The following is a 60,948-nucleotide window of genomic DNA, read 5'->3' as shown; positions in this document are numbered from 1 at the left end:
GACCAGGATCGCGGTGTTACCCTGTGAGGGTGGAAGATCAGTCAGAAAATCCACCGACAGGTGCAACCAAGGCCGGTGTGGAACGGGTAAGGGGTGTAGCTTACCTCTGGGCATGTGCCTAGGAACCTTACACTGGGCTCACACCGAGCAGGAATAAACATAAACCCTCACGTCCTTAGCCAAGGTAGGCCACCAGTACCTCCTGCTCAAACAGCGCACTGTCCGACCGATCCCAGGATGACCAGAGGAGGGTGACATGTGGGCCCAATAGATCAACCGGTCACGAACAGCAGACAGCGGGACACTGGACGGGAGCGGGCTCTGCACGTAACGCCTGCTCAATGTCCGTGTCCAGCTCCCACACTACCGGCGCCACCAGGCAGGAGGCGGGGAGTATGGGAGTGGGATCCATGGGCCGCTCCTCTGTGTCATATAGCCGGGACAATGCGTCTGCCTTCACATTCTGGGAGCCTGGTCTGTAGGAAAGGGTAAACACAAAACGGGTGAAAAACATGGCCCCCCTTGCCTGGCGAGGGTTCAGTCTCCTCACTGCCCGGATGTACTCCAGATTGCGGTGGTCAGTCCAGATGAGAAAAGGGTGTCTAGCGCCCTCAAGCCAATGTCTCCACGGCTTCAAGGCCTTGACGACAGCCAACAGCTCCCGGTCCCCCACGTCGTAGTTTCGCTCCGTCGGGCTGAGTTTCTTCGAGAAGAAGGCACAGGGGCGGAGCTTCAGGGGCGTACCCAAGCGCTGAGAGAGCACAGCTCCTATCCCAGCTTCAGACGCGTCCACCTCCACTATGAACGCCAAAGAGGGATCTGGATCGGCCAGCACGGGAGTCGAGGTAAACAGAGCCCTCAGGTGACTAAAAGCCCAGGCCGCCTCAGTTGACCACTGCAAGCGTACCGGGCCCCCTTTCAGCAGTGAGGTAATGGGAGCCTCTACCTGACCAAAACCCCGGATAAACCTCCGGTAGTAGTTGGAAAACCCTAAGAACCGCTGCTCCTCCTTTACCGTGGTGGGAGTCGGCCAATTACGCACGGCTGAAATGCGGTCACTCTCCATCTCCACCCCTGAGGTGAAAATGCGATACCCTAGGAAGGAGACGGACTGTTGGAAGAACAGGCATTTCTCAGCCTTGACGTACAGGTCATGCTCCTTCAGGCGACCAAGCACCCTGCGCACCAGGGACACATGCTTGGCGCGTGTAGCGGAGTATATCAAAATGTCATCAATATACACCACTACACCCTGCTCGTGCAGGTCCCTGAAAATCTTGTCTACAAAGGCTTGGAAGACTGATGGCGCATTCATCAACCCGTACGGCATGACGAGGTACTCATAGTGCCCTGAGGTGGTACTGAAAGCCGTCTTCCACTCGTCTCCCTCCCGGATACGCACCAGGTTGTAAGCGCTCCTGAGATCTAGTTTGGTGAAGAAGCGCGCCCCGTGCATTGACTCAATCGCTGTGGCTATGAGCGGTAGCGGGTAACTATACCTCACAGTGATCTGATTCAGACCCTGATAGTCAATACACGGGCGCAGACCTCCCTCCTTCTTCTTCACAAAAAAGAAACTCGAGGAGGCGGGTGAAGTGGAGGACCGAATGTACCCCTGACGCAGGGATTCGGCGACATATGTTTCCATAGCCTCCGTCTCCGCCTGTGAGAGGGGATACATGTGACTCCTGGGAAGTGCAGCGTCTACCAGGAGATTTATCGCACAATCGCCCCGTCGATGGGGTGGTAAATGAGTCGCCTTCTTTTTGTAGAAGGCGAGAGCCAAATCGGCATATTCAGGGGGAATGCGCACGGTGGAGACCTGGTCTGGACTCTACACCGTAGTAACACCAACGGAAACCCCTAAACACCTACCCAAGCACTCTCGCAACCACCCCGTGAGAGCCCTCTGTGGCCAAGAAACAGTGGGGTTATGACAAGCTAACCAGGGTAGGCCCAGGACCACGGGAAACGCAGGAGAGTCAATAAGGAAGAGACTAATTCTCTCCTTGTGACCCCCCTGCGTCACCATGCCCAAAGGAGCGGTGTTTCTCCCTAATCAACCCTGACCCTAATGGTCGACTATCTAAGGCGTGAACGGGGAAGGGCACAGCCACGGGAACAATGGGGATCCCTAAACTATGGGCTAACGCTCTATCAATAAAATTCACAGCCGCGCCTGAATCGACGAGCGCCTTATGCTGCGAATGCGGGGAAAACTCAGGGAAAGTGACATACACAAACATATGTGCAACAGAGGGCTCTGGGTGCCGGCCTGGGGTGACGCCAGAGCGCCCTGCCTGCTGCCTCGATCCCCAGAGGAACCAACCCGGCACTGACCGGCAGTGTGACCTCTGCGGCCACAGATGGTGCATGAGCTGGAACCCCCTCCGGTCTCCCTGCGCACCGCCCCTCCCAGCTCCATGGGTATCGGAGACGGGGTGCGGGAGGATGGAACCACCAGACCCCGATCTGAACGTCCGCGGGTAGCCAGCAGGTTGTCCAGCCGGATGGACAGGTCCACCAGCTGGTCGAACGTGAGGGTGGTGTCTCTGCAGGCCAATTCCCGACGGACGTCCTTGCAGAGACTGCAGCGGTTATGGTCGATCAGGGCCCTGTCGTTCCATCCCGCGCCGTCAGCCAGGGTCCTAAACTCCAGGACAAACTCCTGGGCGCTCCTCGTCTCCTGCCTCAGATGGAAGAGACGTTCACCCGCCTCTCTACCCTCGGGCGGGTGAACTCCTCAAACTGGTCCAACGCCGCATCTCCCTCTCTCCACAAGGGTGTTGGCCCACTCCAGGGCTTTCCCTGTGAGGCACGAGACGAGGGCGGACACCCTCTCACGGCCCGATGGAACCGGGTGGACGGTGGCCAGGTATAGGTCTAGTTGTAAAAGGAACCCCTGGCTGTTCGCAGCCTTCCCGTCGTATTCCTTGGGCAGGGAGAGACGAATCCCACTGGGACCAGGAGGAAGAGGGGCGCTCAGGGGAGACCCCGGTTGTGCTGGTGGAGGCACTGGAAGGACTCTCTGTTTCTCCTGGTGGTCCATTGTCTGGACAACGCGGTCCATGGCGGTGCCAAGATGGTGGAGCATTGCTGCGTGCTCCCGGACACGCTCCTCCACCCCTATACCCGGGTACCTGCTCCTGCTGACTCCATAGTTTTGGTCTGTAATTCTGTAGTGAGGTGCGTACTGGCAGCAGAGAAGTCAGGTGCAGGAGAGCGAAAACTGATTCACAACGGTGTCGTTTAATATCCATAAACCACTGTCAACAGAACAATACAATGAATGGGTCAAACAAAACCCGGTAATACCAGCATACCATGCACAAGCACTACAAGAAACAATTACGGACAAGGACATGGGGGGGAACAGAGGGTTAAATACACAACATGTAATTGATGGAATTGGAACCAGGTGTGATGGAAGACAAGACAAAACCAATGGAAAATGAAAAGTGGATCAGCGATGGCTAGAAGGTCGGTGACTTCGACCACCAAACGCCGCCCGAACAAGGAGAGGGACCAACTTTGGCGGAAGTCGTGACAGGAAATCCACTCAAACATGAATTCATTCAGCACAGGAAGAATAGTTTGGGTTGAATAGGGCCCCATTTTACATGAAAAAGTGTGAGTAATCAACATGCAGTTTAGTGTTATCATTGTTGAGTGTATGTCACAAGATGCATTCTTTTTTAAGGGGTGATTTAAGCATGTAGAGTCATGTCTGATATATACACAGTCCTGACACATTGGCTCAGGACCATGGGGGGTTGACTAACACAGGGAAGTACCCACTCCAAAAACAGAGCAATCGTGATCATATGCAGAAGGGGGGACCATAGCATAGAATTGTTGGGATTTACCACAGACAGTATTTAATATTCTATATAGAGAGGCCACCTTGAAACTTTTGTATGTATTATACTTAACTCTGATTTGAGTCACATGGAAAAATTCAACTTTGTTTCAGCTATCCAAAGTGAAGGTCCAAAGTTATCCAAATGGCATATCCCCCCCACCACCAGACAACACCACCCCACTCACAACATACCCTCAATTTTACCTCTGATTTACAGCATGCCTAGAATTATTTTGCATTACTCCATTAAGTAATTTACAACGTAGGCTCATTCTGAAATAAGAAATATTATACACATATTTAGTTGTTTGATATACAATCATTAATTTTCTTTTTTTTCCTGAATCTTCTAAATATACAGTAAGAGGATACTGCTTGCCTACATCTTTTAATTCAAATAATCGTCATACGCTTGTCATAAACATATGCGTTTGAGATAAATGTTTGCAATGAATAAAGGCCTATTGCAATGTTAAATATTGACTTTGAAGTTAGAGACGCTCCTGAAATCTGACACCTGACATCATCTGGCTGGCTCCTTTAGATGAGCGATTCCAGATGTAATTCCCCTTTACTGAAACTTTTCCCCCTCCTAAACTCCGAGCTCCCGTCGCACTTCCTCAAACTCCAGACTATATAACTACTCACACAGCGACCTACTTCATCGCAGGGAAACAACTGGTCAAAGGAATTCATCCGACACCTTCTCTCCAAGTCTACAACCAAGGTAGAATTCGCCAACTCCCCATTTTTTCTATTTCTTAAATCGGCAAACTTTTGATGTTGCCTTTATGCCTACATTATTTTTTACACTGTCATTTTGTAGAACTATGTTCATTAGAACTTTCAGTTTCACTTGGGATTTTATGTTTTTATAAAACAATTTACCACATCGGAGGAGTTAAGTAAAAATAACATTGGTAATCACTGCGTTTTGACAAATAGTAGGATTCGTTTGTTTTATAGCGAAAACCTTGCAGAGCAGTGATGTGATTATAAGTGTACTTACTATATATGCTGTTTGCAACAAATGCACTTTGGTCATGGTGTAGCCAAACAGTTATCATATAAATGAAACTGTTCATCGAGTTAATTATGAAACCTTTATAGCCTGTATAGCCTACATTAATTTATAGCACCATGAAACAATGGGAATATTAGACATTGAGTAAATCATTAGTTGCTAGCATTATTACTGTGCAGCAAAGGTTTATACAGTAACATGAAGTTCCCTATGAATGATCTGAGGAATTTCCCATAGAACATAGAGGTACTGTCTTTTGTTATGTTACCACTTAATAATGAGGCGGAGCCAGAAAAATATGAATTGAAACTCAATGTACTTCAGCTCTCTTATGCATGTTATGTTGTCAGTATGAAAGTCAACATCCATTTCTGTATTTGTACTGTAATTAGTGTCCGTCTTTGGTATTGCCTAGACCAGCCTTTCTTAAAGTATGGGTCGTGACCCGAAGTGGGACGCTAACCTGTTAATGGTGGATCGCGACGTGTCAGAGTAAATTTATAATTATTTCATTAATTACTGGAATTGATTTGGCCAAGTGCATCTGCGTGTGCTTCGCGGTGTACTGGGTATTTTTTTCTGCAGTTTTCTTGAAGATCACTCCGCGACACACACGATGCAGCGCTGTCGTTCAGCTGCAGATTATGCGCTGTCAGCCACTGTCTTGTTATTCCCACTCGCCATCATTCACCGCTATCATCAAATGGAGTCATGCTAGCCACAAGTTCTGACTGAGCTCAGTTGTCATGAAACGCACATACAGCGACGAGTTTCTCTCTCTTTCATACAAACATATAACGAGGAGCGCCCACAATGTGTTTTGTGTGTGGAAGTGCTTAGTAATGAGTCTCTCATAACGAACAAATTAATAAAACGACACGTCCTGACCAAACATCCACAGCATGATGGTAAACCCAGGGAGTTATTTCAGAACAGGGCAGAATGCTTCAGGAAACAGTGCTTCGACAGTGGAAAAGTAAGTCAGCTAGCATGGCCTTGTTGTCATTTTATAACAGGTGATGATAAGCAGACATAAGGGAGTACTAACTAACTCTCATAGTAGTAGATGTGAGTTTCTCTTTCAAACAATCCCCTGGACTTGTACACAGCTAATAGCTAACATTCACCAAAGCAAGCTAGCTACTGATAGTGCAACCCTAGTAACAGTACAGATGAAGATGAAAAATGATCAGGCCTACTGTACATCTTACTGTAGAAATTATTGTTGGAAACTAGTCTAGGTTGGAACTGTTGCTGTTAAAATACAATAATAATTTGTATTCTTAACTGGAATAAACGGATTGAAACGAGATGCTTTTTGAGGCAAACACACTCACAGTTCTGGGTTGTTCATCTACAACAGGAAGCAGTCTCCTGCCTGACTGAGAAAGCAGTAGATGTTCTGGTCCAGTTTGGCACCACATACCTATGCGAGTCAGGGTCCTCAACTGTGACATACTTAAAAAACAAGTACAGAAACAGTTTCAAGGCTGAGCATGACCTCAGTATTACACTGTCAAGACATGCTCTCATTAGGAGTGTGTGTGTGTGTGTGTGTGTGTGTGTGTGTGTGTGTGTGTGTGTGTGTGTGTGTGTGTGTGTGTGTGTGTGTGTGTGTGTGTGTGTTTTCTGGTCTACATCTGTGTGATGTGATCAATCAGTTTATTCCAGTTGAGAATAAAAAATATTTATTGTATTTTAACAGCAACAGTTCCAACCCAGACTTTCTTTCAACAATGATTTCTACAGTAAGATGTACAGTAGGCCTGATCATTTTTAATCTGTACTGTTACTTAGGGTTGCACTCTCAAAGACTGAGCCTGTGTGTGCGTTCTGTTATTCATCTGTGATGTGATCAATCAGTTTATTCCAGTTAGAATTCAAATTATTTATTGTATTTTAGCAGCAACAGTTCCAACCTAGACAGATATGTAAGAGTGTTTTTAATGGAGGAAAATAAACATCAATATATATTTATATGGATATTTAATTCCATTGTTATTTGTTTTTGTCTATATTGTGTTTGTTTTAGGCATAATTGCAATGAAATGTACCAATATTTATGTATAGTTGCATATTTTCCTAAGCTTGGGTACCAGGAAAACACAGAATTTCTCATTTGGGTCCCAGGCTGAAAAAGTTTAAGAACCCCTGGTCTAGACTCTTAGGTGCTGCCGCAATATGTAAATGTAGAAATATAATGCAATTATCTAATTTTCTTTATCAATGTAATATGTATTATACATCAATGACTAAAGCAGCCCTTTTGTCTTTTCCCAGAATGCTGCTGTGTGGTTGTGTACTGTTGCTCTTGGGCTCAGTCCTAGCCCATCCCCTGAATGAGATGTCACTGGACGCACAGTGGGACTCCTGGAAGACCACCCACCTGAGAGAGTACAACGGCCTGGTGAGTGTCTGTCTTTCTGGCTGCCTGGCTAACTACTCACATTTATGCAGTGCTTTTTGTTTAAATTCTGCCCGTTCCTCCTCCTAAAGTTAGCAATTACAGAACGATTACCTCAACCTTGGATAGCAAATATTTATGATGTTTCTTATTTGCTTTGATGGTGAAAAAAGCTTTTGAATATCAAAACTATTCATCATTATGCAATTTGTTATAATATAGTGTTTCACTTATACGTATAAGAACAATGTTATCTTTAAGTCAATAGTTTACAAACTATTGTGGAAAACTTCTGTATGTGTTGTTTGCGCTTGAAATGTTTTGTTATGATACCTTGCAAGCAAGAAAATCAGGAAACATGAGAACCAGTCCTCCGTTCAGAATTTCAACTTCCTTGTTTTTACAGTAAAGAGTTAACAGCCAAGCTGTTAGGGACACAAGTATTTCAGTGGTATAAGATAACTTGACCTTATAAGATTATGTTTGGGCCTCACTGCTTCAGGATGTGTGTGTCCCACAATTTGCGGTCAGCACATTCCTCAGCAGTCAGCAGAAAACACAGAACAGCACTTTTTCCCCTACTACATCCAGCTTTGAAGCATCATTCCTCACACACTGTAATGAGTGATCGAAGAATCTGTAAAGAGTTGACAATAAATATTTTCCTAACTACCTTTCACCTCCACCATTTTGTGTCTATATGTTCAGTTGCACTGTGGAGACTGTGAGCACAGGGACCAAAGAACACATGAAAGGCCAGCTGTATGATTGACAGTCGTGTTTTGTTGATGTTTTCATGGAAGGGGGAGGAGGTGATCCGTAGAACCATCTGGGAGAAGAACGTGCGTCTGATCGAAGCCCACAATGAGGAGGCCGCTCTGGGCATTCACTCGTACGAGCTGGGCATGAACCACCTGGGAGACATGGTGAGTTAGTGAGCCACATCCTCTATGGGCGTTTTTTGTTGTTGTTGCATACATGGAGAAAAAGCACACCAAAAAGGGAGGGTCTGAAAACGGTCTAAGTAACTCCATGTGGAAACATACTTCTGGAATGATATGTCAGCGGGAAACTATTTTGTGTTTGCTGTCCTCGGTTATACTTTCTAATCAGTGTCTCCCTACTGTCCACGACTTATCATTTTGGGTAAGTGTTTCAAATAGGAGAATGTCCCACAGGTTTTATTTATGGTTTTATTTCACAAACAAGATCAAGCACAGGACAGAGTAGTGACTTTTATCTGATGCAGACAGAGCACAGTCATCTGTGTTTTTACTTATACAATGGCCTACTGATTAAAAGGGAGGGTGTTAGGTTAGTGACCATTAAATCTACCCCTAGCTGTGACATGCATGTCAGGTTGGGTCATGAGTGATGACTGTGTTAGCGGGAGACTTGAACTCCTTGAACGGGCTGTAGATTAAAATGGTAGGGAAAAGCAACCTGATATATAGCTGCTTGGCTTTTACTGCTTGGCTTCTATGCCACTCATTAATGCTTTGTCCATTTATTATCCATCGGAGTACCCAGAGATCCGTTTATCTGAATGTCAGTTTAACTTCTATATTGAGATACGCTGTAAATAAAAGAAGGATGTATAGTACTTCCAGTTTTACAGAGACTAGCAGTAACCTAACATGTTTCAGCACTCGTACTCGTGTCAGGGCATGGTGGGTTTAGAATTATGTCAAATGTGTCTGTTTAAAAAAATATATATATGTATTTCATGATCTCCAATGGGATTAATAAGCCATTGATCTATCTATGTGATAACTGCTGGACTATAAACATGGAAACACATATCCCTACTTATAGTGGGTAAATGGGTCATAGTCTATTGCTATGCATGCATAATTCCCTCATCCTCATTCCTCTCCTCTCCCCAGACATCAGAGGAGATAGTTGCGAAGCTTACTGGCCTTCAGGTGCCCATGAACAGGAACCGTAGCAACACCTGGATCCCTGGCAACAATGTGGTGAAGCTCCCCAGGTCCATCGACTACCGCAAGAAGGGCATGGTGACCCCAGTCAAGAACCAGGTTAGAGGATGCGAACAACAAAGAGCTGTCACTCAAGTCCAGTGTTTCCCCTAGATGTATTTCTTATTTCCTAGATTTGTTGCACCAAAATGTTCAATCAAGCTTAATTGAGGCCAAAATAATGGTTTTAGGTCGAGAGCAACAGTCTAGGCGGGGTGCCATCTGAAAATGTTTAGGGGAAACACTGGGTTATAAAGAACTGATTTCATATTCCTCTTTGCTTTCAGTCAGTTAAATCAGGCCTCTTTGTTTTCTTGGGGTAGAAAATGATCACAGTTACAGTACAGTCACGTAACCTGTCTAGAACAATAAAAACCCATGGTTTGTCTAATTGACTTAGACAAGTAAAGAATGTGTTTGATCATGAAAGGTAATTGCACATTATGATCTAATTGGACACTAAGGCATTATTTATTATTTATGTAAACATGGAATTTAGTTAAGTGGTACATTAAGTACCCAGGCTGAAATGTGGAGTACATATTTGCTACCAGGGAACACTAGGAGATTAGCCCTAGATTTATACCATTCATCTAATGAACATTAGGTCACTTTACATGAGCACTAATAGTCTGTGGTATCACCAAAGAGCTGTCAGGTTCAGGGGGGATGTGATAGATAGTGAGGCGTAAGTGCAGTATGTCTACCCTCTAGTGGTGAATAAGATAACTACAGAAGTTCTGAGGCCAGACGAAAAAAACATTTGCTCAAACCCTCTGAAAGCTTTTTTTCAATCAGGGCCTTTGACTCTTTGTCAAAGTGTACCACCTTATGGACAAATTGGAGAAGGCAGCTCTGACAGCTCTGTAAATGTTTTATGTCCTCTCTTTCTCAGCTCTCCTGTGGCTCCTGCTGGGCCTTCAGCTCTGCTGGGGCCCTGGAGGGCCAGCTGGCAAAGACCACAGGCAAACTGATAGACCTCAGCCCCCAGAACCTGGTGGACTGTGTCACTGAGAACAATGGCTGTGGTGGAGGCTACATGACCAACGCCTTCGAATACGTTGAGGAAAACGGAGGCATCGACACAGAGGAGGCTTACCCTTACCTTGGCCAGGTAGGGGCATGGTTTCGCTGACATTGAAACAGAATGTGACTGTTGTTTTAGTTGTTCGCCAAACAGCTGTTTTAGTTTGTTGAAATTACATTTTCAGTCAGCGTTTTCTTACAACACGTCAGGTGAGTTGGAATGTGCTGGATGACATTTGCAGTTTCTGATTGAGCTATCACATCACATGCTCTTTAACCAAAACAAGCTAATAATCACATGCGGTTAACCAAAAAGTGCTAAAATTTATTTTTTGGGCCAATTCCGGGAAGTGGTGACGTCCATGGTCTTATGTATTCTCCAATGGCCTAACTACAAACAACACAAATACTCGGCTCACTTCCATATTTTTTTGTAATTTGCTTGCATGTAAAAAACATAACACTCATGCAATTCTTTCTTTACCACATCTGTAGTTGTCCACATTTTCCTATGATATATAGAACACACCACTACCAAGGTGCTATGAAAGTAATTTGTAATTTGCTAGCAATGTACAGTAGTAACATAGCACCAAGACCAGCTATAGTGTAAAGTCAGTAGGCCTGATCACCAACAACAATGAGACAGCCTACAGGGAGGATGTAGGTATTCTTACGGCGTGGTGCCATTTAAACAACCTCTCCCTCAACGTTAGCAAAACAAAGGAGCTGATTGTGGACTTCAAGAGAAACCAGGCTGGACACGCCACCATCCCCATCAACAGGGCCACCGTGGCGACGGTCTGCCGTGGAGACGGTCATCTCAGAGAACCTGAAATGGTCTAACCACACGAACACCGTAGTGAAGAAAGCAGCGACTCTTCAACCTCAGGATACTGAATAACTTCACAGTGTTCTACAGAAGCACCATCGAGAGCATACTGTCGGGCTGCATCACAGCATGGTACGGCAACTCCACCACCCCGGACCACAAGGCTGTTCAGAGGGTGATACGTGCAGCCAAACACACCATTGGGTGCACATTGCCTGCCCTACAGGACACCTACAACACCAGGTGTCTCAGGAAGGCCAAGAAGATCATCAGGGACCCCAGCCATCCAAGCCACGCACTGTTCTCCCCTCTTCAATCACTCAGACGCGGACAGTACAGAAGCATCATGGCAAAAACTGAAAGACTGGCCAATGGCATCAGGCTGCTGAATAGCCACCACTACTAGTCAGCTACCTGCTCCCTCACCCCTGTTACTCCCCCCATGGACATCCCCCCACACCCTCAACTCTCACTTACCTTACCTGCTACTCCCCCTATGGACATTCTTTCTCCTGCTGCTCCCACCCTAACGGATTTTACTCTGCCCCCACCCAAACGACATTCATCACTGTTGCAGTTGTTAATATGTATATTATAACTTTTGGGTTTTCATTTCACCAATGATCATAATGCTGCTGCCACTGTGGTCATTCTACCCCCCCCCCAACAGTCTTTACTCTGCCTCCACCCCAATGGACATTTATTTATTCATCACTGCCACGGTTGTTATTATGTATATAGTGCTATTTCTAATGTTTTTATAACCATTTTCATTATTTTATTTCACTAGTCCTGCATGATGGAGCTCACAGCCTAAGGTTTTCACTTTACCTTGCAACCACACCTGCAACCCTTTACATGTGACTATTAAACAATCAGAATCTGAATCATAAATAAACCGATCCATGTCTACCACTCTGTCTACAGGATGAGCAGTGTGCCTACAACGCGTCTGGCATGGGTGCTCAGTGTCGCGGGTTCAAGGAGATCCCTGAGGGAGACGAGCATGCACTGACCAAGGCTGTAGCCAAAGTGGGGCCTGTGGCTGTGGGCATCGATGCCACCCTCTCCAGCTTCCAGTTCTACCAGAGAGGTGAGTGATATTCTGCCTCCAAGAACCATGGATAGAATAATCAACCACTTGTAGTGGTTTAACACACGACACATGCTAAAGCGCTTCTCTTGAAGCTCATTCCTTTACATTGTCATTTACTCAGGTGTGTACTACGATCCCAACTGCAACAAGGATGACATCAACCACGCCGTGCTTGCAGTGGGCTATGGACAAACTGCCAAGGGTGAAAAATTCTGGATCGTCAAAAACAGGTGGGTCACAATGCACTGGGCTTATTCAGGTAACACGTTTCACACTGTTGGCTTGAAATGTATTTTTTCTAAATCACGATTCTTTCTCTCTCTGTCTCCCCCTCCTCTCTAACAGCTGGAGCGAGAGCTGGGGCAAACAGGGCTACATCATGATGGCACGTAATCGTGGGAATGCATGTGGCATTGCCAACCTGGCCAGTTACCCCATCATGTGAACACCAAGCGGCAGAGGGCACCATGGAGGCAGGGAAGCCAAACCACATATCAATGACTACACCCAATACAGAAAATAACACTATCTTTCTCGAATAGCACATTCATATAGTCTGGAGGTTTGGGTATCCCAGAGTTTTTTTGCAACCTACTCAAGTCTTAGTGTTATATCTTCAAACTGCCAGACTCAATTGTAGTCTGATCTACAGTGGAACAACTGTGATTGTGATGAGGAATGTGTGTAGTGCACAGCATTTACATAGGTTGTATTCAGTGTGTCAGGTCAGGTAACATTGCTGTGCAATGGGAGTTTTGTCTCACTTTCCTGTCAATACAAAAATGGCTTAAACTTAGTAAATGTAAGTGTATGTTGATCAAGATTGCTCCTGGTGGGTTTTTTGATGATGTTGACTTTTATTTTATTGTTCAGCACTTTTACACCAAATTCTGATGATTGAATTGTAACATTGTTTTCTATTAAATGGAATAAAAGTTGATTCATTTGAAATGTGACTGTGTGTGCCTGTACATTTCCCCATTGAAGGGAAGAGAAGTGAAAGAAAGAAAGAAAGAAAGACAAACTGAAAAAGGAAGATTAAGGTTCCTGAGGTTTTTGGCTATATTAAGTATCTCAAATCAAATTTCACTCAGTGTACCCTTTTGCAGTGCTGTATGTATACATACACAACAATATGAAATAATCATACATGTATTTGTGTTGACTGTTAAATCTGATGATGATGAATACAGTATAGATTAGAAGCCCTCTTGAGGTCCTGAGATAGAGAGACAATGACAATAAACATTAACATCTCTTCCTGCCTCAGACTCACCCCCTCAAACAACAGACTTCCTGTGATCTAGTCTTAAAATCAGATGAAAGCTCCTGAATAGTTAATGTAGCATTGATTAAATGTAATGTTTATAAATACACTGATTGCAATGTTTAAAAAAGAGATTGGCAGACTGTTAAGAGCAATGGGCCAGTAACCAAAAGGTTGCTGGTTTGAATCCCTAAGCCAACTAAGTGAAACATCTGTAGATGTGCCCTCAAGCAAGTCACTTAACCCTAATTGTTTATATATTTTAACAAATATTTAAGAACAGTGGGCTGGCTACTAGTCAGTATGATATCTGCCTATATATTTTTATATTTTCCCCCTATCCTTCATAGAAGTCATATACATTCTAATTAAGGGGTCTATAGCATTGTTTTTAAATGCTATGAGAAATAGTATTTTAGCATGGTCAACATAGACATTTATAGATGACACAAAATAAATGGTCAATGAGGAAGTTCTACCACATGACTTTCACAAATATATATCAAGCAGGAAAACAGATCCCACTGAAATCAATTGACGCGCCTTGCTCCCTCTGAAGTCATCATCAGGTGCAACCGAGTTTTACAAGGTAAAACGTTTCTCCGTTTTCAGTCGAGGCAGATACGACTATTTCAAGTTCATAATGTAATTAGCTAGACTCGTTTAATTAGGAATGTTGTTTTAACTTGACCTTATTGAAGCATGTTCATAAAGCATTCGTTTTACTTTCGTTTTTAATATGTCAGTGCAACATTATTTGCTTATAACCATTCATGTATTTATGTTTTCTTCCTTCTGTGAAATTGTCGAATTCCTCTTTTCATTACAACCTTTTTTGTAACTTGGACAACATCACATTAATGAGTTGTACAGTTTCATAAACTAGATAATTTCTACTGATAGCCTAGTGGCAAACCTACTGAGATACATATTTAACTAAATAATAAGCCTATCCAACGACACAATTTGCTTAATTTTTATGAAGTGATATAATTTGACCAGTTTTTGGGCTTTCTTTTTCGCAGTAGAGATGGGTTAACAACACCGGTACGTCCGATAGCCTAATCTTGAACACTGAAGCTTCGTATTGAATTTTTTATTTTTTATTTTTCTATATGCAACGTTTTTGTAGAATCTGAGTGATGGAGTTATTTATTTGATCAGCGTTAAAGACTCTTGATCAACAGTTTGTTTGCGCAACAGTTTCAATACCCGTTGATGGTTAGTCTTGTGACAAGCTGACTCATTGTGTATAGGCTACAGTAGTTCCTGTCCCAGTAAACTTATTTGCGCAACTTAAACTTAATTGAGTCACACACTATTACTTCCTTATTTGGATACACAATGAAACAGTACAATATAATTGCCTCCTGGTTGAATAATACTTGTCTATTTTCTGTGCAGGCATGATGTTGTGGAACCTGCTGCTCGCTGTACTATGTGGCACAGCAGTTGCCCTGTTTGACCCAATGCTGGAACAGCACTGGAAGATGTGGAAGAAGACACATGGCAAGAACTACCAGACTGAGGTGAGGTGAACCAGCATCGTTACAATATGTTTTGGCTACGATAAGGCCAAGCTGCTACAATAGTGGCATTTAGACAGGTTCTGTTTGCTGTATAGGTTGAAAGTACCACCACCTTTCCCACATACATTTAAAAGATTATTTTTTTTACCTTTATTTAACTTGTCAAGTCAGTTAAGAGCAAATATTTATTTTCAATGACAGCCCAGGAACAGTGGGTTAACTGCCTTGTTCAGGGGCAGAATGACAGATTTTTACCTTGTCAGCTCAGGGATTCAATCTAGCAACCTTTCGGTTACAAGTCCAACACTCTAACCACTAGGCTACCTGCCACCCCATCTAACTAGCTAGCACTGAATGCATTGTGATTCAACCTGTGTGGTTTACATATTTGAAAGTGTATTGTTTTACAAGTCATTGACTGAGATTGTTCTACCCCTGTGTGTGTGGATACTGTGTAGATTGAGGAGCTGGGCCGAAGGGAGGTCTGGGAGAGGAATCTTCAGCTGATCAGCCTCCACAACCTGGAGGCGTCCATGGACATGCACACCTATGACCTGGGCATGAATCACATGGGGGACATGGTGAGGGCCTCAGGTCACTGACAAATCCAAGGGCCAGTTTGGAACTCTGATATCTGAAATTGTAGGTAAATTTAGTACCTACCTTGGCCTGATTCCATAAAAGTTTGATAGTGCGTGTATGGAATATGATTCCAAAAAAAGGCCTGCTTTCAGTAGGTATTGCAGTCAGACCTGGTTTACATCAAGGAATGACTATTTACTTTGTTGAGTTCCTTTGTCATTTTTTTCCCGGTGTTCAATTCTCTTGGCCAATAGGTGTTGAAATGTTGCTAAACTGGTTTCCTGAAGACAAGACAGTGCATGCATTCATTCCTAATCTTAGTGATTAATGAGCGTGACTGCAAATATACTTCCTTATGCCTCTAGTATGTTTAACAAGTGGATGCACCCTTTCATGAGTACGCATCTGATTTGTTTTCTGTAAATATGCAAGTAAAAGTATCATCACATTGCACTATGTGCCTTTAAATGTATTTATTATCCTGTTTCAACGTGCATCTTCCTCCAGTTGATGTAGCCTTGAGTTCATGGGATGGATTTATTATGCTGATTACAGTAAGTGCTCTTTAAATGCTCAGTCTGGTCAACGTGTTGCCTCTCTTGTCAACCATTTTCAGACCCAGGAAGAGATTGCCCAGTCTTTTGCCTCATTGCGTGTTCCTGCTGACCTCAAGAGGGAGCCCTCTGCATTTGTAGGATCCTCCGCTGCCCCCATACCTGATACCTTTGACTGGAGAGAGAAGGGCTACGTCACTGAAGTCAAAATGCAGGTAATGAGGAACAGCTGCGGTTTGTGTGAACAGATGCGGTCAGTGCGGTTTGTGTCTGCTCCTTTATGTACTGACATGTATGTATAACTGATAGATGCACACACACACACTGCATGTTAATGTTTTTAAATATACAGTACCAGTCAAAAGTTTGGACACACCTACTTATTCAAGGTTGTCTTTATTTTTACTATTTTCTCATTTGTAAAATAGTATTGAAGACATCAAAACTATGAAATAACACATATCTAATCATGTAGTAACCAAAAAAGTGGTACTTTTTAGATTCTTCAAGGTAGCCACCCTTTGCCTTGATGACAGCTTTCCACACGCTTGGCTTTCTCTCAACCAGCTTCACCTGGAATGCTTTTCCAACAGTCTTGAAGGAGTTGCCACATTTGCTGAGCACTTGTTGGCTGCTTTCCTTAAATGCAGTCCAATTCATCCCAAACCATCTCAATTGGGTTGAGGTTGGGTGATTGTGGAGGTCAGGTCATCTGATGCAGCACTCCATCACTCTACTTCTTGGTCAAATAGCCCTTATGCAGCCTGGAGGTGTGTTGGGTCATTGTCCTGTTGAAAACAAATGATAGTCCCACTAAGCGCAAACCAGATGGGATGGCGTATCGCTGCAGAATGCTGTGGTAGCCATACTGGTTAAGTGTGCTTTGAATTCTTAACAAATCACTGACAGTGTCACCAGCAAAGCCCACTCATACCATCACACCTCCTCCTACCTTCTTCATGGTGGAAACCACACATGCAGAGATCATACGTTCACCTGCTCTACGTCTCACAAAGACATGGCGTTTGGAACCAAAAATATCAAATTTGGACTCATCAGACCAAAGGACAGATTTCCACTGGTCTAATGTCCATTGCTCGTGTTTCTTGGCCCAAGCAAGTCTCTTCTTCTTGTTGGTGTCCTTTAGTAGTGGTTTCTTTGCAGAAATTCGATTATGAAGGCCTGATTCACACAGTCTGTTGAGATGTGTCTCTTACTTGAACTCTGTGAAGCATTTACTTGGGCTGCAATTTCTGAGGCTGGTAACTAATACGCTTATCATCTGCAGCAGAGGTATCTCTGGGTCTTCCTTTCCTGTGGCGGTCCTCATGAGAGCCAGTTTCATCACACCGTTTATTGTTTTTTTCTGTATATCACTACTATTGTACCTTGTCACAACACAACTGATTGGCTCAAACGCATTAAGAAGGAAATAAATTCCACCTGCTAATTGAAATGCATTCCAGGTAACAACCTCATGAAGCTGGTTGAGAGAATGCCAAGAGTGTGCAAAGCTGTCATCAAGGCGAAGGGTGGCTACTTTGAAGAATCTCAAATATAACATATATTTAGATTTTTTTAACACTTTTTGGGTTACTATATGATTCCATATGTGTTATTTCATAGTTTTGATGTCTTCACTATTATTCTACAATATAGAAAATAGTAAAAATAAAGAAAAACCCTGGAATGAGGAGCTGTGTCCAAACTGGCAAATTGTAAAGTCTTTCGTCTGTGTTGGACAGCAGTAAGACTAGCTGTCGTCATTGGCGTCGGCTAATGGGGATCCTAATAAATATATCAAATAACATTTGTGTACATGTGTACTGTTGTATGTATATCATAAATTATATGTATTATCTTTTTTAACTACTGGTAAATATCCTTGGGATTAATTAAAGATGTTGTTACAGGATAATAACTGATATCAGGATGTCAGAGCTGTCTCTTTTCAGGTCTTACTTCCTCTGTTTGTTTACTGTAGGCCTCTTCCTTGTTCTCAGTTGTTGAATGAGTTCCTTTTTTGTGAGGTAGTCGTTGGCCTAAGTGCTAGGGTGTGCAAGTTTAAAACCACTGAATGACAAGCGCTGCACGTTTACATAACATGAACATTTCAGTTACACTTTATTGTTCCAGTAAAATGTTTCTGTATTACATAGTAAAATAATTACTTTTGGGGTACTGTGAGAACTGAATCAAGCACCACTAGGCACTATTTGACACCAAGTTGTGAATTATATTGCACTTTTTCCTTTTAATTATATTGCACGTTTCAGCAAACATTGCTACCACATAATTTATTGTAGATTTAATAATAATGAAACAGTACTGTAAAATAATGTATTACTAATAGGACTCTCAAATGAACTTTATCCAGGTATTAGATGGGGATTGCTTCTGTCTCGTTCATAGGGCTCCTGTGGCTCCTGCTGGGCATTCAGCTCTGTCGGAGCCCTGGAGGGCCAGCTGATGAAGACCACAGGTAAACTGATAGACATCAGCTCCCAGAACCTGGTGGACTGCTCCTCCAAATACGGCAACAAGGGCTGCAATGGTGGCTTCATGAGCCAGGCCTTCCAGTATGTCATCGACAACCAGGGCATTGACTCTGACCAATCCTACCCCTACAAGGGAGTGGTGAGTATAAACTAGTATTAACAGTATTAATAGTGTGTAGCTGGGGTCAGCTGCCCTTGGTAAGTAGCTGCAGTAACTAGCTGGTTGTAGCTTATTTCCCACGCCACATTAGCCTTGTGCAGTAGTATCTGACCCCTTTGTTGTCTTGTCTCCCCTGTTAGCAACAACAGTGTAGCTACAACCCTGCTCAGCGTGCTGCAAACTGTTCCAGGTACAGCTTTCTACCTGAGGGGGATGAGGGGGTACTGAAAGAAGCTCTGGCCACCATCGGACCCATCTCTGTTGCCATTGACGCCACCCGACCTCTTTTTACCTTCTATCGCAGTGGTACGGAAAAACTTCATTTCAACTTCTTGGGTCATTTTTTTTTACATTTTAAGGACAGTATGGTCTTGACATTGGTCATGTATATCTAAATCTGAAACAATGTGGCTTTTATTGTGTAATTGTCCACTTTATGGTCAACTGCTGGGCTTTGACTTGTGGAGAAATGCATATATATTGAGGATTGACTTGTCATTGTCCAACCCATGTATCATTGTAGGAGTTTACAATGATCCAACTTGCACAAAGAAGATAAACCATGCGGTCCTTGCTGTGGGGTACGGTACTTTGGACGGGCAGGATTACTGGCTGGTGAAGAACAGGTAAGGGGATTTAGAACTTCACTCAGAGTTTCCATCTTCAAAGCTCCATCTGCTCTTCTGTTGTTCTGTATCTAGATATTTAGTCAAACAGGGCTACTGTTCAGAGCTGAGATGAAAAGATCCTCCAAGTGGACTTAGTATCTAACTTGATTCCCCTTTTCAAACCTCCATCTGCTCCTTTGTTTTATTACAAAAAACAGGACCATGGTGAAGGGTAAAAAGGGAAGTGGAAAGAGAAAGTAAAACTAAAATTGGGCTTTAGACAAATTAACCTTGGTAGTTTGGGAGTTAATGCTATTGTTTATTGTGGGGTTATTCAACCGGGGTTCTGCGGCCCCTTAGCGTTACTGCAAGGGGTCCGCCAAAATAATCATTTTAATATCATTCCCCCCCCCAATGTTTTTATGAATATCTCTAGCAACAACAGAATAAACAACATACCTACTGTAGAAAAGAGGAGAATATATTATTTCTACACTGAACAAAAATAAAAACAAAACATGCAACAATTTAAAAGGTTTTACTGAGTTACAATTCATATAAGGAAATCAGTCAATTTAAATAAATTCCTTAGGCTGTAACGGGCTTCCTCCTTCTCCTCATCCGAAGAGGAGTAGCAGGGATTTGACCAAAATGCAGCGGGTTGTGAATACATAATGATTTAATAGACAAAACGGAAAAACACGACAAACACTTGAATAATTACAAAACAAATAAACGAATGTAGACAGACCTCCTGACTGACGGACGGCTCTGGCGGCTCCTGACTGACGGACGGCTCTAATGGCTCGTGGCAGACGGACGGCTCAGACGGCGCTGGGCAGACAGACGGCTCAGACGGCGCTGGGCAGACAGACGGCTCAGACGGCGCTGGGCAGACAGACGGCTCAGACGGCGCTGGGCAGACAGACGGCTCAGACGGCGCTGGGCAGACAGACGGCTCAGACGGCGCTGGGCAGACAGACGGCTCAGACGGCGCTGGGCAGACAGACGGCTCAGACGGCGCTGGGCAGACAGACGGCTCAGACGGCGCTGGGCAGACAGACGGCTCAGACGGCGCTGGGCAGACAGACGGCTCAGACGGCGCTGGGCAGACAGACGGCTCAGACGGCGCTGGGCAGACAGACGGCTCAGACGGCGCTGGGCAGACAGACGGCTCAGACGGCGCTGGGCAGACAGACGGCTCAGACGGCGCTGGGCAGACAGACGGCTCAGACGGCGCTGGGCAGACAGATGGCTCAGACGGCGCTGGGCAGACAGATGGCTCAGACGGCGCTGGGCAGACAGATGGCTCAGACGGCGCTGGGCAGACGGCCGACTCTGCCCTGCTGAGGCGCACAGTAGGCCTGGTGCGTGGTGCCGGAACTGGAGGTACCGGGATGACGGCACGCACTTCAAGGCTAGTGCGGGGAGCAGGGACAGGGCACACTGACTTCTCGAAGCGCACTATAGGCCTGGTGCGTGGTACCGGAACTGGAGGTACCGGGCTGAGGGCACGCACCTCCGGGCGAGTGCGGGGAGAAGGAACAGTGCGTACAGGGCTCTGTAGGGCCGGCCTCATGACATTTGGCTCAATGCCCAATCTAGCCCTACCAGTGCGGGGAGGTGGAATAACCCGCACTGGGCAATGCACCCGTACAGGAGACACCGTGCGCTCTACTGCGTAACATGGTGTCTGCCCGTACTCCCGCTCTCCACGGTTAGCCTGGGAAGTGGGCGCAGGTCTCCTACCTGCCCTCGGCCCACTACCTCTTACCCCCCCCCCAAGAAATTTTTGGGTAGTACTTGCGGGCTTCCAGCCTTGCTTCCGTGCTGCCTCCTCATAACGTCGCCTCTCCGCTTTCGCTGCCTCCAGCTCCGCTTTGGGGCGGCGACACTCCACTGTTCCCATGGGCGGTGATTAACTTCAACTTTAGCCCATGGTCCCTTTCCTTCCATGATCTCCTCCCAAGACCAGAAATCCTGCTTTGTGCGCTGTCCTTTAACCCGCTGCTTGATCCGGGTTTGGTGGGTGATTCTGTAACGGGCTTCCTCCTTCTCCTCATCCGAAGAGGAGTAGCAGGGATTTGACCAAAATGCAGCGGGTTGTGAATACATAATGATTTAATAGACAAAACGGAAAAACACGACAAACACTTGAATAATTACAAAACAAATAAACGAATGTAGACAGACCTGGACACGAACTTACATACAACGTGAAGAACGCATGAACCAGGAAAACAGACTACATAAAACGAACGAACTAACAAAAACCGGAACAGTCCTGTGTGGTGTAACATACAGACACTGACACAGGAGACAATCACCCACAAACAAACAGTGAGAACACCCTACCTTAATATGACTCTCAATTAGGGGAAAACGCAAAACACCTGCCTCTAATTAAGAGCCATACCAGGCAACCCAAAACCAACATAGAAACAGAAAACATAGACTGCCCACCCAAAACTCACGCCCTGACCATCACACACATACAAAACAACAGAAAACAGGTCAGGAACGTGACATAGGCCCTGATCTATGAATTTCACATGACTAGGAATGCAGATATGCATCTGTTGGTCACAGATACCTTAAAAAAAGGTAGGGGCATGGAAACCAGTCTGTATCTGGTGTGACCACAATTTCTCTTGTATTTTTGTTCAATTTAATAATGTCAACTTTATCTCTCAACTCCTAATATTGACCAAATTACTCTGATTGGAGCCAATTACACTCACTGGAGTATCGAACATAGGCTTTGAAAAAGCTCCCGCGAATAGGCTACCAGTACGGCAAGTGTCGCTGGCTGATTTTTAGCTGACTAAACTCAACTCCACGGTGACGGAGGTTTCTGATTAACACCACCAACGGAGTTGAGCAGAGAACAGGCTTTGGGGAATTTAAGCTCTGACTACATCTGTAAACTCTGACTACATTTAAGCACTGACTACATCTATTTGCCCAAGGTCAATACTTCAAAAATTGTAATTATGAAACGCTTACCTTGTACCTAGCTATGTTTGTCCTCTGTAGTTGTGTGTCTTTCTTTGTTTGATGAAATCCATATTTTATTCTATAAATGTAAATCAAATACAATACACTGACTGTTTTCTCGAAGATGGCAACTTAGCGTGAATGTGCATGTGCCAGTTGAATCTCAGATGAAGTAGGCCTAGGTCTACAAATGCTCATTTCCAATCCAATTGCACAATCTAGGCCAACATCATCGGAGATTCAATTGGCACATGCACATTCAAGCTGAGTTGCCATCTTCGAGAAACAGAAACGAGCAAACAGTCGGTGGTTGTATTTGATTAACATTCATTGAAAAAGGAAGTCCCATAACTACAGAGGACGAACATAGGTACAAGGTAAGCGTTTCAGAATTGACTTTTTTTTAAAGTATTGACCTTGAGCGAATCAATGTAGTCGGAGCTGAATTTCACAAAGCCTGGTCTCTGCTCAACTCCGTTGGTGGAGTTTATCAGAAACTTCCTTTACCATGGAGTTGAGTTTAGTCAGCTAGCTGCTGGTAAACTTTCTTGACTTGGACATACATGGCTGGCTAACCTTTGTTTAACAGCTAAATAGCTGCTCTTAGCGAAAATGTGTTTAGAGTTACCTTTCTAGCTAATAGGCAATGCTAGAGTTTACATTTCCTCTTACAATTCTAATGTGGGGAAGTCAAAATACTGAAAAACGATCTACCAAATCTATTCCATTATGATTCACCTGATGATAAGACAAGACAGGTGATTTATTTTGTTACTAACGTATGATGGGGTCCCTGGGTCGCCGGTTTGCCTGGGAGGGGGTCCCTGGGTCTCCGGTTTGCCTGGGAGGGGCTCCCTGGGTCGCCGGTTTGACTGGGAAGGGGTGCCTGGGTCGCCGGTTTGCCTGGGAGGGGGTCCCTGGGTCGCCGGTTTGCCTGGGAAGGGGTGCCTTGGCAAGAAAAGCTAGACCCCTAGTTTATTGAGTATTGATGTTCATTGGAAATATGTTTCAATCTTCCTCACCCTCTGTCTAGCTGGAGCTTATCGTGGGGAGACCAGGGATATATACGGATGTCACGCAACAAGGACAACCAGTGTGGCATCGCCTTGTATGGGTGCTACCCTGTCATGTAACTCCTGCCAATCAAAGTGGCCTAACTGGAAAAGCTGAGCCCTTTTATTAATTTAATGTAATTCATTTTTACTTCCTCCATTGTTTTAGTGTTGTTTTTACCATTTCATTTTCTATCACTTTCTGTCTATATAGACAGTACTTCTTAAGAAGTGTTTTTACAAATCATGTATGAGTCAAATGTGATTATCTACATTATCACTGTAGCCAGCATCCAGGGGGTGTACTGTACATCAAGCTGCCTCACGCTACAGAAACCGGAGATAGGCTCCTGCTCCTATGAGCTGTTCTGGCTCACACAAGCCAAGGGTCGTGCAAGGCTACATACTTACTTAAATCAAAGTATATTTTGTCATCAAATAAATATAACTTTTAAAGAACTGATTTGAATTGAATTAATACTTCTACCTCCAAACTGTAGTGACTGTAAATTGCAATGTGTGTTTATTTCCATTTCCTCAGTCACAGCGTATGTAGACCTACATCCTGTGTGTTGCCATGCAGCGTGAATGAAGTCAGCAGACCAACAAACTAAATTGGGTTACAAATGAGTCATTTTAATTTTTTGGTGCAACATCACAACAAACAATTTCACATGAGGTATTCAAAGGGATTCTCTTTAGTTGTTGTTACAAAATGTCCCACCATGATTGACATGTAAAGTGTTGTGTTTTAAGCCTTTGGTTGGTTAGCCACATTCATTAGTTAGTCTAACACATGGACGAGAATGGCACGATACGTATGGTGGGTGAGTCCTAGTTCAGGAACCCAGACACAAACCCATGTCAAATACAATATTTCCCTCAATTTGGCCTCGTTAAAGCTTTTGAATGGAGTCATTTATTCCTGCTTCCAACAGTGGGATCAAACAGTATTTCAAATACACTAACATATTGGAAAAGGAATAATGGTTTTACAAATGTGAAAAAATAGCTTTAGTCTCCTCTTGACCTTTTGTTTTTGGTTGAACTCTTGATTCTCGGGCTTTCATAACTGTTACAGTAAGTCACATGATTCTAGTTTGGTACAAGGAATAGGCAACGTTGATTACAGCAAGATCCTCCTTGCTTGGATTGTCACCTACTTTTTTGGTCTTGAAAATGATTATATACAGATTATTGGTAAATATGACTTCTGTAGTGCAGTGGACTACGCTTTGGCTAGATGGGGCTTGGTTGCTCCTGTAACAGATTGATTCCAGCACATTTGGTTTTGAAAAAGCATGAGAGACAGATGGATAGACAGATAGACAGACACCCTGAAAGGATGGAATCTTTGGTTAAGAAACTTCTTTGCCACACAACATCTCACACAGTTGAGGTAGATGGGTAAGTATTCATGTACACAGGGGGACAAATGGAACACGGGTTACGGAGTCAAAATACTTCCTCTACAGTCACAACTTCATGTCAATCTCTCAGTTCAAACCACAAATGCTGAACTTAAAAATACTGTAACTTAACACATCTCACTGGACTTCACTATCTTTGGATTTCTGGTGTATTAATTAAGATGGAATGATAACCCCACTTATAGTACAAAAACAATATCAGAGGGTATCCATGCATATTCAGCTATACTTTAGTGTATAATGTACCTGTGTTTTTAAGCCCCAGAAGAGCTTGAAAACATCGTCGCCTAAGACGTCCTTTAATCTAGAGAGACATTTCTTTACACTCCGCTAGGGGGTGCAACAGGCGTAAACTGATGACAGACCACCTGCAATACTCTATCAACTCTCCGTACAAAGGGGAGTTCTCTCCTCAGTTAAGACAGAGCAGACAATGACTGAGAAGTCTCTCCCATTTGAGGGCAGACTCTATTCTAAAATATGGGCAGTGTAAAAAAAAATAAAGGTGTCATGGGGACCTATCCTATTGTCTTTGATAGAACACCATATGACAAGCTAGAAAAAAAGGAACATCAAAACTGGTAGGGGTTTTCATGTTCCCTGCACCAGACTGGCCCCCTCCCTTGGTCCCAGCATGCTTACAATTGTTGCTCATTAAACTTTAATTCTACTCTATTGTGCCCTTCCACCCCCTCTCCCAAAACATTGCACCCTGTTCAGGGGTGATTCAGCCACCTCTCTGATCTCCCCGCCCCCTTTGAATGCCCCTAAGCCCACGGGTCTGGCCAGGAGCGGACCCTTAAACCAGATACGCAGAGAGGAGATGGATAAAAAAGGCTCCCTTTGAAGTCTGCAAAAGTCGATGGCCTCTTTCATGACCGCCCGTCTTTCAAGTGCATGCTGTGAAGGGGCCCCGTCAACACGCCCCTCCCAAGGTTAAAGACAGGAGAAGCGCACGTTAGCTGGTGGACAAGCTATCCCTCCCCACTACCCGCCAAAGCAAAAACGAGAAAATGCTAGAAGAGCCTGTGGAACTGAGAAGACTGGCAGAAGGGATGAGTCTGGAGGATGGTGAAATCACATTGAGCAGGACATAGACAGGAGTGTGTGCAATGCAGCAAGGGGAGTCACTGCTATGCAAACCCCAGGAAGATGCACAGCATGCATGTTTCCATTGGGTCTCAAAGGATTCACACTTAAGAGCCTGAAATGCTCCGTAAGTGCAACCCTGGACACTCCAGACACTCTGCTGAATGATGTTTGAACACAATTTTACAAGCAACCTGTGAACCTATGAGATGTCACATTACCACAACATTCAAACAAGCTTAGCCTCGGCATAAGACCTGACCACAGAGACATTTGCCAATAGTAAAGAAATCCCCATTATTCTATAAAAAAAAAACAAAGGCCTTAAAGAGAGAGATACGTAACATCACTGGGAGTCGGGGGAGAGGAAAGGGGTTTAGGCCATACATTCAGGGAGGACAATCTTAATCTTTGGTATTATGATGGGATTCTACAACTAAAAGTGCCCATCAGAAAAAAAAGTCAGTTTCACACAGACATACAAAGCATTATTAAATAAATACTTACAGTATATAGATAGCATAAATAAATAACCAAATAAATAGAGAGAAAACAAAAGAAAAACAACAAATACACAAATGCAGTAATAAATACATTGATCAGTTCAGCAATGGCATTTTAAATTCTTGCTCCAATGAAACTGGTTATAAAGAGGCATGTTAAAACCGTTCCTTGAGGAACTAAAATGACCTTGGTGTACGTAGTAGGACTGGAACAACAACTCATACTTCCATTGGATTTCTATAAATAGAGCAATGTGCTTGAAATCTGTACAAAAGGGCTGAAAGAATCACATTCCTCCATTTTCTAGGCATCTGTAAAAAAAAGATTTGCAATGGAGCCGAGGTTTGTTCAGTTAAGTGTTTTGAAACATGAGTGGAAAAAATACTACACCATTACTATACATTGTGTTACAAGTACTTCTTTCCTTTGCGTCCGTCGTGTTCAAAGTGTTTTGGTTGAGTCAAAATGGCTACAGAGCTTTTGTTTGGTAGGTCAGTCAATGTCCTAAAGCTGGAGGGTTTCATCAAAAAGTCTCTGACTTGGCATCCCTTGAAATTCTGCCCTTGTTTACAGATTCTGTCCCGATTTAAAGTGAGACACACCAAGGTTGCTCCTTGAAAACTGTGATTCAGTCAAGCTGGAACCGTTGTCAAGAAGTGTAAAAGACAAGTCAAGGTTCTCGTGACAGGTAATGATTGAAAACGGAGAATCGTAGAGAGAGAAATAACCTCCTGATCATCCAAAGAGTTCTGCAGTCCTGCGAACCATGTTATATGGGAACACATGCCTCATTCTTTAGAAAGCGTGATGGAGCTATGATTTTGTCACAATCCCCATGTTATTCTCTGTGACCTTCGTCTTGACTCCTCAGAGAAACAAAGAATATAAGAAGATGGAGATCTGTCGATGTAACGGGCGGTGAAAATTTGAATTAGGGGTGTTATGCAATGCAGCGATGCCTCTTGATTTCTGTTTCTAGTAAGGGAGATGAAATTAGCCCTGAGGGCAAACAAAAGTATGGCTCCTCCTGATTATTAATAGCCTCATAACCATATTATTCCTTGTGTCATTTTTATTTTTATTTTTTACTTTTCATCTTTAACTCTGGATTGTTGGAAAAGGACCCGTAAGTAAGCATTTCACTGTTAGTCTACACCTGTTGTTAACAAAGCATGGGGCAAATGAAATTTGATTTGATTTCATAACCTACCATACTAAAATTGAATGTGATGAAATTATAGAAATCAAAGATGCTCACTGTTACCCTCTTAAAATTCAAATAAACTATTCACCCACGACCATTCCAATTATAGGAACTTGTCTCATACAAGTTCTCATATTATTCTGGGTATCACCCCTTCAATATCAAGGAGTGATCAACTTTGGTCTGAAATGCTCTGTGATAATTCTTCATAAAAAAGTAAACTACGCCAACTCCATCACTCCCTCTGATAATGAGGAGTACATTATTACGCCTGATCTCTACCTAGACCAGTCTATGTGCCCTCTGCTGCCACGACGCCCACCCAGCCCACCTCTATCCCATCAGGCCGTGCTGCAGGACACGGCGGAGGAGGACACGCTGGAGCCCGAAGAGCCTGTGGAGGAGGGGCGGCCCTCTTCCGCCCACTTGTTGACATTGCGGCGCCGGGCGTTCATGAAGAAGTTGCTGACGGTGGAGAGCTCCAGGCCCAGCTGCTGGGAGATGGTGACCTGGAGGTCCTTGGCTGGCCGGTGGTTCTCCCGGAAGATGGCCAATAGGGTACGCCTCTGGAGGTCCGTGAACACCAGCCTGGTGCGCTTGGGGCCCTGGTTGCGCTCCAGTTTACTCTGCTCCTGCTCCTTCCGCTTGCAAGCTGTAGGCAGAAGAAGTAGAAAAATGGGTTAGCTAAAACAGACTGGCTAGCTAACTAGGACAAATGGATTAGCTGAGAGAAAGTGGATTTGTTGAAGGAAAACAGATTAGCTAAGCAAGTTTGATTCGCTAAAAGAGATGAATCAGCAACTTGTTTCACTGCACAGTTGGTAAAGTCAACCTAATCCACCAGAAATCTAGACATTAGGCTGTCACACTATTACATGCAAGTAGGCCACTCAACTTGGATAAATGCTGACTAGACAACTAGGCTAGGCCTAAAAATATTTATTGTCATGGACATTACCACCCATCAGCAAAGAAAAAACATAAAGTAGGCTACAGATAAATAACAAATTAACAAGTTCTTCTAGGCGCGCATTTCATTTTTTACTGAATAGGTCAACATTGACATTTTAGTCATTTAGCAGACACTCTTATCCAGATTAGTTATTGCATTCATCTTCAGATAGCTAGGTGAGACAACCACATATCTCACTCATAGTAAGTATATTGTTCCTCAATATAGTAGCTATCAGCAAAGTCAGTGCTAGTAGCGGGGGAAAGTAAAGTGCGAGTGTTAGTTCACGAAAAGCAAATGCAGTGTACACGTCACTGAGGTTAGGCTGCTCTGTTTTCTGTTGGCATGTGCGGACCTGTGACAAGTCAGTGCACCTGTGTGACACCTGACCTGTGTAATTAGTGTTACAGTTTTACCTAAACATTTTCATACATTTACTGGTAAGACTCAGCTACAATTTAGCCTCGCTTTCATTTGGAATTTCAGTTCGACTAAATTCCAAGTCGTTGTTTTCCGTTTACACTTATCCAGGACAGAGGACAGAGATGTAGCAATGGGGGCAGAGGCTGTCATTCTACAGGAATAACAGACGTTTTCCAAGGCAAAAAAGAGAGGCCAACTTGAGGTCGGTAAAATTTGCCATGCCAACCAAATAGGATCCAAATGTAGACTATAAGAAGCCTGCAAGCTATTTTTGCAGTAAAGTCCCTAAAGGCTTTTTGCATTAGGATGGTAAATGACTAATGTGCAAGTCTGTGCATCATTCACAGTAGAGTGAAAAGTGTTAATGCTCCGTAGGCTATTCACAATTGCAGTCCTGGACCATAGTATACAGCAGCCAGTGCAGTCCTGGACCATAGTATACAGCAGCCAGTGCAGTCCTGGACCATAGTATACAGCAGCCAGTGCAGTCCTGGACCATAGTATACAGCAGCCAGTGCAGTCCTGGACCATAGTATACAGCAGCCAGTGCAGTCCTGGACCATAGTATACAGCAGCCAGTTCAGTCCTGGACCATAGTATACAGCAGCCAGTGCAGTCCTGGACCATAGTATACAGCAGCCAGTTCAGTCCTGGACCATAGTATACAGCAGCCAGTGCAGTCCTGGACCATAGTATACAGCAGCCAGTGCAGTCCTGGACCATAGTATACAGCAGCCAGTTCAGTCCTGGACCATAGTATACAGCAGCCAGTGCAGTCCTGGACCATAGTATACAGCAGCCAGTGCAGTCCTGGACCATAGTATACAGCAGCCAGTGCAGTCCTGGACCATAGTATACAGCAGCCAGTGCAGTCCTGGACCATAGTATACAGCAGCCAGTGCAGTCCTGGACCATAGTATACAGCAGCCAGTGCAGTCCTGGACCATAGTATACAGCAGCCAGTTCAGTCCTGGACCATAGTATACAGCAGCCAGTGCAGTCCTGGACCATAGTATACAGCAGCCAGTTCAGTCCTGGACCATAGTATACAGCAGCCAGTGCAGTCCTGGACCATAGTATACAGCAGCCAGTGCAGTCCTGGACCATAGTATACAGCAGCCAGTGCAGTCCTGGACCATAGTATACAGCAGCCAGTGCAGTCCTGGACCATAGTATACAGCAGCCAGTGCAGTCCTGGACCATAGTATACAGCAGCCAGTGCAGTCCTGGACCATAGTATACAGCAGCCAGTGCAGTCCTGGACCATAGTATACAGCAGCCAGTGCAGTCCTGGACCATAGTATACAGCAGCCAGTGCAGTCCTGGACCATAGTATACAGCAGCCAGTGCAGTCCTGGACCATAGTATACAGCAGCCAGTTCAGTCCTGGACCATAGTATACAGCAGCCAGTGCAGTCCTGGACCATAGTATACAGCAGCCAGTGCAGTCCTGGACCATAGTATACAGCAGCCAGTTCAGTCCTGGACCATAGTATACAGCAGCCAGTGCAGTCCTGGACCATAGTATACAGCAGCCAGTTCAGTCCTGGACCATAGTATACAGCAGCCAGTGCAGTCCTGGACCATAGTATACAGCAGCCAGTGCAGTCCTGGACCATAGTATACAGCAGCCAGTGCAGTCCTGGACCATAGTATACAGCAGCCAGTGCAGTCCTGGACCATAGTATACAGCAGCCAGTTCAGTCCTGGACCATAGTATACAGCAGCCAGTGCAGTCCTGGACCATAGTATACAGCAGCCAGTGCAGTCCTGGACCATAGTATACAGCAGCCAGTGCAGTCCTGGACCATAGTATACAGCAGCCAGTGCAGTCCTGGACCATAGTATACAGCAGCCAGTGCAGTCCTGGACCATAGTATACAGCAGCCAGTGCAGTCCTGGACCATAGTATACAGCAGCCAGTGCAGTCCTCGTAAGGAAAAAGAACATAATGTCTCTGAGAGAAAATTCTGTAATTTGAAATGACCCACTTAAAATGGTATATTGTTCAATGTTTACATCTAGCCTATTAGAGTGTTGAGAGAAAACGGTATGGGCTATGGGCTGTGTCTGCAGTGCATCCATATGAGGATTAGACAATACAAGGTGTATGGGCTACTCTGCCCACAACTAAACATTTGACCACATATACAAGTAGGCCTACAATAGATACTGTATGTACTGGAAACACTACACCCACGGTTGTCTTCATAAATTAAGACAGCCCCCCCCCCCCCCCCCCCCCTTCATTCTTCCTCCTTTTCCCTCCTCTTCCCCGCTGACTTGTCTTAGTGGACACTTCAACATCATTCGTTTCTCATAAAAGTCATTTACATGAGGCGGAGAGAGTGAGTGATAATCACTGTAGGGAGAACTCATTTATTTTCTATTAAATAGGTTACGTCAGAGAGGATTGAAACAAGCAGAGTCTGCACTGCTCCGAGTGTTCAGAAGCCCTAAGTGGACTAAAACATATTTGGGTGACTCTTGTAATTACCTAAATGCACACTTTTAAGACCTCAATCAGCAGCGTGTGGTTGTATTTCTTTTTTTGCTGATGGTGAAGGTCTTTTTAAAGTGTAAGCAGTGACACACCACATACACACAGCGAGGCTGCCCCCAGTCTCCAAGAAAGGCGCTGAGATGTTCAATAGATAGATTGGCTTACTGTATATCTCCCCATTGAAAATCATCTCACACACTGAGGGTTGATAGGCCTGATATTTGCTGTAAACCCACGGTAGTGCAAATGATAAACGGCAACTCAAAGACAACTGATAAATATTTTATCATTAGGACATTTATTAGTAGTGCCATCATAACGACGACATTTCAAATGTACGAGCCTATAGCTGAGGTCTAGTTTAGCAAATGTGAATGTTGTGCCTTAATACATTGTGCTGTAATTCCCACTGTATATTTACTCTGAATCATTATCTGAAGGAAATGTTAGACTCTGGGATATCTACCCTCTTGTCAACTTGAGATTACAGGGCCTGTTACCTTTTAGGCATCTACAGCTCATTTACATTTCTGAGAGTTATCGAACCATTTCTCATTAAAATCCGAACGGCCTGAAATTTCAGAAACATGTCAATATTACCACAACTAAAATAAATAGGTTTTCCCAACTGCTACATGTTTTACTGGCATTATACATTCCTACCATGTCAATACGAAGACTGCAGCTATAGAACCCATACTGTCCTGTGCTCAGAAACGCATGGTAATGAAAGCAATGACATGAAAGTAGTGGTTAGCTTGCTTGTACTGTGGAATTATGGGTTGTTGGAGGAGTCAGGGTGTCCTACACCTCCTTTCTTCCACTGCCCCTCCATCCTATCTTTTTCTCCCGCCCTCGCTGGCGATCATAACGCCGACCATTAAGTAAATGCTTCCTTATGCTGTAATCATGTGTAAAAGGCTTGCAATTACCATGCTATAAATCCCTGGCACTGGGGCTACTCCTGGAGACATAAATATTCCCCTATAGGCTTCTTATGATCGTGGGAACAGCCCCTGATCATGATGTATGCCCTTGTCTCGTGTTGCTGAAACGTGATCGAAAGCCCTTTCCCTACCCCCCGGCGTCTGAACCTCCACCCCCTCCTAGCCGACCTTCTCCCTGTCCCCCCTCCAGCCCCAGCCCACCCCCTGCTGATTTCTTGGGCCAGGGGCTGATAGAAATTATTGATTAAATCTGTGCAGCTCAGACTCCTCGACCCATAGAGGCTAGTTAACCCCTTCAGCGCCAGAATGGGGAGCTGCAACAACCCAATAAAAACAACATTGTTTGTTTGGGAGACTGGGCTGTTAAAACCATACTGGAATGTTACTCATTTTTGATATGCAAATGTTTCCCTTGTGACCTTTGAGCTAGGATAACTGAACTGAATATAGTAGCGTACATACAGTGGATTGGCTTCATGGCTTTCATTACTGGGGGATGGCGCAGCCACTGGACCTGAGACATAAACCGCATTGACCTTTCTTATTCATTTAGACCTTCAGTCAAGGGCTTCAGCCATCATCTTTAAAGTTAGGTTCCCTGATCCCTCGCGACTTAAAGTGTTCAAGCACCACTGCGTGGTCTTTAGCTGCACCCTGCCTTCTTCTCTGACTAAAGCCTGATTGCCTCCTCCACAGCCAGAGGTTGGCCTGAAGATGCATCTGATATACAGTGCAGTAATCCAGAGAGCATAACCTCTAAACAGGAGAAAGTACAATGACCTTCTCCATGTAAGCTCTTCAGAATGTCTCCACATAAAGAGGAATATTAAAAGAAGGTGACATTACATAATCAGGTCCACCATTTATCCTAAAGCTTTGCATAATAAAACATTATGTCGAGGGAAGATAACTGGCATGATAACAATAAACATGGAGAGCTGGCTGAGACACTGAGATGCTGAAGGAGCTGGTGGGTATTTAAAGGGAGTGCTGCATTAAGGTGGATCATCTTAAAACTTGAGGCGTGAAGCAAAGAACACTTGAGCTATCTTCAGACTAGGGAGCACAGGGCACTGTGCATTCTAATTCCTGTCTCGATCTGCCGATGCGGTCGAGGTATGTGTGGGCATGGCGTGCTGCTCTTTCCCATGGAAATCAATAGAGGCTTGTAATTAAACAAAAGGGGGTTGGCCGGGAAGAGAAAAACAACCCCCTCAGAAAGTAGGTTATGTAGAAAAGTGCAGAGCTGTCCAAATTGTGCCTTTGCCAATAACTAAATATGCAAGTTTAGACTGTGTGGGGGAGAAGCATTGTCAAATGTTAGTACGCTTGCAATACATCCCCCATGTAAGCGCCTTAATTTTTTATGACTAGGATTGATCTGCTCCTTGAATTTTGAGCAGTGAGTCGTGAAAAAAAAATCTATGACCGTTGAGGTAAAGTAACAAGAATACTGCAAGATAATCCAAATTGTTGTGTCATCTATGATAAAAAAGTGGTGTTTTCTGAAAATGCAAAAAATGCTAATGTTTACAGATGGCACAACACCTCAGCGGCAGGGGAAAAATGTTTCCTTCCTTGCACAATAACACTGCTTCAAGTAAAGATTGGATGCATTGAATATGTACTGTAGACAACAAAGCTGTCACATAACTGAAACCTTGGAAATCTAAAAGAGATAATCACTTATACCTGGGTTGAGTATGATTAGTGTAACATTTTGTCGAACGAGGATGTACACATGTGTTCAGAGACCTAAACAATCAAAGATCAATAATTGTGAGAGGATTGCAAGAGTGCACAATCATTACTTATGAGCCCTATTGTGCTTTTGGGCTTAATCAGTTGGGCTGCTGACAGATAGTGAAAAGCTGTGATCAACTGTGCTTGCTTACACAGCTCACAGACCGCTGCCGACATATGCACACTCCTCTCAGCCCATATCATATTACTGTGTTCACTTGGATCTCTTTCTGTGCTTCGTGTATCAGATGGCTTCTCAGTCCCTATGGAGTGACAACGCGGTAACACAGCACTGTATATTGTGCTATCTTCTTCAGTGCATATCCCTAAAGAATATCAGATGTCAACCAACAAATCATGTACTGCCTTTTAAAAATGCACTTTTTTTTTCATAATGTTGTTTTATCTTGTACTCCCATTTCACCTATATTCATTTCATTTTTTCCCAGATATGGGGAATTCATATCAAGTGTGGGTGAAAAAACAAGTGTATCTTTCCACAACAGAAACAACATTTCCTAACTATCTCCCCAACTCTTAACGTCAGGCATGCACAAACAAATAGTATATTATGGCGGTTTCACCAACAATAATCCTTGTAATTATGATCTCCATGGTTCATTTATGAAGGACAAATGTCCACTCTAATGGTTTAACTAGATCACAATACATTGTGTACCCTGCTCCTTGAATGCTCTGTAACCGTACAAACTATGGACCTATCATTCAAATATATCCTTTAGGAACATAGGAAATGCACAACTCGTTTTTCATTCCTCTGAGCAGCATACAGATCGTGTTGGATTTTTGGAGAAAAACATGGAGAGGTGGAGAGAAATGGAAAAAGATCTTACCCTCCAGCCGCAGTGAGGCCATCCTTTGAAACTCGGGCTCCTGCAGCCAGCGGGACATCCTCTTGAAGGTCTCGCGGCCAGACTTGAGCTTGCCCCAGGGCTTGGGGTTTCTCAGGAGGTCAGACAGAGTGCCCTGTGACCTACAGAGCACCCTCTCTGCAAAGATGGCCTGGGGGATGCTGTACCTCTTCAACTCAGTGATGATCCTCTGGGCCACGTCCCTGGTGTCGATCTCCTCTCCAGCCCCTCCACCTCCACCACCCTGGGAGCTGGGCAGCATGCCCTCACTGCTGGGCAAAGAGGACGAGGAGTGGGGGAGCTCCCCGGCCTTTGAGGACTGTTGGCTGGGGTGGTGGTGTTGATAGTGCTGGCTGTAGATGTGAGGATTGTGGCTGGGCGCGTGTTGGTGAGCCTCCATCTTGTTCAGCTGATGGCTGACCGACGAGTCGCCGCCCAGCCCTGGAGGGGACATCTCCCTGCCGAAGTCTGCCGTCCTGCAGAAGATGTTGCCCCCGTGGACCTCGTAACCACTTGGAAGCATCTGGCCACCATTGCCGTTGGGGCTGTTTCCCAGTGTCCCGTAACCATGCATGGGTGTCCCCAAGTTAGAGCCTGTAGAAGGTGGTGAAAGACTCTGTGTCATCCCCAGATCTTTGCCGTAAGGGTTGTAGAAGTTGCCACCCAGGCCTCTGTCCTCACGCATGAGAGTAAAGCTCCCGATGACATTGCTGACCGGCAGGCAGGGATGGTGGTGGTGATGGTGGTGGTGAAATTTGTCATCGAAAGGCTGCAGGGGGGTTAGTGTGGTGTACGTGCTGCCACAGCTAGATGGAGCATCTCCTCCATAGCCCAGCGCTGACATGGAGTGGTCGAAACCTGGAGGTCGGTGCTCAGGCTCCAGGGACATGGAGTGCCCCCCAAGGGAGGGCCTGGGGAAAGCAGCTGAAAGGTCCCGTGAATGCAGCATCGCTCTGCCATCCTGACTGTGGAGCTCAGAGTGGATTTGGACAGACATCTCCCCTAGGCTTCCATCCATTTTGAATTCAGTTAATTGACCTTTTTTTCTATCTTGATGGTGTTGTTTCAGTAGCCTAGTTGTTGTTTAACAGTAGACTAGCAGTCTGGATGGTCCTTCTCCTGTTGCACAATACTATGGATTTATTGATTTCTGAATGGATTGATTTATGTGCTTCTATACTGTCCAATTATTTATCTGATAACAACTTAAGTAGTCTCTTTAAACTCCTTCAAACTCCAGGAAATCAAGTGTGAAGCAGCTTCAGTAAGATTAACTATCACATTATTTGGATTTGCGCTACAACACTCTTCTCATCCTTTCTTTGGGGCTCAACAGTGTTCCACCGCAGATTCGTCGCTCTTTTGCCTGCGGGAGATCAAATGTTTACTCGTCTGTATTTTAGTTATAGCCTGCTCATGCAATAGTGACGTCTAGGCTATTGTAGACTATAACCACAGTCACAAGCATTTCAAACATTAAGTGTAATTGTTTCATTCCTACGAGAGCCGATCAATGCATGTGTAACACAAAAAAATGACATCGCGATGTCTTCACAGGCAAATCCACTCTTAGAAATCACATTATTGCCTCTCAAGCAAAGTTCTAAATACTCGATGAGCGCGCACACGATTCTTTGGACATTAACGTGCGTCAATGTTTGCATATTTCTCAACACAATTCGGACAACGAATGGTGGTCATATGTTCTATTTAGGAAATGTCTGAGCATTTAAGTTGTTTTGAGATATAACGACACCAAAAACGAACAGATATGTGGCCTCTTAATTGTATTATTCTTACCTTATTCTGTTATATGAGCGCATCCGCGTCTGTTGTCGGTCCTCTGCATCTCTCCGATTGTGTCGCTTGTCTCTTGTCTTCCAGCCTGTCCGCGCAGATTCACACAATTGGTCAGATGCACCCAGGGATGCTACATACAATAAAACAAAGAATTGGCGGTTAGGTATACGTCCTTTCCCTGTCCTTTGGTCTTTTTTTTAAGTCAAACGTCCATATGTAGCCTTGCTCTTCTCTACCTAGCAGCTCTCCTCTTTTTCTTTCATTATCTCGTGAGATTTTCCTCCTCCTCTTCCCTCAGCCTGCTACTTCATCGATTTCAGCCCCACCAACTCTTTCGCTTCTCTTCCTCCCCCCGCTCACACTCGCTCCTTTCAGTAGGCTACGTCACAGTCTTAAAAATCTGACAGATGTGCAATGAAATTCCAACTCCAATTAACCCTTTCGCTTCGGCCAACGTCTCCAGGGAGGGGGCAGGGTTTTACCAACTAGGTGAAGACGAACCCTTTCTCACAACCCCAAAGTTAAGCCTTTTTATCCAATAGCATGCAGAGTTTATGAATTATGCCAACACCCTGTCCATGGCTCAGCTATTTAATTCACCTTATCCTGGACTGCAACGGTTAGGCTACTGTAGCTCACTGAGATAACCTACTGTGTTGTGCTTTTGTGTCCATCCATGCTACACAAACCTATTATTATCTTTAGCCTGATGCCGGACTGCAGATTTAACTGTAAACAATAGTTTTTTGTCCATATTTTCCTTTTTTATTGTTATTATTATTATTATTACTAGTAGTAGTAGTGGTGGTTGTATTCTTGTTATTGTGTGATTATTATAATATTACCCTGCTACTATTATTATTAGGAACAGTGGTCTATTAATAATAACAAATGTTATTAGTCATGAATATGCAATTATAAGAATCGCATTACAGTCTTATTGACTATTGAAAAACTATTTATATTGACTACATGGTGTAGACTCTCACCACCCATTTTGAAATACTTAAATCGGTATCTCTCCATAGGGCTCATTTGAATTATATTATAATGTCCTCCTGCTTTAAAGCTTCTTTTTTTATCTTATTTTGGAGATTTGAGGGAAATGTAAATCCAACCTCTTACAAATAAACGTTGTCAAGTGACACGCTTGTAACTGATTCATTTAGGGAACCTCTTAATCAGCACTCAAACCACGGCTGAGCAGGCCCATTGACACCAGACTGCGCACTTCAATCTGTAGTTCTAAACAAAATCAATGAGGCCATTCGTTTAAATGCGACCTTTTTACATAAGATACTCGACCTATAGCAGACATTGCTCTGGCTTTTCATTTAACACAGCACAAATTTGGTGAGTCCACTGTGTGTGTGTGTGTGTGTGTGTGTGTGTGTGTGTGTGTGTGTGTGTGTGTGTGTGTGTGTGTGTGTGTGTGTGTGTGTGTGTGTGTGTGTGTGTGTGTGTGTGTGTGTGTGTGTGTGTGTGTGTGTGTGTGTGTGTGTGTGTGTGTGTGTGTGTGTGTGTGTGTGTCTGATAGAGAGATTTGGGAGTTGAGAGAAGGAGATGTGGTTGATACTAGGCATACTAATCATATCTAACTGTCAGTTTAATTTTCAGAGATGAGCAATCCTGGCGTTTGAAAAAATTCCGTGAGCGGTGGGACCGATGCCTTCCTGGAGCAGATGCTGCCCTATCGATCCGCGCAGAGAAAGCCTGGATGGTGAGATACATGTATGGATAGCAAGTAGCTGGAGGTAAAATGGTCAGCAGCTACAGAACGAAAATAAAAAGGTATTTTAGGAGGTCGGGGTGAAAGATCACCTTCTGTGGCTGGAAAACTCGAGTAGGCATGCTGACACCCGAGCTTCAGCACTCAGACGCTGGCCTGGAGTCTGTGGCCCTCAACTTCGCTTCATATCCGTATAACAATATATGTAATTGACAGAAAGACAAACAGTAGGCTACTGTTTTCATTTTTGTCAAATCCACACGTTGATTAAGGTACTACAAAAACAACACCAGGCTATTCTCGACGAAATCAAAAAGAGACTGTCTGGTTATTTCTCTCTTTGCCAAGAAGCAAATCAATAGACTATATATTGTCATGTGGATATTGTTTTGTTTTTGACCTACGCTGCTATCGGACTAAAACACCAGCCTAATGTCATCTTCTTTAATGATTTTAGTTTGTAAAGGCTACTGCTCACATAAAATCCTTAATTCATAGATTCTTATCCAAATCTACCCACTGTCCTTACCTATATTTTATTATCATAATAATCACATAGCCGATAGGTTTCACGGACTGAGCTCTTGCTTTGAAGGCCTACCAAACTGGATGCCACTTTCACCTCAAATAGCACACAATCATACACCATTTAGCCATTTATCTAAGACAATATATTATGTTATAGGCCTTTTGTAGGCTACACAGGCCTATTCCCGGCTACATATGCCTATTTCCATTATAATACCAACAATGACAACCATAATGATGACAAGAATAAACGCGAGGAAAAGATGTCACTGTATTATATTTGTTGAACATTAAAATATCAAATATCATACATGACGCAAAGATCTGATGAGTTTAATCAGGCTATGTTGAGGCACAGATACATAATTAAAAAAAGCAAATGTTTACTCTTATCATAAGCCTATTGTGTCAGAGATTTCAAGTTGACCTCAATGGACGCATGAAATCTACGAGGAAGGAAAAGTAGGCCACAACTCCCTTGGTCATCTATATCTGTAAATTCATTTTCAATCTTAATACTAGCTTCAAATCGCTCTAGACCTTCATACAAATCAGTTTTTGCTTTACATGTTATGTTTAGTAAGGACTATATGATGCATAGCCACCAGGAAAAGACATAAGTCTACCCAGGGAGTTTCCGTTATATTAATTTATATTTCCTAATGTAGGCTAGTCGGCATATCCGGAAAATGTTTTCAAATAATTGTTTGAAGCAGAGGTCTATGTGCTTCTATGTCACACAATAGCCTACTGAGTTTGAGATGAGTCTTGGGGATTGTAGCATTATGATCTTATTTGATGGTGATTTCATCTTGAGAACCCTCATGCATTATTAAATCCGGCATGATTTCACTTGAAAACAGAGGCATTTCTCTGCGCAAATGATGGAACACATGAAACCTGAAAGCAAAACCGTGTCCAGTGCCTTGATTGTTTACCTTCTAGCCCATAAGATACAGGGCTTTGAGACCGTGTATGTTTCCTCTGCTTTAGCCATTAAGCATATAGTCCAAGACTCCTTACCAGACAAACTTTTCCTAGTAAGTTATAGGCAAGGGCATGAAATTGAAATCTCACACACACAAACACACACACACACACGTGTACACACACACACGGCTTGCATTTTCATATTTACTTTTAAGCTAACCTCAAGTTTCCTACACAGACAGTGAAGATGTTATGTGGAACATGTTAACGCTGAACATGTGATCTGTAGGCATATTGTCTCAGAGTTATCAGATTCCCGTTGTTTCTTAATTGAGAAAACATAATTTACAATATATATGTACTGAATAGATTAGTTGAGTCGAATAACTTACAGGCAAATCATAAAACACAAGACCTTGCCCTATACTTCTGCCGATCACTAACCACTCGGGTTAGGCCTATTCTGCAAGAGAAACATAAAAACGAACACATTCGAGGTTATTACATTTATTAACGTTTTACTCTGTATTATGAACTGGATTTATTTCCTCATTATTTATGCATGCCCTACTTTGTGTTTATTCGTAAATGTAACCAGATCATACAAACGTTACATGCTCTCCTGTAACAGCTTGTGATTGTTCAACAAAACCTTGCATCCAGAAGTTACTTTCTAATTTCGTTGTGTCAGTATAGGTTTATGTAGGCCTATCTCACCATGTGCATAGGACACACTAACTTTTATTTTAATGAGTTAACACACCATACGCTAATAAACTGAAAGATCTGGACATTTTTGCATTGTAAAAGCTATTCCAAACGTTCATTGATCAGTCCATTGGATATATATTTTGATAGGCACCAAAAATATTTGTCCTTTTGTCTATTCTCTTACTAAAATATCATTTTCATTACACCAATGCCAGTTACACGAACTTCAGCATTTCCACTTTATATAAGGTCATTAACATGTATGTTACTTGAAATAGGCCAGAGCATGTCAAAAGTTGAAATAGTTTCAATAGTTTAAATCAAGAAAATGTCGCCAGTTTGTTGGTCTGAGTAGGCATTCTGCGGTGACGTAGAGGTGTATGGATGGCATTTGGGGTTGAGTTTGGGATTTGCGTAACATATTGTAAGCTATCTGTTCCTTTAACATTATGTTTATTCCAACTATATCATAAATTATCTTATATTTTGTCACACATGGTGGTGCATTTGGCCTATAAATGGTAGACTATAGGCCTATTGGAAAAGTATAAACGGCTAATGCCATAAATAGGCAAAACTTAGGCTATAGAGGTGATAGGCCAACTTGGAAATTGGAAATATCTATATATTTATTTGTATTGGTGTGCAATGTGTTTGTCAGTTTCAAGAGAAAATGTTAATAAAGATAGCTGACTAAAAAGGTATTACGAAATAGCCTTCATTGTAACCACGGTGCTGAGTGTTTTTTAAACCGCAGAATAATTTGAAAGCAATTATCTAATAAAATTATTCATCAAATGATTAGGCCTACCTCATGCAACATTTTTAAAAGTAATACTAAGAAAATACTAATTTGTCTCTAAAGTATATATATTTTCTTAGTCTTTTTCTCCCTGAAACTGTATGATGTTTCATTTTATTGTTTTTATTTCATTAGGCCTATATATTAATTCTTAAAACGAAAACACACCCATCAGCCAATCAATAAATCAATTACTACCATGACGCTTGATGCAAGAGAATAATCAATAATTGAATTCATTTGACTTGATTAGATTTCTAACATCAGAAAATAAAATTCTAGGCTATTGATCTATTCATCAATGGAAAGTCTGCATCATATTCGTGTAACTTACAACATAAGACAATACAGGTGTTTTTAGTGAGTCAATACTTGAGTGAGTCAATGAATCCGATAGACATATAACTTGATAATCAATTGTGTATGTACTTTTAGTTGTGGATAACGCGCATACTTTAGAATTCAATCAAACGCATTGTGTCTGAAACGTCGTTAACCGTGCATTATGCCTATGTTTGCTGAGGCCGTGTCAATAAAACCCATACTTCCCTAATAAATGTGTCATCTTGGAAAGCAAACTCATATTTGCGATCCAATTTTGATCCAATATTTTGATGAGATCCAAAAGACATATCAACTGCGTTGAATGACAGGTTGACATCAACAGAGGCTCAACATGTAGCCCAGGGGTTCACTTAGGTGCCAAAAGAGCGCGAATATAGGATACTTACCCATTTAGAAATGAATCTTTTTGTGTCCTAATATTTTTTATTTTATTCTAAAAGTATAGCAGCATATCTTACATGAACTTTATTCAGTCATTAGCCTACCAATGCCATTAATGATATCCTAAATGTCAGGGTCAGAACTACTTTGTGCACTTATGCTTTTATGGCTTACACAATTTTCTAGTCATTTGACTTTAGTTTTGAATTATTTGACCGTTTAATATTAAACTTGGACGGCCTATAGGCAATAGAATATGTTGCACGTAGGCTATTTGTAACCTGTCAAACAATAAAAAACATTTGGATTCAAACGCCCAATAAGATAAACCATTAGCCTAAATTACTGTACTTCTGTTCACACTGGTCTCAATTCAATTAAAGCAACATATTATAATACATCGCAGATAGTTTTTGCCCTAGCCTAGGCTAACAATTGAAGAGTATCGACTTTTCGATGCATCGACTTTTCAGATTAAGACACACGTGTGCAGCCAGGTGCAGCTGTTGGCTAAAGCTATGGCATAAATGTTATCAACATAAGGGTCTTCGATAAAACAACATTTTAGAGTTGTTTTAGCTTAGTTCAGTTAGCTTAGTTCAGTGTAGGCTAAGTGTTCAGTGTGTGTGTGTGTGTGTGTGTGTGCATATTTGTTGATGTTTAGCCTAATCAATATAGGCATCTTGCATATTTATAAATGTAGACCTTAAAATCACAACGCTATTATAGTTAGAATAATTACAGGCATCCATTCTTTATGTTAATGACATTATCTTATTCCTAATGTTTGCTTCCTGAACGAGGGAAAAACGTTTTAATATGCAACATTCTGCTCGACGGGTTAGAAGGGTCGATATAGTTGCCCTTTGTTTTACTCCATAGGCTCTGGTACACATCTTACATTAACTTTGTAGGAGTTCTGTAAAGTTTGAACGTTAGCATTAGGCTACTCAACAACGGACTTTCCTTGTGCAGTTTTTGCAGATGGCAACATAGGCCTACAGGAAAATATGAGTGCAGTAGCATTAAACACAGTCAAATTGGTCTTGTGTAACTAAAACCCCAAAGTTGTATAAAGAAAATTGTCTCTTGTCAAAGGTAATGTGATATAAATATTGCCTTTAGGTCATGGTTACAATCTCACCTTATTCCTCCTGGTCAATAAAATATTTAGAGGCATCTTTTTGTTGCATAACTTTAAAGCCACAGTCTGGGATTTGGGAAGCTGTTCACCAGTCATTTAATGAGCTTAAAGGCCCATTGCAGCCGTTTTCGTATCAATCTCAAAAAAATTCTGAGTAACAATGAAGTACCTTACTGTAATATATTGAAATGGGCAAAGCTTTTTAGCAAAAAACTATTTCTCAAGCAAGAATTTAGCTAGGACTGTCTGGTAGTGGTCTGAGTGGGGAGGGGAAAACTGAAAACTATCTGTTATTGGCAGAGAGGTTTGGAACGGTCTTTCTTATTTGTCTATTATCTATTATTATTTGTCTGTGAACCAATTTATGATGTCACCATGGAAAGCCCATAATCCCACTCTGTCACAGTTCTTGTGTCTTGAGTGCTGTTTGAATTTGAGAGGGGTTACATTTCCCTAGCCCCATCCCTCAGCTAAATACCAAAACAAGTGTCAGGGACCCCATTTTGTTTCTTTTTCAAAACCCAGAATATAGTTTTAAAGAATCCATGCATGGTACCTACTGAAATTATTCCAAAAATACCTATTTATGATTCTTCTACAACAAATCTAATAGAATATCAGAAAATATTCTGATTGCTTTATTGCAACCTATTGCGGCTAATGCCTTTTGGTTGTCTTGTGATACCTATGACTATGTTGATGCGATATCTTTTGGATCTTGCATATTGTATTTGATTTTTTATTCTACCTATAGTTAAGCAGATTTGATTCCAAAGCAAACTCACATGAACACCCCCTCTCCCCCTCTTTCTTCCTGACCCCCCTCCTTCTCTCGCTTCTCTTCTCTCTCTATCCCTCTCTCTTCTCTCTCTATCCTTCTCTCTTCTCTCTCTGTCCCTCTCTCTCATGCTCTCTCTCTCTGACTGCCTCTCTCTCTCAATTCAGTTCTCTCTCTGTCTCTCTCTCATGCTCTCTCTCTCCCCCCGCACACACACACACACACACAAACAAACCCTGCCGTTCTATCATCTCCCTCCTTGCATGCCCTCCACACCTTTCAGTCCCGCTTGGAATAAAAACCCATTTCTCAGAAATATCCATAACCATCTTATGAATTCCCTAATCATAACTGCTTAACAATGTATGACCATTTGCCACTGTGCATTAGAGATACCACTTATGAAACATTTACATATAGATTAACATCATACGTACTGTTCTATTTTCTATCATGATAATGCTTGCCTTGGCCTGTCAGCATGAGAGTGTGTGTCTCTTACAGCCAAGAGTGTATGAGTCTTTGCGGGTTAGCTCAGTGTTGTCCAGTCGGTGCTGTTTAGGGTTTCAAGCCGTCAGCGTTGCTCTGTCAGGTCAGCACCTGCATCCATTTTCCCCTCCTCTCCCATCCTCCGTTCCGCAGCCGCAGCCTTCTCCGGAGCTCTCCTCTCCTCAAATTATCCCCTGCTTTCTGTTCCTTGTCCTGTTTTTTTAATCCGTTCTGCATCCTCTGCCTGAGCTCTGTCTCCCTGCTTGCGGCAGGGCTCTTCTGTGTCCCAGCTGCATATGTGCGTCTCTCTCCTGCCTACCGGTTCTCTCCCTTCTCTCTTCAATCAGCATGTTAATAAGAAAGGTAACTAATCAATACATTCAATGGCCTGGCCTGGCGATTGATACTATCTCAAACACCCCCCCCCCCCCCCACTCTCCCCAGCCAAACACACACACACACACAAACACACAGAGTTCAAGCACTCTTGCTACAGGGGCTCTCTGTGATAATTGTAATAAATTATCATTTTCCAAATGTTTGGGGCAAATTTGTCACATCAATCTAATTACACAGAGTGAAAGGCTGACTTTTCTTTCTCACTCTTTCTTTTTTCTCTTCCCTATCAGTGAACTTCACATTTGGATGTCCATACTGTAGCTCTTAACTGCCCATATTCTTCCTTTTTTTTAGGCTAGTACTGTAGTGTTGTTTCAGTTATTCTGGCTGGGAGGCCTACAGAATCCTCAGGGCAGAAAAACGTTGGTCTCAGAAGGCATACAAATGTTTAAGAGAAAATATACTCATACAGCTCAGGGCTTTTAAAAAAGAGGAAAGAACATCCTGCCTTCTACCAAAGCAAAAGCATAACCACATTCCCACCCCCCAATATTATTAATAGAAAGATAAACTTCCAAACCGTCCTCAGGATATGGACTCAAACACAGAAATAAAACATGTCTCTGCAACTACTGAGGCTCACATGAGAGACATGGCAGAAGATAAAGGGAAAGGCTTCATGCAGGGAGAAGGCAATGCTACATTGGCAACTCTACAGTACAAGGTGGCCTTTTATGGCTGACAGTATGGGCTTATCACCCTGACCTTAACCCAATGTGGTTTTGCCTTCTGGTAACTTCACTACCGAGACCAGAACGGTGTAGATCCTTTTACATCTGTCTGTGAGTTGAAATGTTTCCCTTTTTTCCCCTCCGTATCATTTTACCCTCTCACGATGTGCAATCAATAAGAAAAAAGGCTGCAATGGTACCTATTGTATGAATTATTACTGACAATGTGTTCTGAATCTATTGTAAATATTTTATTATCATTGAGTCAAGATAATAACTATATTATTAGTTGCGGTAACATATATTTATACCGGACAATGTATTTTAGAGCTTAGAGTTTTAAATGATTAAATTACCTGTCATAAGGGTCTCGTCTTATACATTTTTGGACCATTTTAGAAGAGAATTTAGGTATTGTAAATTCCCACTTCAGATTGTTGTGTTATGTGGGTGGAGGGTGATTCTTATTGCATTGGTTTAGAAACACCACAAAGTAAATTGAAGCCTAATAATGTCCCCATAATGTTTATACATTTTGAGTGCATTTCTAATAAACAGTGGCCACTGTTAAGTCTGGATAGAAATGCACTTACATTGTATTTGAAACATGCATGTTTGAAACCTTAAAAGGCTGAAGAGAACATTACTAAATGTTCAGTAAATAGCTACCTTCTGGTTGCTTGTACATTTGGGGAATTGTTCTTATATCAACAGTTTCCAGGTAAATGGCTGATCAACAGAATCCAGGCAATGCGTAGGTATCAAACCTGCCTCAGCCATGTTTATGCAATATCCTTGTTTACAAACAACCTGCGCATTCATTTACACATTCATGTCTGATTCAGAAAACTGGAAGCATCTACTTGAGAGGGGGGAGTCCATGTTGTATTGATGTACCCTAACCCATTCTGCAAAGGTATTAGACCAGGGTGGAAAACCTATGCTGCATAAACACTGCAATGCGTATTCAATTGATTTGAGCCTAATGTACAGAAAGCTGTGAATATCACTGGGAGATTTCACATCTAAGGCATTAAATGCCTTATAACACATATTCATGCTTTGCAGGATACCTCTATAGCCCATATAGCCTATATCCTGTTTCATTGCATTATCTGCATGTCCGAAGCCTCCCACAGGGGCTCAGAATGACCACTGGCCCCAGTGACCCTCAGCTCTGCTGTCACCCTTCATCATCTTGTGCTCCATCTTGGATGGTGTGGTCACCTAGCAACGGAGGCCAGGGTTCGCGGCTCATGGACCAGAGGCTATTGGGAAATTAATCGATACTCCTCGGCCAAACTCGGCTCATCCCCTTCCCCCCCTTATTATGGGCAAATGAGACGAGGCAGTTCCCACTTTTCTACACCTCTATTTGTGAGGATATCCTGTTACAGGACAAGAAATGTCTCTGCTTGCCAGCAGCCTTCAACGAGGATGCTTATCTATGTATCTGTCCCTTCATTCAAGGGACAAATAAAGCAAATTTAAAAATAAAAAAAATTCTGTTCGATACATGAAATCGTATTAAACAACTCTCTGATATGAACACACCAATAAAGCAGAATTAATAAATGCTAATAGGATATTGGATTCGGAAATAAAGGTGAAGGTTTAGGCATATAGCTAGTGCTATCTAGCAATCCAGATCTGTTTAGCAGGATCCCTGTTTATTATGAAGGTCCACAACCTTTATAATCAGGCAAGGGTCAGTCACCTTTGATCCCCTCCGACCATACTGGGAGGATGGGCAAAATCCGATCACCTTAAACAGTTTAAGACAGAAGGGCAGAGAAGGAGAGGATGATGAAAGGTTGGGGGGAGGGCAGAGGAGTAGGAGGAGGAGGATAGGGAGGAGGGGTAACAAACCAGTGCTAATCTGTTCCCTGATCAGAGCCATCAAACTGAATGGGGAGAGTAAAGTAGATCTGGTAGTCCATCTGTGCTGATTTACCTCCATTGTCTTCCACACTAAAAAAAGGAACACCATTTTTTCTATCCTTGTACAAAGGATTTCACAATTCAGAGATTTCACCCTAAAATCACTGCAGCTGATGTTGAACATTTTAATATGGTTCTGATCATATCTATGTCTTACATGTGGAATACATGTGTGACAAACAGAAACTATCTTCATAGGACAGAGTATTCACAGTCATTAGGTGCAGATGGAGCACAGTAATAGTTGTAATACTGAAAGCACCAAAGCATTTTATTAGACTGCAGATGCACACACCGAGGCAGCTGTGGCAGTAGCCATCTTTTGGAGGTTCTCCACAGATTAGGCAAACAGCTTTCGCAACTTTTGTTGGTCATCCCGATAAGAGGATGCCTAATACACACAGATGGCTGTCCAGCGCGTGGCCGGAGGTGGGCCGTGAAATGACCCCCCAGCTGGACACTGTGGACAGGTCACTGATCTCCAATCCCTTCCTTTTGAGCCAGCTGCCAGTGGGCCATGCTAATGGTGAACCCCTCCCCCTCAGAGGCCAGGCCACAGGGAGTGTCCAGCTGCACCCCACTCCCCGGACTTTCACTGGACACCATAGAGCCTGAGGGGGTGGGGGCCCACAGGAGAGGCAGATGAGAGCAACAGCCACAAGGATGAAGCATGGGCATGACAAGGGAAGAGAAAATAACCTTTTAACCATAAAACTGAGTCGCCGCCTCTGGAAACTGGTGAGACAGTATGTTTTTGTGTGAGAGTGCGGCTCCCATTGTCCCTGTTCAATGTCCAGTTGATGATAGAATGGTGGATGATACAGAATGGATGGAGGAGCTCTGGAGAAGGCATTGGCTAAGCGACACATTCCATTTGGATGTGTCTGCTGCTAATGTGATGCTCTTACGACCAGTGCTGTTTCCAGTTCGATGACTTGGCATGGGACCATCCTGTACAGGGGGTGGTAGCTCTACTGAGCTGGAGTCTGGCTGCCTACTGAGAGAAAGGTTTTGGGTCTGGTTGCCTGGAGTAATGTCGATAAATCAATAAGACCCACGTCACTGCAGGCCTGAGAAGCCACATGAAACTGTCATTGATCGGAATAAGGTGTAGCGGAGGAGAGGAGGCTTGAGGGGCTGAACCGAGGTGTTGGGATGGGAGGTACGAGGAGTCGAGAAACCGACCCCCACAATGAAGGCCTGGGTCAAAGGTCAAGGCAGTGGCCAGTAGCCCCTGAACAACTCTGCAGAGCCAAGTGCCCATCAACACCACTATGACACAGCTTACAAAACAGGAACAGCCTCTCCTTCCCTGCTCCCTCCCTCCATCTCAGCAATACACTGCAATGGTGCACTCTGACCCACTACTTGACTACCTGGCACTGTACAATACAAATGTGGCCTATAATGTTACATTGTAGTTGTTTTCACTGAAATAGATCATGTAATAGTGTCAGGAAATACATCATCATTTAGGAATTTGCATGTGATTTAATTTGATTACATTTTCGTTAGCGGAAAGCTGCATGAACTTAAACCAAACTAGATTGAAGGAAAATCTTTAAAAAGGCACTCAATATACAGAACATGGTTTTCCATAACCACTGTTTCCTACGCCTCAATGTCCATGACCGCAGCATTGTACACCAGATCCACTGTAGCAAGTCCCCACAACCAATTCCCTTCTCCTCCTGCATTTTCAGCAGTAGCTTCGATTGCCAATCAATACAACAACACATGATCAACACAGGCCAGATCATAATATCCATCCCCTCCACTTAGGGCGGACCAGTGGAGCACCAGGAGCCAATGAGTCCCTTGTTTAAAGTGTGATAAGTTCAATGCACACTGCAGACAGACAAGAGTATGTCTGGTGTCAAGTTCTCTTGACATTCTGTCTGGCTCTGGTGCAGTGTTGTGATCTTCAGTGCTGACCAAGAGGAAAGCGTAGGCAATCCCTCAACCACTCCCTCTCTCTCTCATCCAATTTCTCTCTGCTCTCTGGCCTTGCCCCTACATTTGCTCATGGTGAGCTAATGGCCAGCACATTGATCATGCTTGCTCGACCTCCAAATTGAGGTCAACAACGGAAGAAGCCCTCTCCAATGTCAGGAAACAACTGCTGATTTCAACATTATTAGCTTTTCTGAAATAATTTAATGTATTTTTTTTTTTTTCTATTGCCACATGAAACCCCTATTGTTAAATATCTGTCCCATTACATTTTTTTTATTTAGGCCTACTCAAAGTTATTACACATTGTATCATTTATTTAAAAGTGGAATATATATAAATTCCAACATCGTTGCATTAATTTCCTGGACACTTTCATTATCACCATAGGTATATGAAATAGGCAGGTGTAAATAAATACATGGCAGCCTCTGTCCTTGCTCTGCGAGTTTCCATGGAAACGGCTGATAGAGTATCTTATCGATCGCGGTGTCCAGTCTGAATTGTGTAGCCCCCTGAACCGACTTTTTTTCTGCAGTGATGGGCGTGGATCAATATCCCGATATTGTATGCTTTTCTTGCCTTCCGTCCTCCATAATAGCTAAAGATAGAACAAATAATTGGACAATGTCAGAGATACTATTTCTAGAAAAGTCTAATGATCAACTGAAATGCTTTAATGTACATTAAAACGAGCATTGAAATGTATTTTATCCAAAAATGTGTATGGCGCGCGCGTTTTTTCGGGGACAGAATAATGTTCGTGCAGACCTCAACATTCTGTCACAGCCCCTCCATAATCACCCATTTCCTTTAGTCTCAATATTTACGCATAGCCTACAGTCAGTGCATTCACCCAAATGTGTAGCCATTTACCCAAATCTTCTCTCTATAGTCGAATTAGTATATTTAACCAACTGCTAAATAAAAGTCTATTCATCTCTTGTAAACGTAATGGTGTGAGAGGACCCGCAGCGGACCTGGGGGAGCTCGTTTAAATCTCGCCTGAGGGATCCCCCCAGCTAGGGGTCATGGTTGAAGTCATGGAGCATCGGATTTAAAGGTGGGCGCTCCTCAAGGTGTCTCTGTCGCCTCGAGGCACGGTCATCACAATTCCTAGATAGGTGGAAATGGAAGTGCAGAGTGGACAAAGGCTTTTGAACACTTCTAGAAATGTTAGCCAAGGAGCTTGGTGATGGTCAACCACCTTCAATAAAAACACCTTGCCCTTACCAATACACTATAGGCTTGTACTGTTTCACAATTCATCTTGTCTCCAAATCAACATTTTTTCATGACCTATTGATATGGGGGGCAAATTATTATTGTAGTGTCAGTTTCATTCAGTGTGAGGCTACTAATAAACAGACAGATATGGTATTAGGCTTTGAAAAATATTGTAAAATAAAATGGCCTATTCTACTTCCAGCATGTCATGTAGTCAGTCAAAGAGTGTTATGGATGTCCATGTTTACAATAAAAAGGGAACATAGAATGCATAGAAGCAGACTGAAGGGGGTTTGTAAGTGGACTGGTGTCGTGCTGCTTATTTTTTGTAGTCCAGCACCAACCTGATATATATACAGTCTCTCCCCACACAGAGATGTCAATATGTTTGGTCTTCACTGGGTGGAATGCGCCCTCAGGCTCCCATATGAAATTAGCTGACCATTCCCATGTTGGTTCCTTTCATGCCCCCTCTTAATGCTGTGTATACTATTGTATCAATAATTCAGCCACAATTTAGTTGTAGTTGTGCCACATGTTACGGGGTCAATTGTAATGGTTAGATTGGACTGTATGCCCCATATATTGTCTAGACAGAACTTTTGTGGCCAAGCCATATCTTAGAAAAAAGGAGCTAAGTAGAACCATTTAGGGTTCTTCGGTTTGTCCCCATAGGGGAACCTTTTTTGGTCCTAGGTAGAACCCTTTGCAGAGGGTTCAACTTATAACCCTCTATGTAGGGTTCTTCACAGAACCCTCTGTTTTTATTATTTTTATTCCACCTTTATTTAACCAGGTAGGCCAGTTGAGAACAAGTTCTCATTTACAACTGCGACCTGGCCAAGATAAAGCAAAGCAGTGCGACAAAAACAACACCACAGAGTTACACATGGGATGAACAAACGTACAGTCAATAACACAATAGAAACATCTGTATACAGTGTGTGCAAATGAAGTAAGGAGGTAAGGCAATAAATAGGCCATAATTACAATTGAGCAATTAACACTGGAGTTATAGATGTGCAGATGAGGATGTGCAAGTAGAAATACTGGTGAGCAAAAGAGCAGAAAAACAAAAACAAATATGGGATGAGATGAGATAGGTAGTTGGTTGGATGGGCTATTTACAGATGGTCTGTGTACAGCTGTAGCGATCGGTAAGCTGCTCTGACACCTGATGCTTAAAGTTAGTGAGGGAGATATAAGTCTCCAACTTGAGTGATTTTTGCAATTCGTTCATTGGCAGCAGAGAACTGGAAGGAAAGGCGGCCAAAAGAGGTGTTGGCTTTGGGGATGACCAGTAAAATATACCTGCTGGAGCCCGTGCAATGGGTGGGTGTTGCTCTGGTGACCAGTGAGCTGAGATAAGGCGGAGCTTTACTGAGCAAAGACTTATAGATGACCTGGAGCCAGTGGGTTTAGGGATGAATATGTAGCGAGGACCAGCCAACGAGAGCATACAGGTCGCAGTGGTGGGTAGTATATGGGGCTTTGGTGACAAAACGGATGGTACTGTGATAAACTGCATCCAATTTGCTGAGTAGAGTGTTGGAGGCTATTTTGTAAATGACATCGAAGTCAAGGATCAGTAGGATAGTCAGTTTTACGAGGGTATATTTGGCAGCATGAGTGAAGGAGGCTTTGTTGCAAAATAGGAAGCCAATTCTAGATTTAATTTTGGATTGGAGATGCTTAATATGAGTCTCGAAGGAGAGTTTACAGTCTAACCAAACACCTAGGTATTTGTAATTGTCAACATATTCTAAGTCAGAACCATCCAGAGTAGTGATGCTAGTCGGGCGGCGGGTGCATGCAGTGATCGGTTAAAGAGCATGCATTTAGTTTTACTAGCGTTTAAGAGCAGTTTGAGGCCACAGAAGGAGTGTTGTATGACATTGAAGCTTGTTTGGAGGTTTGATAACACAGTGTCCAAAGAAGGGCCAGATGTATACAGAATGGTGTCGTCTGCGTAGAGGTGGATCAAAGAATCACCCGCAGCAAGAGCGACATCATTGATGTATACAGAGAAAAGAGTCGCCCAAGAATTGAACCCTGTGGCACCCCCATAGACTGACAGAGGTCCGGACAACAGGGCCTCCGATTTGACACAATGAACTCTATCTGAGAAGTAGTTAGTGAACCAGGCGAGGCAGTCATTAGAGAAACCAAGGCTGTTGATTCTGCCGATAAGAATACGGTGATTGACAAAGTCGAAAGCCTTGGCCAGGTCGATGAAGACGGCTGCACAGTACTGTCTTTTATCGATGGAGGTTATGATATCGTTTAGAACCTTGAGCGTGGCTAAGGTGCACCCATGATCAGCTCGGAAACTGAATTGCATAGCGGAGAAGGTACGGTGGGATTCGAAATGGTCGGTGATCTGTTTGTTCACTTGGCTTTCGAAGACTTTAGAAAGGCAGGGCAGTGACAGTATGGCTGGCAGATTTGAGCTCTGAGTGACGTCACTTCCTGTTGAATCTGCAGACGTGTTGCTGTGCGTTTTGTTGCTGTGCGATTTGTTGCGAACTTTACTTTACTTTGCTAGCTGACAACTTTACGTTTTTTGTTTTGTTTCTGTTTTTAATTACCGTTTATATTTTTAGTTTTTCCATCGCAACTTTTTTCCCTCATTCAACCTTTTCACTCCGGACGCTTTATCTGGACATGGTTCGTCAACACCTTCAACAGCCGAAGCTAAGTAGTAACATTAACATGATGTCTTCTAATTGCAGTCGCTGTACTCATAATATACAGGAGAACGATCGCCTTACGGCGAAAATAGCTGTGCTGCAAGCCCAGCTTCAGACGCAATCGTTAGGCAAGGGTACTTTCAGTGTAGGAAAGGAAGAAACAGCGTCTGTGCCACCAGTAAGTACAGATAGTAACGTTAGTATAAATCCCCCCGCACAGTCCCCGCAGCCGGACAACTTTCTCATGGCTTCTGGAGGGAAATGCTGTTGGAATGCTCAACCGGTGTCGCTCATTCAGCCGACAGAAACTTTCAACCGGTTTTCCCCATTATGTAGCGAGTCGGAGTCTGAGTCTGAGTCTTCTCTTGTCTCTACTCCTCCCGTTACGGGGTCTGAGACGCCGAAGGCTCCCACCGTTAGCTCTGACAAATTGAAAACCCTAGTCATTGGCGACTCCATTACCCGCAGTATTAGACTTAAAACGAATCACCCAGCGATCATACACTGTTTACCAGGGGGCAGGGCTACCGACGTTAAGGCTAATCTTAAGATGGTGCTGGCTAAAGCTAAATCTGGCGAGTGTAGAGAGTATAGAGATATTGTTATCCACGTCGGCACCAACGATGTTAGGATGAAACAGTCAGAGGTCACCAAGTGCAACATAGCTTCAGCGTGTAAATCAGCTAGAAAGATGTGTCGGCATCGAGTAATTGTCTCTGGCCCCCTCCCAGTTAGGGGGAGTGACGAGCTCTACAGCAGAGTCTCAGCACTCAATCGCTGGTTGAAAACTGTTTTCTGCCCCTCCCAAAAGATAGAATTTGTAGATAATTGGCCCTCTTTCTGGGACTCACCCACAAACAGGACCAAGCCTGACCTGCTAAGGAGTGACGGACTCCATCCTACCTGGAGGGGTGCTCTCATCTTATCTACCAACATAGATAGGGCTCTAACTCCTTTAGCCCCACAATGAAATAGGGTGCAGGCCAGGCAGCAGGCTGTTAGCCAACCTGCCAGCTTAGTGGAGTCTGCCAATAGCACAGTCAGTGTAGTCAGCTCAGCCATACCCATTGAGACTGTGTCTGTGCCTCGACCTAGGTTGGGCAAAACTAAACATGGCGGTGTTCGCCTTAGCAATCTTATTAGGATAAAGACCTCCTCCATTCCTGCCATTATTGAAAGAGATCGTGATACCTCACATCTCAAAATCGGGTTACTTAATGTTAGATCCCTCACTTCAAAGGCAGTCATAGTCAATGAACTAATCACTGATCATAATCTTGATGTGATTGGCCTGACTGAAACATGGCTTAAGCCTGATGAATTTACTGTGTTAAATGAGGCCTCACCTCCTGGTTACACTAGTGACCATATCCCCCGTGCATCCCGCAAAGGCGGAGGTGTTGCTAACATCTACAATAGCAAATTTCAATTTACAAAAAAAAAAATGGCGTTTTCGTCTTTTGAGCTTCTAGTCATGAAATCTATGCAGCCTACTCAATCACTTTTTATAGCTACTGTTTACAGGCCTCCTGGGCCATATACAGCGTTCCTCTCTGAGTTTCCTGAATTCCTATCAGACCTTGTAGTCATAGCAGATCATATTCTAATTTTTGGTGATTTTAATATTCACATGGAGAAGTCCACAGACCCACTCCAAAAGTCTTTCGGAGCCATCATCGACTCAGTGGGTTTTGTCCAACATGTCTCTGGACCTACTCACTGCCACAGTCATACTCTGGACCTAGTTTTGTCCCATGGAATAAATGTTGTAGATCTTAATGTTTTTCCACATAATCCTGGACTATCGGACCACCATTTTATTACGTTTGCAATCGCAACAAATAATCTGCTCAGACCCCAACCAAGGAGCATCAAAAGTCGTGCTATAAATTCTCAGACAACACAAAAATTCCTTGATGCCCTTCCAGACTCCTTCTGCCTACCCAAGGACGTCAGAGGACAAAAATCAGTTAACCACTTAACTGAGGAACTCAATTTAACCTTGCGCAATACCCTAGATGCAGTTGCACCCCTAAAAACGAAAAACATTTGTCATAAGAAACTAGCTCCCTGGTATACAGAAAATACCCGAGCTTTGAAGCAAGCTTCCAGGAAATTGGAACGGAAATGGCGCCACACAAAACTGGAAGTCTTCCGACTAGCTTGGAAAGACAGTACCGTGCAGTACCGAAGAGCCCTCACTGCTGCTCGATCATCCTACTTTTCCAACTTAATCGAGGAAAATAAGAACAATCCAAAATTTCTTTTTGATACTGTTGCAAAGCTAACTAAAAAGCAGCATTCCCCAAGAGAGGATGGCTTTCACTTCAGCAGTAATAAATTCATGAACTTCTTTGAGGAAAAGATCATGACCATTAGAAAGCAAATTACGGACTCCTCTTTGAATCTGCGTATTCCTCCAGGGCTTAGCTGTCCTGGATCTGCACAGCTCTGCGAGGGCCTGGGATCGGGAGAGACACTTAAGTGTTTTAGTACTATATCTCTTGACACAATGATGAAAATAATCATGGCCTCTAAACCTTCAAGCTGCATACTGGATCCTATTCCTACTAAACTGCTGAAGGAGCTGCTTCCTGTGCTTGGCCCTCCTATGTTGAACATAATAAACAGCTCTCTATCCACCGGATGTGTACCAAACTCACTAAAAGTGGCAGTGATAAAGCCTCTCTTGAAAAAGCCAAACCTTGACCCGGAAAATATAAAAAACTATCGGCCTATATCGAATCTTCCATTCCTCTCAAAAATTTTAGAAAAAGCTGTTGCGCAGCAACTCACTGCCTTTCTGAAGACAAACAATGTATACGAAATGCTTCAGTCTGGTTTTAGACCCCATCATAGCACTGAGACTGCACTTGTGAAGGTGGTAAATGACCTTTTAATGGCGTCAGACCGAGGCTCTGCATCTGTCCTCGTGCTACTAGACCTTAGTGCTGCCTTTGACACCATCGATCACCACATTCTTTTGGAGAGACTGGAAACCCAAATTGGTCTACACGGACAAGTTCTGGCCTGGTTTAGATCTTACCTGTCGGAAAGATATCAGTTTGTCTCTGTGAATGGTCTGTCCTCTGACAAATCAACTGTACATTTCGGTGTTCCTCAAGGTTCCGTTTTAGGACCACTATTGTTTTCACTATATATTTTACCTCTTGGGGATGTTATTCGAAAACATAATGTTAACTTTCACTGCTATGCGGATGACACACAGCTGTACATTTCAATGAAACATGGTGAAGCCCCAAAATTGCCCTCGCTAGAAGCCTGTGTTTCAGACATAAGGAAGTGGATGGCTGAAAACTTTCTACTTTTAAACTCGGACAAAACAGAGATGCTTGTTCTAGGTCCCAAGAAACAAAGAGATCTTCTGTTAAATCTGACAATTCATCTTGATGGTTGTAAAGTCGTCTCAAATAAAACTGTGAAGGACCTCGGTGTTACTCTTGACCCTGATCTCTCTTTTGACGAACATATCAAGACTGTTTCAAGGACAGCTTTTTTCCATCTACGTAACATTGCAAAAATCAGAAATTTTCTGTCCAAAAATGATGCAGAAAAATTAATCCATGCATTTGTTACTTCTAGGTTAGACTACTGCAATGCTCTACTTTCCGGCTACCCGGATAAAGCACTAAATAAACTTCAGTTAGTGCTAAATACGGCTGCTAGAATCCTGACTAGAACCAAGAAATTTGATCATATTACTCCAGTGCTAGCTTCCCTACACTGGCTTCCCGTTAAGGCAAGGGCTGATTTCAAGGTTTTACTGTTAACCTTTAAAGCGTTACATGGGCTTGCTCCTACCTATCTTTCCGAGTTGGTCCTGCCGTACATACCTACACGTACGCTACGGTCACAAGACGCAGGCCTCCTAATTGTCCCTAAAATTTCTAAGCAAACAGCTGGAGGCAGGGCTTTCTCCTATAGATCTCCATTTTTATGGAACAGTCTGCCTACCCATGTGAGAGACGCAGACTCAGTCTCAACCTTTAAGTCTTTACTGAAGACTTATCTCTTCAGTAGGTCATATGATTGAGTGTAGTCTGGCCCAGGAGTGTGAAGGTGAACGGAAAGGCTCTGGAGCAACGAACCGCCCTTGCTGTCTCTCCAGGGCCGGTTCCCCTCTCTCCACTGGGATTCTCTGCCTCTAACCCTGTTACTGGGGCTGAGTCACTGGCTTGCTGGTGCTCTTTCATGCCGTCCCTAGGAGGGGTGCGTCACTTGAGTGGGTTGAGTTACTGACGTGAACTTCCTGTCTGGGTTGGCGCCCCCCCTTGGTTGTGCTGTGGTGGAGACCTTTGTGGGCTATACTCGGCCTTGTCTCAGGATTGTAAGTTGGTGGTTGAGGATATCCCTCTAGTGGTGTGGGGGCTGTGCTTTGGCAGAGTGGGTGGGGTTATATCCTTCCTGTTTGGCCCTGTCCGGGGGTTTCTTCGGATGGGGCCACAGTGTCTCCTGACCGCTCCTGTCTCAGCCTCCAGTATTTATGCTGCAGTAGTTTATGTGTCGGGGGGCTAGGGTCAGTTGGTTATACCTGGAATACTTCTCCTGTCTTATCCAGTGTCCTGTGTGAATTTAAGTATGCTCTCTCTAATTCTCTCGTTCTCTCTTTCTCTCTGAGAACCTGAGCCCTAGGACCATACGTCAGGACTACCGGGCATGCTGACACCTTGCTGTCCCCAGTCCGCCCGGCCTTGCTGCTATTCCAGTTTCAACTGTTTCTGCCTGCGGTTACGAAACCCCTACCTGTCCCAGACCTGCTGTTTTCAACTCTTAATGATCGGCTATGAAAAGCCAACTGAGATTTATTCCTGATTATTATTTGACCATGCTTGTCATTTATGAACATTTTGAAAATCTTGGCTCTCTCTAATTTTCTCCTTCTCTCTTTCTCTCGGAGGACCTGAGCCCTAGGACCATACGTCGGGACTACCGGCCGTGGTGACTCCTTGCTGCCCCCAGTCCGCCTGGCCTTGCTGCTATTCCAGTTTCAACTCTTCTGCCTGTGGTTATGGAACCCCTACCTGTCCCAGACCTGCTGTTTTCAACTCTTAATGATCGGCTATGAAAAGCCAACTGAGATTTATTCCTGATTATTATTTGACCATGCTTGTCATTTATGAACATTTTGAAAATCTTGGCTCTCTCTAATTTTCTCCTTCTCTCTTTCTTTCTCTCGGAGGACCTGGGCCCTAGGACCATGCATCGGGACTGCCGCCCGTGGTGACTCCTTGCTGTCCCCAGTCCGCCTGGCCTTGCTGCTATTCCAGTTTCAGCTGTTCTGCCTGCGGTTATGGAACCGCCACCTGTCCCAGACCTGTTGTTTTTCAACTCTTAATGATCAGCTATGAAAAGCCAACTGAAAATTATTCATGATTATTATTTGACCATGCTTGTCACTTATGAACATTTTTGAACATCTTGGCATAGTTCTGTTATAATCTCCACCCGGCACAGCCAGAAGAGGACTGGCCACCCCTCATAGCCTGGTTCCTCTCTAGGTTTCTTCCTAGGTTTTGGCCTTTCTAGGGAGTTTTTCCTAGCCACCGTGCTTCTACACCTGCATTCTAGCTGTTTGGGGTTTTAGGCTGGGTTTCTGTACAGCACTTCGAGATATTATCTGATGTACGAAGGGCTATATAAAATAAAATTGATTGATTGATTGATATAGGTCTGTAACAGTTTGGGTCTAGAGTGTCTCCCCCTTTGAAGAGGAGGATGACCGCGGCCGCTTTCCAATCTTTAGGAATCTCAGACAATACGAAAGAGAGGTTGATAGGGGTTACAACAATGGCGGTGGATAATTTTAGGAAGAGTAGGTCCAGATTGTCTAGCCCAGCTGATTTGTTGGGTTGGAAACAGCAGAGGTGTATTTAGAGGGCAAGTTGGTCAGGATGATATCTATGAGGGTGCCCATGTTTACGGATTTAGAGTTGTACCTGGTAGGTTCCTTGATAATTTGTGTGAGATTGAGGGAATCTAGCTTAGATTGTAGGATGGACGGGGCGGTAAGCATATCCCAGTTTAGGTCACCTAACAGTACGAATGTGGGAAATCAATTCACATATGGTGTCTAGCGCACAGCTGGGAGCTGAGGTGGGTCTATAACAAGCGGCAACAGTGATGGATTTATTTCTGGAGAGATGGATTTTTAAAAGTAGAAGCTCAAAATGTTTGGGCATAGATCTGGATAGTATGACAGAACACTGCAGGCTATCTCTACAGTAGATTGAAACTAGATTGCAACCTTTAGCAGTTCTATCTTGACGGAAAATGTTGTAATTGGGGATGGAAATTTCAGAAATTTGGTGGCATTCCTAAGCCAGCATTCAGACACGGCTAGGAGTGTGCTAAAGCAGTGAATAAAGCAAATTTATGGAGGCTTCTGATGTTAACATGCATGAACCCAAGGCTTTTACGGTTACAGAAGTCAACAAATGAGAGCGCCTGGGGACACACAGGGCCTGGGTTAACCTCTACATCACCAGAGAAACAGAGGAGGAGTAGGATGAGGGTACAGCTAAAAGCTATAAGAACTGGTCGTCTAGTGCGAGAACAAAGGGAGCAGATTTCTGGGCGTGGTGGGATAGATTCAGGGCATAATGTACAGACAAGAGTATGGTAGGGTGCGAGTACAGTGGAGGTAAACCTAGGCATTGAGTGGCGCCTCCAGAGATGCAATCTCTGGAGGCGCCAGTTAAGCTAGGTGCGGTCTCCGCATTTGTGGGTGGTGGGACAAAGGAGCTATCTGAGGCATGTTGAGCGGGACTAGGGGCTCCGCAGTAAAATAAAACAATGAGAGCCACCCTAAACAAAAGTATACAAGGCATATTGACATTAGAGAGAGGCATAAAGCAAACACAGGTGTTGATTGGGAGAGTTAAGACAACAACGGTTAAGACAACAACGGGTAAACAGCTAAGACAACAACAACAATGGGTAAAAGGCGATGAATAGGCAGAGAGGGTCAGTTAGCTACACACAGGGCCTGAGTTCGAGGCTGGGGCCGACAGATTAACAAAATTAAGTAAAGTGTTAATGAACAGACCAGCAGGCATCAGCTGTCTAGCCGAGTGATCATAGGGTCCAATTAGCAGCAATAGATGAAACAGGGAGCCGTTCGGTAGCCGTTACTACACTAGGCGAGCGGGAGAGACGCCGTTCAGAAAGCTAGCGGGCCGTGGCTAGCAGATGGGTCTTCACCAACATCCACGACGCAGAGGCTGGTTGAGAGCACATCAGCCAAATTACATCAGCAGACCAGTCGTGATGGAT

The 60,948-nt window shown here is 43.5% G+C and overlaps 3 protein-coding genes across 3 annotated transcripts; 2 read left to right on the top strand and 1 right to left on the bottom strand.

Moving 5' to 3' along the window:
* The first annotated feature begins 4,404 nt into the window (after positions 1-4,404).
* Positions 4,405-13,179, top strand: LOC129837493 (cathepsin K-like). Its single transcript, XM_055903702.1, has 8 exons — positions 4,405-4,589; positions 7,167-7,293; positions 8,094-8,216; positions 9,177-9,329; positions 10,165-10,383; positions 12,055-12,220; positions 12,345-12,453; positions 12,569-13,179. The coding sequence occupies exons 2-8, from the start codon at positions 7,168-7,170 to the stop codon at positions 12,666-12,668; spliced, it is 996 nt and encodes a 331-aa protein (XP_055759677.1). The 5' UTR covers positions 4,405-4,589; position 7,167; the 3' UTR covers positions 12,669-13,179.
* Positions 13,180-13,986: 807 nt separating this feature from the next.
* Positions 13,987-23,929, top strand: LOC129837348 (cathepsin S-like). Its single transcript, XM_055903444.1, has 8 exons — positions 13,987-14,079; positions 14,895-15,019; positions 15,478-15,600; positions 16,218-16,370; positions 18,568-18,792; positions 18,954-19,119; positions 19,337-19,439; positions 23,452-23,929. Exons 2-8 carry the CDS (start codon positions 14,897-14,899, stop codon positions 23,549-23,551), a joined length of 993 nt encoding a protein of 330 aa, XP_055759419.1. The 5' UTR covers positions 13,987-14,079; positions 14,895-14,896; the 3' UTR covers positions 23,552-23,929.
* Positions 23,930-24,085: 156 nt separating this feature from the next.
* On the bottom strand, positions 24,086-37,459 carry LOC129837347 (hepatocyte nuclear factor 6-like). The gene is made up of 3 exons (XM_055903443.1): positions 36,938-37,459; positions 35,120-36,503; positions 24,086-28,349 (listed from the first exon to the last, which is right to left on the bottom strand). Exons 2-3 carry the CDS (start codon positions 36,153-36,155, stop codon positions 28,039-28,041), a joined length of 1,347 nt encoding a protein of 448 aa, XP_055759418.1. The 5' UTR covers positions 36,156-36,503; positions 36,938-37,459; the 3' UTR covers positions 24,086-28,038.
* Positions 37,460-60,948: the final 23,489 nt, after the last annotated feature.

The sequence above is a fragment of the Salvelinus fontinalis genome, chromosome 38 (assembly GCF_029448725.1).
Source record: "Salvelinus fontinalis isolate EN_2023a chromosome 38, ASM2944872v1, whole genome shotgun sequence".
Classification (NCBI taxonomy): Eukaryota; Metazoa; Chordata; class Actinopteri; order Salmoniformes; family Salmonidae; genus Salvelinus; species Salvelinus fontinalis.
Note: the sequence above shows the minus strand (reverse complement) of the source record. Positions and strands in the feature narration are given on the sequence as shown.

Coding starts and splice junctions, on each gene's coding strand:
- LOC129837493 (XM_055903702.1), top strand. CDS start 7,168: ATGCTGCTGTGTGGTTGTGTACTGTTGCTCTTGGGCTCAGTCCTAGCC. Junction 10,384..12,054: donor CTTACCCTTACCTTGGCCAG/GTAGGGGCATGG, acceptor CTCTGTCTACAG/GATGAGCAGTGTGCCTACAA. Junction 12,221..12,344: donor CTTCCAGTTCTACCAGAGAG/GTGAGTGATATT, acceptor TCATTTACTCAG/GTGTGTACTACGATCCCAAC.
- LOC129837348 (XM_055903444.1), top strand. CDS start 14,897: ATGATGTTGTGGAACCTGCTGCTCGCTGTACTATGTGGCACAGCAGTT. Junction 15,020..15,477: donor GCAAGAACTACCAGACTGAG/GTGAGGTGAACC, acceptor GATACTGTGTAG/ATTGAGGAGCTGGGCCGAAG. Junction 19,440..23,451: donor TACTGGCTGGTGAAGAACAG/GTAAGGGGATTT, acceptor CCCTCTGTCTAG/CTGGAGCTTATCGTGGGGAG.
- LOC129837347 (XM_055903443.1), bottom strand. CDS start 36,155: ATGGATGGAAGCCTAGGGGAGATGTCTGTCCAAATCCACTCTGAGCTC. Junction 28,350..35,119: donor GGCCTCACTGCGGCTGGAGG/GTAAGATCTTTT, acceptor TTCTGCCTACAG/CTTGCAAGCGGAAGGAGCAG.